Here is a 50,582-nt window from a genome sequence, read left to right as displayed (position 1 = left end):
TCTCTATTAACCATGGAATAAAGTCTAAATTACTTAGAATACATTAAAACTTTCCATAATCTGGCTCTATAGTTATGGTTTTAACAAATAAAAAACAAAGGATGTCTGGTTAATTTTGAATTTTAAGTGAGAATTTTTTTAAATATAAGTATGTTGCATGCAATATTTGGGACATACTTACAATGATACATTACTTTCTGTTTATCTGAAATTTAAATTTAAATGGGCATCTTCTATTTTATCTGGCAAACCCATTTGGTCTTAAGCTCTCCCTGGTCCTATAACTCCACACTCTATGAGTTTTGGCTGTTCATGGTTTGTCCTCAAGTCTTATGTTGCTCATTGTTCATATTTTAGCCTCAGGTGCCCAAGAAGAAAAACATAGCCTTTGGAATGAGAGAGATCTGAGTTTAAACTTCAGCTCTCTTGTTTACCACTTTATGATGTGGGCAAATAACATCACTCTTATAACTTCAATTTTCTCCTCTATATATGTAGACTAAAAGTAACATAGGAGAGTAATTATGAGTATCAGATGAGCTATGCAAAACGTAGGTAGGACAGCGGTGGTCTATTCAGCATGGGAATTTTCTATTGTTGCTGCTAGGATTTCTGTAAAAGCAGACCTGTGTCCATCAACTCTTTGGGTTCTCCTTTGTGCTGTTGATCATGATTTGCCAAGAGACAATGTGGAGGTCACAGAGGCTGGAGTAGAGTCATCTATATGATCATCGCTGGGGTGATGATCTATCCTGGGTGCCTTTGTCTTCCTATGTCAGGTTTCCTCAGGTAGCAGAAATGAAACAAATTATTCCTGGGGAGGATCCAGGGACAAGGACCCAGAAAGTTTGCCAACACTGGGAGCCATCTTGCCTGCACTGATCCAGGGTTCCTCTACCCACAAATTCCTTTCTCTTTACTCACTCTCAAGCTGTCTAATATCACTTTCCTTATTTGTTAATGGCCAAACATCTTCAGAAAGTGGTCACACTTGTTTCTTTCATGTCTGCCTGTGAAGGTCACTTTACACCCTAGTAACTCTTTTGAAACAGTGCTTTCTACCCTTTTTAGTCACCTCCTGTATTGAGGTACATATTGGGGAAGGGGCACTGAACCCTGAAGATACCTAGAATGCCTCTGCTCCAGTGTCACCTGCCACTGAAACCAAGTGTGTGGTTCTCACCAGGGGTGTCAATGTTCTTGCAGCTGATGCTGCCTCTCTATGCCTGCATATGCTGACAGGTCTCCAGCCAAAAGCACTGTGCTATGTTCAGGACAGAAGCACCAAGTGCTTATCTCCCCTAACCCGATACCTACCCTAAGAAGTCCTACTTCCTTCCTACTACTCAGCTCACAGGGGAAACCTCTTTCAGTACACTAATCTGCTTGGGCAATAACTGAACCTTGATCTATCCACTCCTAGGTCATTTTTGGATGTTTCAGTCTGATAAGGGAGCCACTTCCCCATTCCTTCTTCCGTCCTCATATGCTGGACAGCCACCTGCTAGGAGGGGAGCCCTGTCAGTCCCCAGTCAGCAATCCCCCTTCCTTGTAACTGATCTTCTTCTCCTTCCTGTCAGCACAATTGGATCAGGTCTTATTTTTTCTTTTTAAAAATTTTATGGAATTCTCATTTTGCAAATGAGGAAACTGATGCCCAGAGATGTTAAGATGCTTACTTATGATTGTCCTGATAAGTTGTGGTACAGTCAGGACTTAAACACTCTGGCTCCACCGCTTGTGCTCTGCATCTGAATCAGGGAGGCATCAAAGGCTCTACACTCAGTGGTTTCCACTCTTGAACATGGATTTGTCCATCTTCCTATTAGCTTTATTTGGCCCACTCACTTTCTGTTGCAATGAGCAGTGCCATAATTTTTGGCATTTCACAAAATCTTGTTATAATCTGAAGTTCCTATTACATAAAATCTGTTCTTTTTATATTATTCATTGTCTTTTTATAATTTTCAATTATTTTCTATTTGTGATTAGGCAGTTGAGCTTTCCAAGAGCAACTCTAATCATGAGCAGCAATTTAACACTTTAATTCCCTAAAACCAGATTGAAAACTTGATGAATGCATAGGGGTATTCTCATTCCAAAGTTGATCTCAGGTTAATTTTTCTAAAATAATATATGTTCTGTTGTTTTAAATTATATAATCCCTGATGAAAAATTCAAATAAGAGAAGTACACAGAGTTTTTAAAAGAAATCTTTTTACCTTCACTCTTTCCTGAAATAATTACTAGGAATAATTTTGTTATACTCTAATTGTGTATAATTTCACACAGGTGCAATGGACATATGTATGTGTATGTGTCTTTATCTATCTACACAATTTTTTTTTAAATGAGTGAGATATTTTAACAGCTAGAGTCCTAATCAAGAGATAGAAAACACACATTAAACAGGGAAAGTGTTAAATAAAGAATTAATTGATGGTAACAAGAGTGAACTTATTAGGGGTAAAGAGAATACAGAAATAGCCAAAGGAGGGACAAGCCACTACTTATGGGGCCAAGGCAGAGTACCCAGGAAAGGACACATTTTGAAGCATCTCTCCACCACAGTTAATTAGATCTTACAGGAAACTGTGTGACTGTGACTACTGGCTGATGAAGTTTGTCAACTATTTGTCAGGGGTGGTGAGCAAGAAACTGCAGGCTGAGGAGCTGAGAAAAAAGATGCTCACGGAGTACCAAGTGGAATGCCCCTCCCCTTGCCCCAGGGTGTTGTTGATACTGGGAAGATGCTCAGTGGAATGTTGTTGAAGCTTGATGACAGGCAAGCACCAGTGAGTGTCCCTCAACTGAAAGAAGTAAGGGCAGGTAAGCAAGGGAGGAAGAAAAGAAGACAGGCTTTAGGTGTAGTTATTAAAAGATTTTAGCTCTTCTATGAAGCTTCCACTAGACTGATAATTGAAAAACTAAAGCTAATTATCTCTCCTTTCCTATCTTATTTGCATGAGATTCTCAAGTTGCAAAGTCTCCAGTATTGTATCCAATTATATACCCACTCTTCCTTAATTAAAATGCATTTAAAATCATAGAATCAGAAGTTGGAAGGGACCTGAGTAATATAATGCAAACTCCTAGCTAAATGTGGTTGAATGAGTATATTTATTTATCTCTGCTGCCTATCCAAAGTCCTCAAAAATGACAGTATGTTCAAAATGCACAAAACCACAAGGACAAAGAAACTGGATAGGATGATGACAGTGACCACATTTGCAAGTTGTAAAGCAGATGGCAGAGTGGAAACTGACTTGGCAGGGTGGTAACCACTAAACTGTTAGTGAGGGAAGTGGAGAGCAAACCTCGGAAAAGGAGGTCCTAGGTGTCTCTGAAAGGGACTGAGATAACAACAACAACAACAACATCATCAACAACAAAAACATAAGGCATAGTTGAGCCCAGGGTACTGTCCTGAAAGTGGGAGAAAGTCAGTGTTAGCTGTGACACCCCAGCTCCATTCTCCAGCTCTGCTGAGAATGCCAGCAAGCAGGCATATCCTCTTCAACCACAGGTGACTGGAGGGGTCCTCTTGGGAAAACTGATCAGCTCAAGAGGGGAAACCCTCCAATCTTAATAAGATCAACCCAGCCTCCTACACTGCCTACCCCTGCTATCTCTGTCTCATTGTTCTTTTTTCTAAATTTTATTTTATTGTGATAAGAATACTTCAGATGAAATCTACTGCCTTAACAAATTAAGTGTATAATACATTTTTGTTGCCTATAGGTACAGGAGATCTCTAGAATTTATGCATCTTGTTTAACTGATACTTTATACCTGTTGATTAGTTTTTGCTCTTAAATGCATAGCCAAAGGCCACTTTCAGACTATTGAGGAGAAAGACGGATTGGACAAAATGGAACTCAGAAGAAATTCAGGCAATGAAGTTGGCAGGAAAACACGTTTTTTAAAAAATCCTATGATTTATTCTTGTCCCCAAGAAAAGGTACACTATTTCCCTATTCTTAAAAGAAAAGAGGCTTTGAAAAAGAACATTAAAGGGCTGGGGTTGTGGCTCAGTGGTAGAACGCTTGCCTGTGACACCCCAGCAATGTGTGAGGCATTGGGTTCGATTCTTAGCACCACATATAAATAAATAAAGGTCCTTCAACAACCAATAAAATATTTTTAAAAAGAACATTTAAAAGAAAAGAAACTGCTGGAAAATACTATAGTAGAAATGAAAAATTAAGGGACAGGGATTGGGGTGTAGCTTAATGATGAAGTGCATGCACAAGGTTCAGTCCTTGACACCAAAAATCCCCAACCCATCCCACTGACCACAGCAGGGTGAGGGGGAATAAAGAAAAAGAAAAAGAAAACAACCCCTACCCAATCAAAAACAAAACAAAAAGGAAAATAATGTAAGGAGACCTCTGAAAACTGAAATTATCCATAGCCTTACCCTTTGTAAGACTTTATTTTTTTCAAATCTCCTCACTGATACAACTGATATCACAGAAGACTCTTTCATTGGGCAATAAAAGATGTGAATAGCTTTCTTTATTCTTGGAATTACTCCCCTCTTTGCAAAAAAAAATCCATTAATATGAACAGCAAACTGTCCAATTTACCACCAAGTCAACAGTTTATTGTCCAGCTTATTCCCCCAGACTCTTTGGACCCCTTTCCTCAAAATCTTTGCTTGCCGTGTCCACCAGCCCCAAACTATGGTCCTTGTCTAATCCTGATTGAGTCCTCTTATGGGAAGACCTACCTTAAATCAAACCAAAAAACTTCATAAATTTCTCAACTTCTCCCTTCCTAGGAGACTAACAAGATGATTGTAGTTCTTCCTTACTTTAAGAATGTTAGCTTTGTTTATCAACAAGCGGTTTTGGTGATATTCTGGTGAAGCCCAAAATCATCACATTTCAAAAAATAAAACAAAAAAATAGGGGTAAATGGGAGGGAAAAAACCACAAGAAAGTAATAGATCATTTCAGATCAACATTCAAATAATAGAAATCAAACAGGAAAAAATATTGAGGAGAAAAACATTGAAGAATTCAAGAAAAAATTACTAAGATGAGAGGACATAAATTTATAGAATAGAAGGCATGATAGGTCAAGGAAGATCCACACCAAGATTAAAATCACTGCCATATTTCAGAAGAATTGAGACATACAGAAGACAGAGAGGAGTTCTTAATTTTCTGCCGAGTAAGATTATTGCCACCAGATGGCAGGAAGGCTTCAAAGGCTCTTTAAAAATTAAAAAAGTTAATTCATTACCCCTATGGGGAAAGAAAAAAGAGCTTGGATTTGTAGTGTCCTTTCTGAGGTGGGTATTTATGAGTGAAAGAAAACAGGTCAGAGCATCTTTTGCCTCTGTTTTCATTTATTTGTACTGTATTTATAAGGTACAGTCTTGAAGGTAAGAAGCTCCTGGAAAACGCAAGCCCAGCTGTTTTGGTGGATCCTTCTGAATAATAATTATGGGTAAGATCCTGAGTGTGATTCTGAGATGGCAGAATGTAAACTTCTTCCATTGACTTTGAAGATAGGGTCATATTTTAATATTTATTCAATATGTGTTGAATTTATTCAATAGGAGACTGTTCCATTTGGGTTTCTCCCAGTCCCTAGATCTGACTGAACTCTCCATAGGACTTGAGAGTCCTCAGATGATCTGCTTGCCAAGGAGCTGCTACATATAAACTGAGCACTGGGGGATGCCTCTCCATATTAATTGGGGCTTAAGACCCCATCACTGGGGTGAGTTAGGAAGAGATGCTTCTCCTTCCTTTGTCATTTATTCCCTTCCATGGGGGTATTTTGCCATCATCAACACAGTGTAGAGGCAGAATATAAAAATCAATTTAGTCCTCAACCGCAGAGATTTTATTTGTGATCTGAAGTTTGAGTTTTTCTGCACTGTGACCATAATCAACTGTTACCTCAGTTCTTAAATTATTATTATTTATTATTATTTATTCTTTCTTTTCATCCATTTGTTTGCACTGTTTGGACTCTGTGTGTGTGTGTGTGTGTGTGTGTGTGTGTGAGAGAGAGAGAGAGAGAGAGAGAGAGAGAGAGAGAGAGAGAGAGACAGAGAGACAGAGTGTGTGTGTGTGTGTGTGTGTGTGTGTGTGTGTGTGTGTGTTTTCCCCAGTACTGGAGATTGAACTCAGGGCCATGTGCACGCTAGACAAGCATTCTATGTCTAACTTAGATTCCCAGTCCTTGCTAAGTTGCTGAGTGGTTTAGGACTCAGCAATAGCTTAGGACTGCTTTTACGTTTTTTTGAGAGCAACAGTTGGATTTTTTTAAACTTTAAATTTTTATATAATTTATTTTTAATTTATTTTCAATAAAATTAAACACTAGAAGTTGTACAATGTTTTGCTATACAAAATGAGATGATTACTACTGTCAAACAAGTTAAAATATACATCTCCTCACATTTCCTCCTTCTGTGTATGCATGCATGTTTGAGAGAGAGAGAGTGGGGGGGGATACCTGAATCTTACACTCAAACAGCTCATAATGGTACTTTATAGCATTGGTAATGGGAAGGAGTGGCCTGGGAGAGCTTAAACTCCCCCATCAATTTTAAATCCACAACTCCCCTCCAGAATAATACTTAATATATAAATTCAAAAGCTTATAAATAATAAATAAAAGCATATTTATAGAATGTGTTGTATGCAATACAAGTAAAAAATGTGCTTATTATGCAGAAATAGTATTGAGATGAGTCTTCTAGCTCCCCACTCCCACCAGATGGCCACCCTTCAGCTTGTCCCAGGTAGAAATTTGACATTCTCACTGCTCAAGAGACCAGAACATGCTGTTGAAGAACAAGAGCCCTGGCTTGGTAAAGGCTGCGACATTCCTCTGAGCTGAGTCCCTAACTCCTTGTCTTTCTTCTCCTCTCTTGGTAAGGCTATGTTGTTTTTGTGCTGGTGGCCTATACTCTGGATTTTCTGAGGACTCTGTCCTTTTTATTAATTTTTATACGTATGATTATTATTTTCCTGATCCGAAGCTTATTATTTAATAAACTCCTTGGGAAAATAGGTCCAAAGTCCTGTGAAAAGTCCCCCTTGAACTTTTGCCTGACGTGGTAAGAAAAAAGTCAGGCTGCACCTGGAATCTGGACTTTTGTAAATTCTTTGAAGGCAATGAAGATATGGGATATTTAAACAAATTACATTTCTAGGAAGATTTTGAAGTAAACAGTTTCGGTTCAAAGCTTTTGAGAGGGGTACTTTTAATCATACCACATATAATGCGTAAAAATATTTTCTCGATGTTACTTTCCTCCAATTCAAAAGACTTTGTCCAGGCTGAGGTCTTAGTACATTAGTAGAGGCTTGCCTAACATGCATGAAGCACTGGGTTCAATCTCAGCACCGCATATAAATAAAATAAAGGTCCATTGACAACTAAAAATAAATATATAAAAAGACTGTCATACTTCTAAGATTTTCTAATAAAAGTTATAACTGCTTGAGAGTAGGCTCAGTCAAAAGGACAAACTAAGAGGTTTAAAGATTGAAAAGAAGTGGCAAAATTGTCCTTATTTGAAGGTGACATTATCATAGAATTGGAAAACCTAAGAGAATCAGCTTAAAGTTAATAGAAATAATAGTAGTGTTTACCAAGACAGCCAATACAAAACAAATATGTAAAGACCAATAACATTCATATATTCCAATCAAAACCAGTTAAAAATATAATAAGTAAAATTATTGTAATCACAAATAAAGACAACAATAACTAACAGGAAGTATGCAGGACCTAGACGAGTAAAAATTTTAAACAATAGAAGACACAAAAAGGCTTAATCAGAAGATTTCATTCCATATCCATTTTTTAATGTTCATCTACGGATTCAATGAAATCCCAACAAAACTATATTATTTTCTTTTGCAAACTGACCTGAGCTTTAGTTTAACTGGAAAAACAATTATGTGAAACTGATCAGTAAAAAATTTTCAAAATACCCGATGCTGGTAGCTGCCTCCAAGACAGCTGGTGATGATCTCTGCTGTCTGCTTCCACTCCTTTGTGTGGACCCCTCCCTCCCACACTGTACCAGGGTGGGACTGCCTGATAAAATATAGAATGCCCAGTTAAATTTGAATTTCAGATGAATAATGCATAATTTCTTTAAGCATAAATATGTTTCAACTAATGCATGGAATATACTTACGCTAAAAAATAAGTCATTGTTTATTTGAAAAACAAATTTAATTGGGAATAATATATATTTGCTTGTCATATCTGTCAACATTATTAAGCCAAGTTTGGTCTGTGTAATTAATGGCATATTATGAAAGTAATAATATGTTGCTTCTGACCATTTAGGTTGTAAAATTATGTGGGTTCTGTCTTGGGCATCTGCTCTCCTTCTCTCTCTTTCTTTCGTCTCTCACTTTGGAAGAAGCAAACTGCCATGTTGTGAGCAGCCTTATGGAAAGGCCCACATGGCAAGGAGCCCAAATCTCCAGCCAGCATCTGAGAAAGTGCCAGCAGTAAGTGAGTTTAGAAGTGGATCCTTCAGCCTCTTTCAATGCTTGAGATGACTGCAACCCCAAGCATCCCCTTAAGTGCTATCTCTAAGAGGCTGAGCCAGGACCACTCAGTTAAGCTGCTCCCAGATTTATGGCCCTCAGAAATTGTGTAAGATAATAAATGTTATTTTAAGGCACTACATTTTGGGGTCATTTGTTATTTAGCAATAGATAACGAATACACTTGACCATTTAAAACATTGCCCAAAATAAACAGAGCCTCCTGTCTCTGGACTATGCTTTTAAATGAAAATTTTAGGACACGAAAAAACAAAAACCTTTTGAAATATTTTTACTGTTTGTTTTTCTTTCTCCTCCCCCAACCCCGTACCAGGGATTGAACCCAGGGGCACTTAACCACTGAGCCACATCTCCACCATTTTTTAAAATTTTTTATTTTGAGACAGGGTCTTGCTAAGTTGCTTAGGGCCTGGCTAAATTGTGAGGTTGGCTTGGAAATTGCAATTCTCCTGCATCAGCCTCCCAAGCCGCTGGGATTACAGGCATGAACCACCTGTTCTTTTATTCCCTATGACAATGATAAGCAATATTTTTATATTATCTATGTTGGAACTTAGAAAATGATACCTCCAAGTGAAGTCCTCAGATGTATGCAACCTTATAAACAGTTTCTCTCTGACCTTCTCCTGTCCTGTCTCTTACCCCTCATTCTCCCTAGAGAAAAGCCAAAAACAAACAAACAAAACCTAGAGTTCCTCTTTCCCAAAGTGGATCATAGAAACCACAACACATCTTCCCAATACCAGCCATAGAAACCTAAAAATAGTTATTCTACATTCCCTCCATCATTCTATGTAGAGTTGGCTGTACAGAAATTCTGTCACCATCTTGTATTTTTCTTTCTTATTTTTATTTTTCATTTTTTTTGGGGTAATACTGGCAATTGAACCCAGGGATGCTCTACCACTGAGCTACATCCCCAGCCCTTTTGATTGTTTGTTTTGAGGCAGACTGGTCTCAAACTTGCTATCCTCCTGCCTCAGCCTCCTGAGTAGCTGGGATTACAGGCATAGGCCATGGTGCCCCACTCACCTACCTTGTTTGATTATAGCTCATAAGAACCACATTTAGAGAGGGTCTGGCCCCACACCTGAAAAAGAAGGAAGCTACATGAAAGGCCAATCAGGATCCAGACAGGCCTTTCTGGGCTTCCCCCATCCGTCTATTATTAGTAATTCACATCCTTTGTGTCTTCTACATGGTGCCCATTCCTCATGGAACCTAAGCATAAAAATGGGTAGTTCACCTGGGTCTTTGGGTCTTCAATCTGGAGGCTTCCATGTCATGTTAAAACTATGATCAAATAAATTTGTTATGCTTTTCTTTTGTTAACTTGTCATTAGTTACAGGGTGTTGGGCCAAGTCCCTTTATGACAGGCAGAAAAAGGATGACTCTTTTTTCTGTCTCTACACCAGCATTGCTGCCTTTTACCTATCTAAGGTTAAAATATTTCATTATTTTTGCATTCCAGAGTCCCAGGCTGATGCAGCTTTCATGGCCTTGGAGCTGGACAGAGTCTGCACATAACCCATGGCCAAATGTCCTAGGCAATACTGAGTGACAGCTTCAAGGAAGCAGAGGATGGGATCTGATCTCTTTTAATACCTTCACTAGGAAAATATTGTAAGTACTTGGTCACACTGCACTAAGATTCTTTGGAATTGCAAGTTTGAGGGAGCCTTGAACTTGGTAAGACCTAGCTAAAAAAAAAAAAAAAAAATAGTGCTGGAGTTGTAGCTCAGAGGTAAAACACTCCTGGGTTCAATCCCTAGTACTGAAAAAACAAAACACAAAACTAAAACAAACAACTCCTTCCCCCAAACAAAACAAAACAAAACAAATTTTCTTACCCTTGCTTAAGGCAATTTCAATAGTAACACATACTTTGTTTCCTCGTTGAAAGCACTAAGGGGCAAGTCCGTCCCAATTTTCTGGTAGAAACAATAATTACAGTAATTACCTGAAGATGATATGATAATTTCAGCTTTATAATTTTCAGTTTTTCAGAAAGCAATTAGAAAGTTTATTGATTGTATTTGACACTTATTTTAGTTCTTTTTATACATTAACATAATTGTTTTCCTCACCTGTAAAGCAAAGGAGTAGGCTCTTGCCTATAACTTTAATGCTCTAGTTACCCTCATTACATGTGGGGACACAGACTTGCCAAGTCACATCTTGCCTTTTAGTGGGCAGAGCTTGTTTGATAATCAGTAGACTCTAACCTCCAAAGATCTTAGTCTCAGCCTTCTAGTGACTAAGATTCCAAGTACTTTCCCTCTGCTGGCTTTTCCCATTTTAAATAGGAAGATACCTATAAGAATTTGCCTCAGTTATTCGTGAGAATAGTAGGAATGGTGACTATATAATTTATTCAAAAGCTACAGGTATCTTATATACATCATATACAGTCTACTTTTAAATTCCTATGTGGACAATGATAATTACCAAATTGCAAAATTTGTCCTTTTATAGTTGGCTATGTTATTTGCTCAGGGTCTGCTTAACCTCAACAAAGCATCAGGTTCACAAGAGAAGTGTAGGGGAAGAAAAAGACTTCTTTCTACCCTTACAGATTCTGTAGCCATATAAGAATTAAATTGACATAAGACAAATTAACAAGTAAAAAATAATTTTAATTATGTACAGACACAGAGGAGTTTCATAAAAATGTGAGATTCAAGGAGGCAGCCAGATGATTGAAATTTATGTATCATCTTAAACTACAGAGAAGAATAGGGGTTGGTGACTTCTGGGGAGCTTGAAGTGGGAGGCAGACTATAGGGAGGGGAGAGGAGACAATGTTGGGTGAATAAAGTTGCCTTATTATGCAGGTAGGAATCTTTCAGGTGATGCAAATTGTCTGAAAGTGGCTTTTTTCCTGGTACAGGAACCTTTACTAGTGGAAATTGCTTTTATAGATGTTAATTCCCTTTACAAAAGGGGAAATTCATGTTTCATTTCCAACATGTTTCCAACATGAAATTCATGTTGAAGGGGAGGTAAAGAGTTTCTGTTAGCTTAAAATAATCACTATGTCACTCTGGACTCATCTGGATGGTTTTCCACTCCCATTCCAAGTGTGCTTTAGATGACCTGAAGGCTGGATTCAGATGGGCCTGTTGACCAGAGAACCTACATGTGGTCTCCCTCTGTGGCTTGAGCTTCCCACAAAATAGTAGCTCAAGTTCCAAGAGGGAGCCTCCTAAGAGTGTGTTCCAAGAGACCCTTGCAGAAACTGTGTGACCATATGACCAAGTCTCGGAAGTCACATAGCAGTGCATTTTCAATATTCTATTGCAGAACTCGGCAAACTATGGTCTAAAGACAAATCCAAACTGTCATTTATATATTTATTTTTTAAGTACTGAGGTTTGAACCCAGGGTTTTACACATGCTGTGCAAGTGTTACATTGGTAGCTTTTTTTGGTTCTATTTTGAGAGAGGGTCTCACTAAGTTACCAAGGCTGCCGCAAACCTCCTGCCTCAGCCTTCAGTGTCACTGGGATTACAGGTGTGCACCCACCCTGCCAACTTGCCCTGTGTTTTTGTAAGTAAAATCTTACTGAAACACCTCTATGTCCATTTTTTTTTTTTGGTGGCATTACTGTCTGTGAATTCTTTAATTCTATAATAGAAGTTACAACAGAGATCACATAGTATGCATTGCCTAAAATATTTACTATATAGTCTTTTCAGAAATAGTTTGCTGAACCCAATATATTAGATAAAGCAATCAGAAGCCTTCCCAGTGCCAAGGGGAGGGAGAGACTCCTTTCTTGGTGGAAGATGTGTCAAAGAAGTTATGATCATTTTTTAAAAAAATCACCATACCCCATTTCCTCTTCATATTTTGATCTTTGATTGGTTTTAAATTTTATAAGATACTTAAAATAGCTCTTTCAACTGTTTGAGTGTGTACTAAAGTTGCTTCTGTTAGAGAAGTTGAAAAAAGTGGAAGTTGTCCATATCATTTTTTAAGTTATATTCCTTTGAAACTTTCCTGTGTCAGGTCTTGTGGATGCACAGTTGGGTAATAATTCTTCCAAAGAAGGTTAACCCATGTCCACAGAGTTAGTACTAAGGACAAAGAAGATCTTTAGTTCCTTAAAAAAAAAAAAGTAAATGCTAAACAGTGGTGGAACTAGTGAAGTTTCACTTGGTCAGCAAGTTTCAGGTTAAATAAATCATTACATATTAATGAAATTTTAACTTAAGTATGCAATATTAATCCCATTTTTAGCCAGGTGGATGGTATTTGCAACAAGAGGATCAAAAGTTTGAGTGCAGGGGCTGGGGTAGTAGCTCAGTGGCAGAGCGCTTGCTTAGCATGTGTGAGGTACTGGGTTCAATTCTCAGCATCACATAAAAATAAACAAATAAAATAAAGGCATTGTGTCCATCTACAACTATGAAAAATAAAATAAAATAAAATAAAATAAAGAGCTTGAGGCACCTTAATGAATTTCTGGCTCAAAAATTAAAAAGTTTTCTGAGGGTGTAACTCAGTGGTAGAATGTTTGCCTAGTGTGTGTTTGCCTGGGTTCAATCTTCAGTACTGCCCCTAGGAAAGTATCATTTTTATAATCACCCAAATTCCTCATCTATAGAATGAGGGGGATGGTCAGTGTTTCTCAACTTTGGCTGCATATTCAAATTTTGAAAAGCCTAGACCCTTTTCCCAGATAATGAAATTAAAATCTCTGAAGACAGTTTTAAAAGCCCTCAACGATTTTTAAATTTTTTGTTGTTGTTGATAGACCTTTATTTTATTTATGTATTTTTATGTGATGTTGAGAATCGAACCCAATGCCTCACACATACCAGGCAAGTGCACTACTGCTAAGCCTCAGCCCCTGCCCCCCCCCAACAATTTTAACTACAGCCAGGCAGATAAATATGTGATTGAGTGATTGTAAGTTCCTTACAGATGGTAAAATTCTGTTGTATTATGAAAATGAGAGGGATATGAAAATAGGAAGCTTTCCTGTATTTGCTGCTTATGCCACTGAGAAAATTATTTGGAATGAAAGTTTGTCTGTTTTAATGTGATAGCTAGCAAGTCTTCAACATTTCATGGTTATTTGAACTAGCTAATTTAGGCGAAAGCAAAGTCAAGTGTTTTGATTTTCACATGTCTTTGACCTACTGATCATTGTGCACTGTATGTCTACTTAGAACAGATCTCATGGAACATACTAAATGTGATACCCTTTCTGTATGATATTGGCCCATGTCTCAGATATGTATTAGTGTGGTTTTTCTCAAACTTAAGTGTACACTTGGAAAATCATGTCAAAGTGCATACTTGTATTTAATAAGTTTGGGGTGAGACTCTGGTCTAAGAATCTGTGTTTTGAACAAGCTCCAGAATGATGCCTCCGCTATCCATTTTTTCATCCATCATGGGTAAACTGCACTTTGAGTAGCAATGCATTAATATGCATGTAAAAAGTGATTTAACTCAGAACTGCAAGCTCAGTTTCAGTACTTATTTTTTTAAATTTATTTTTTAGTTGTAGTTGAACACAATACCTTTATTTTACTTATTTATTTTTATGTGAGTGCTGAGAATCGAACCCAAGGTCTCCCACGTGCAAGGTGAGTGCTCTACCGCTGAGCCACAACACCAGCTTCAGAACTTATTGAGAAAAAAAAATGGAGGGGCTGGGTTGTAACTCAGTGGTAGAAGAGCACTTGTCTAGCACATGTGAGGCACTGGGTTCTATTCTCAGAACTGCATCTAAATAAATAAATAAATAAATAAAGTAAAGGTCTCATCAACAACTAAAAAAATTTTTAAAAAATTTAAAAAAGAATGGAATCACAGGAGAAAGAAAAGAGATATTGAGACATTTTAAAATTTATTATGCTAGGCATAATAGTACCTCTTTTTTTGATTTTCTTAAAGAAACAATCCACTAAGGAAACTATAGACTATGGGGCTGCTTCTTCCCACAGTTGCACCCATAATTCTTTTCTCCATCTGTGTGATATCTATCATCTTTGGACTTTGTGCAGTGACTAATCCTGAAGGTTAGCTTAGCAGCTGAGAATTCATTTCATTAGAGACATATGGTACTTAATTCATATGGTATGGTGGGAAAATATATTGGACTGGAAGGTAGAAGCCCTAGATTCTCATCTTTATCATCTTTTGACTACGTGAACTTTAGCAAGTTACATAATTTCATTTAGTCTTATTCTTGTGTTCAGATCTAAGTTAATAATCCCTGTCTGCTGTACAGAGTATTAAGAATAGCAAATAAGATAGTTGAGAAAGTACTCTATAAATTATAAAGTAGCATACATCTAAGTTATTATCATTATTATCCACAGAGTATTGACTATAGGATCACATCCAAAACCACATTGGCTTTTGATACTGTTAACCTTCAGCACTCTTTACTAGCAGAGGAGTGGCAGTAAGAATTAGATGATGAACAAGTCACCTGGAGTCTCTATCTTTGAAGGTGCTGAATTCAGAGAATTAAAAATATGGAGTTTTGAGAGTCTTGAGAAAGACTGAAGAAAGAATTCTTGGGGGAAAGGTTATGCATCATCCTAGATACTTGACTATCTCCTTCCCAGTTCCCAATCTGGCACAGCGGAGCATCGGTTGTTTTGATGTGAAAGTCCACCAAATGATCATGAGTAAAAGCCAATTTTGAATTTAAAAATAGGGGGAAAAAAAGAAATTGGTTTCTCTGATCCTTTGTGGGATTCAGTTTAGAGGACCTGTTAATACCATGTCTTTCCTTTGCTCTCTAGAATGCTTGCTGCAGAGTAATAATCTACTATTAGCTATACAAAGCACACAAAAAGATTTGGCTTTTATTACAATAGAGGGAGAAACACTTTAATTTCGAAAAAGTGATCTCAGCATGTGTGGATGAGTAAAAAGTTTATGCCATAGGATACATAGTCCATAAAGGACCTCAGGTGATCATCTGCAAAGTGGAAAATGGAGCTAACGCCATACGGTAATAGCAGTGAAACAGTCAATACCCCTGGAATTTACTTTTATGGAGTTCCTTTCCCAATCCTTCCCATAGTGCCCTGGAACAGAGATGGCTATTTTAATGAAATTGCCATCTTTCTTGAAGATGACCAGGCTAATCAATGTAGGATACCATGGTTACAGTCACTGTGGAAACTCTGGGTATAGCAGGAAACATTTTTGTGAGTATACCTCTTTCATTAGTTAACCTAAAATAATTTCATGAATACATTTTAGAGTCCCCAAAGTTCTGCTCTGTGTAGGTAGACCTCTTTTCACTAACTTTCTTATAGTCACTTTCCTCAATGGTAGAAACTCATTCCTGCTGTTTAGTTCACTTGAGGCTTCTCTGATAGTTAATCGTCTGATTTTAAAGATTCAGACTCCCCTCCAATAACTTGCTCCTTCATTTCTGGTGTCATTTCATGAGCAGAGTAACTGGGGTTCTTTAATTTGTGGACACTCACTCTCTCTCTTGATTCTGACTTTCTCTCACTGCAGAGGAAGGCACTTTTCCTGACTAGCCACACGTTGTGGATTGATGCTTCCTAAAATCCATGCCTTGATGGCTAGTGACTTTGCTTCTGCTGTGGGAAGTGTGATGGGTGCTATGTGTCTTTTGGGATAAGAATTACTTATTGACCTAACTTGTTGATTTTGAGCAAAATTCAGAGCTCCAGGTACTGATCCACTGACAAAACTGAAACCTCTCTTCCTTATTATAGCACATTAGGCATGCAAAATGGTTAGTTACCTGCCTCTTCCTAAGCAATTAAGCTGGGATGTATATGTAGGCATTATCTTCCTGGGTTTAGTTTCATTAATTGGTACTTTGATCCCTTGGAAGAAACCAAGGTCTAGAAGTGTGAGAACCCAGGGTAATTTCCCATTGAATTTCTAGAACACAAGTTCCCTAGTTGCGGTGTTCTTTTTGGTTCAAATCTATCCCTGGGAATATTGTCTTAGTATTGGTGACTCTTCTCAAAGGAGCCCAACTTTCTAGGACAGTATAAGCCAGAATAAGGATGTTAAGGAGTCCCTTCAATATCCTTGGTCTACTTTCTAGTTCTAATCTTGGGGTATCTTGGGGAGTACTAGTCTGGACACAAGCTTTAGGGTGGCCTAGCATCTCTTATACTTTGAGGGAAGATCCAGAAGATTGGCCTTTTGGTAGAAGGTTCTCTTTGGTCTTGTGTTAGCTATAGAGGAGGATTCCAGTAAAGCAGTATAGCTCTGGATCACCTGAGCATTTATTTTTCCTTCAACAATCCCAGAGCATTCAGTTTTGCTCAGAATATTTACAGTTTGATTGATACAAAGTAGACCTTCCCTGGGTAGCTGCAGGTTAGAATAATTTCACTCCATCTCCACCTCTGTCATTATGGAGTCTCTCACAGCTTCTCTAGGGTTAAAATGTGGGTTACTCAAAGATCTATGTAGTTCCCAAGGATGCCAAAAGGCACAGATACTATTACAGAAGTGCTTATCTGAGACAAAAATAGTATTTCTTTAATTCTATCTCTGTTAAATTTTACTCTATCAAAATGAAGAGAATAATAAGCATCTCAGTACAATTATTGAAACTTAATATTCCTGTTGTCCAAAAAAGAAATTTCATTTTGCCTGATGTGCCAATAGTAGGAATGAGATGACAAGACTCAGATGTGGTTATAGGAAACTTCAAGAAAATAAAGTGAAATAATATCCTTTACAACTTATAAAATAAAATAAAGTTTACGAATTTTTTTCTTCTCTCATATATATTGAGCTCAGTCCCAATTTATTTTCAGAAGACATCCCTCTTATAATAGTGGTAAGCAAAGCATTTCCACTAACTAGGAATGTTAGCATAATAAATAAGCCCTATCCCACAGATGACCCCTCGCTCTTGATTGTTGCCTTTAAAATGGCGACCTGGGAGCCCTAATTGAAACGGATCTACCCACAAGTGGTACAGTCTAAATTCAGGATAAAAGTTAAGCAAATAGCAAAAGAATAGAGTAGCCTGAAGGTTCCACTTTACATTTATATATCTTTGTAATAAAAAATTTTTGTTTTTTCTTTGAGACGGAGGTTTCTCTTTATTTCCCAGGCTGGCCTTGAAATCCTGGGCTCAAGTGATCCTCCTTGTTTTAGTCAGCTTTTTTTTTTTTTTTCCTGTTGCAACCAAAAGACCTGATAAGAACAATCAGAAGAGGAAAAGTTTAGGGGCTCACAGTTGGTTCCAGGGGTCTTAGTCCATAGCTGGCCAACTCCATTCCTGGAGGCTTGAAGTAAGGCAGAATATCATGGTGGAAGTGTGTGGCGGAGGAAAGCAGCTCAGGACAAGATGATCAGGAAGGAGAGAGAGAGAGAGAGAGAGAGAGAGAGAGAGAGAGAGAGAGAGAGAGAGAGAGAGAGAGAGAGCGCGAGCGCTCTGCTCAATAATAGAAACCCCAAAGGTATCCCACTGTCAAGCAGGGACCCACTTCTTCCAGCCACACCCTACCTGCCTACAGTTACCACCAAGTTAATACATTTCAGGGGATTAATGCACAGATTAGGTTAAGGCTCTCATAACATGATTATCTCATCTCTAATTTTTTTGCATTATCTCACACATGAGCTTTTGGAGGACACCTCATCTAAACCATAACACTCCTACTTCAGCTTCCCTAATAGCCAGGACTACAGGTACATACCACCTGGCAAAATGTTCTTTCTTGACATAGCCCCTGTGACATTTTACCATACTCATCTTTAGGAGGAGTCCTCTCTTTTTGTCATCCTTCCTAGAATGATTTTTCTTATCAGATACTATGGACAGACACTTGACCCTGCATTCTATTGTTTTCCCAATTGGCCCTTTTTGGAGTACTGCAGGTTTTTCTAGCTGAGTCACTTATAAACCCATACAATGTTAGGAATTTTCAGAATATGAGTAACAAAAATAATTTCTGATACTAACAACAGGGAGGCACAGAACATCTTGGAAGCCACTACCAATGAAACATCAAACTGGTCCCACAGTAGCTAAAATGTTAGGGATTGCATTTCTCTGAATTTTGTGGTCTATTAGCAGCAATGTCAATATAAGAATAAACATGTCTCTGAAATAGAAGAATGATCAGGAAATGAATAACAGCACATGCCTATAAGTAGTCTGTTCACGTAACTATGCATACAAAGTTACATGCATATGTTGAGTCAAGTATGGAAGAGAACCATCCAAATGCCTCCAAAGCTGGGCATGGTGGTCGATGCCTATAATCCCAGCAGTTTGGGAAGCTGAGGCAGGAGGATCACAAGTTCAAAGCCAGCCTCAGCAATTTAGTGAGACCCTGCCACAAAGTAAGATATTTTAAAAAGTGTTGGGGATGTGACTCAGTATTTAAGAGGCTTAGGTTCAATCCCCAGTACCCCCAAAATGCCTCCAAAGTAACAAAAACCAACGAAGTTTTGTTAAAATCTTAGATTTCAGGATTTCCCTGTGCTCAGATAATTCTGAAATTTGTATTGTTAAAATTATCTTTCTTAATCTCTTTAACACTATTGTTATCTTTAAAGCAGCTTGTTTGTAAGAGCTTTGAATGGTCTGTAGAAAGTCTGAAACTTGCCAGATAGAGTGGCCCATGCCTGTAATCCCAGCAGCTTGGGAGATTGAGACAGGAGGATTGCAAGTTTGAGGCCAGTCTCAGCAATTTATTGAGACTCTGTCTTAGGAAACAACAAAAAGTTGAAATGACTTTAGCTCACGTATTGAAGTTGTCTATAAAACTAATTGATGTATTCTAATCCCATAAACTATCTGTTATGTATGAATAACAGATAGTTTATGGGATTCAAGAAGATGGGATCTCACAAATGCTGAACCAGCTGTTCGATTTCACAGACAATGTTAATGACAACTAGTAAGTCAAATTTCAATTATAGCCAATAATTTTATTCTTCCATATTTTGAAAAAGCTTCTATAAAAATTTTGACTAATTTGAATTAGTTTTTTTTTTTTTTGGTTTTTTTTTTTTCAGCCCCTACTGAAGGTGCTAATGAGCACTGACATTTTTACAAGTAAGTAGAAGGCAAAGAGAAGGAAAAATAGGAAGAGCCACAGACTTGGTAGCCTGCCCTGTACAATTGGCAAAACATTCTTTTCCAAGTCAATCCACTCAGTCCCAGAGATTAAAGGATATTATTGGCTCCGAAAATGTCATCTAATCATTTTCAAATCCAAAGTGTAGAGGCCAGTTTTCCTCCCCTGCCAATAAATGATACAAGAGCTTTTCTTATCTGTGACAGTTTCCCATTCCTCACTCTGTGTTTTCCACATAATTATGTTGAGGAAAAACTTTGGTGGGAGGAACAAAACTTCTCGTGTGTATTTTTTTCTTTCTTGGGTAAGGACAGAAGTCACCACAGTTGTTCTTTGTGGATTTGCCATTCTGGGCTCCACACTGGGATCATTTTCAAGACCAAGAGAACACAGTGTAGACTCCCTACTTTCCTTTTCTTATATTAAACTCCAGTAGAATTACAGACAACCTTATAAATGGTATATTTAGTTTTAGTGAAGACCTTGGTAGGAGGTTAATTTTTATAGAATGAAAAGCATGAATAATAAAAATTAGCAGGAACCCAGGAGAATAGAAAGAGTCATGGTATAAATTCCGTATAGGCTGGACAAGTAGATGAATATAGGGATGTAAAAGGATTTTTCTTAAGAATACAGTGTTATTCCTCATTGAAACTTCAAAAAATTGTAGGAGATTGACAATCATCAGAAGAGAAACAAGCAAGGAAAAGATGGGAGTTTCGAGGTAGCACATTGAGACAGCAGGCTTGGACTTTAGTTCTCCCGAGGTGGATTTTGGCTTAGATTTGCAAAGGCAGCATTCCAGGGATTCTTCATCTCTACTGTATATTAATTAACCTATCACCAGGTGCCATTGTCACAGACAATGGTTAACTGGGTCAAAGACTGACATGGTTTTGGTTTTTACAAAAAATAGCACTCTGCTCAAGGAGCTAAGCATAAATAATTTGTAGAATAATCCAAAAGTGGAGAGAGTGATACACAATTAGAAGAGGTTTCAAAGGATGAACACCTAGGCATAATTCATTATATCCCATACTTTTCTGAAATATTACCGATGATTGTTTTTTTGGTTTTCCTGCTTACTTCATTTTATCCAGACCTTAAGAGGAATGAACTTTTCAAATCCACCCAGGACTCTTCTTGTACTTGGTCTTCTGAGGGCCCTCGTCACAGTTCTGGGAACTTCAGCAGTGTCGTCAAGAATCAAAACCGTATTTCTTCCACTGAGGCTTTAACAACATTAGGCTGGTATCTGCTCATCTTGATAAGCTTTAGATGACCTTTCCCAGGGCACTTGATTGTCTCCCTAAGTCTCAGAATTGTTTTCCTTCCTCAGACAACAAAGACATATAGGAACCCTCCTTCTTTTTTTTTTTTTTTTAATTTTTATTAGTTATTGATGAACCTTTATTTATTTGTTTATATGTAGTGCTGAGAATCGAACCCAGTGCCTCACATGCTAGGCGAGCACTCTATCACTGAGTCACAACCCCAGCCCCAGGAACACTCCTTCTTGACTACCTTTATGATGGTTAATTTTTTGTATCAACTTGGCTAGGCTATTGCAGTTGTTTGGTCAAACACCAGTCTAGATGTGGCTGAGGTGTGTGTGTGTGTGTGTGTGTATGTGAGAGAGAGAGAGAGAGAGAGAGAGAGAGAGAGAGAGAGAGAGAGATTAATATTTAAATCAATAAACTTTGAGTGGAGCTTACCCGCTACACTGTTGTTCAGCCTCATCCAATCAGTTGAAGGCCTTGAGAGCAAAGATTGAAGGTTTCCTAAAGAAGAAATTTCTCTTCAGGACTGCACCACAGAAACTTGCCTGCGTTTGCAGTCTGCTGCCGGCCCTGAGGATTTTGGACTCAAGACTGCAAGGTCAGCTCTTACCTGAATTTCCAGCCTGCCAGCCTGTCCTACAGATTTTAGATTTGGCAGCCCCCAAAAACTGCATGAGCCGGTTCCTTAAAGTCTCTCTGATTTGTTTCTCTGGAGAACCATGACAAATACAAACTTCCCAATAAGAAAGCTCATCCTCCATCTTTACTTTTAGCATTTTTTCCCTTTGAAACTAGAGTTTGAGTTTCTAATCTGCATCACATACTTGTATTTATCTGCAACTATTTTTTCACAGGTGCATGAGTTTCCTTAGCTCTGACAGATTTCTATTTTGTTTTTCAAAGAATTTTATCATTCATTTATTTTTTTTCCTAGAAAAAAATTTCAAAATTACATTTAATAGAAAGTAGTCTTAAAACATAAACACAAAGTGATTTCTTAGTACTTTGTCACTATTTTTTTTTTCAGATGGAGCTCTTAGAAACCTTTTTAAGTCCTTGAGTCTATTAGATAATGCCCATTTCCTTTTTACAAAATATAGTTAACGATATTTGGAGGAGTGTGAATGGGGATGAAGCTGGTTATTTGAGTGAATTTAAGACATGAAAGACTATAAGATTGATAATAAGAATGATAACAGAATTCAAATGTCAATTTGCAAAGGAGACATAGAGATGCAGATGGTTTCTCCTAGTGAGCTGGTGGCAGGTAGACAAATAATTCCCCTCTTTCCTTTCTCCTAATCTCCCTTGTTGCCTGTGGCCTCAGGGACTTCCCCAAGTCTGCCATGGGTGCTTCTTGCACGGTGCTTGTGTATGTCTTGTGAACACCTGTGTGGCATGTGAATGCTTGTGTGGCAAGCATATGCGTCTTGGAGTGTTGGTGACAGAGACACATAGAAATATGATTTAGTCCCTGAGGAACAAAAAGAACCCACTCATTCCTAAGGGTAAGGGAAAGTTCAGAATAATCAGGAATGTGTTCGAAAGGGAATGCAATGTCCAGCTTCGTGTGTTTCCTTCCTTCTTCCTGTTGCGACCAGTATAAAGATTTATTACCCAATTAGTAAGAGAAGTTAGAGGTCTGAGTAGAAGTTTCTGTCACTTGGGTGGTTACAACTGGAAGATTGGCATTTCTAGAGAGGAAGAAGTGCCAACTTTTTTTTTTTTTTTTTGCAGTTTTTAGTTAGAATTCTGGCTCTTCTTAAGCATTACATCAATCAGTCTTTGACTTTTTCTTTCAATATTTTATTCAACATTACTAATCCCCTTTCCTTCTTTGGCCCCCTGGGGAAATATGGGCTTCTATGCAGAAGCTGTGGCTTTTTCACTCACAGTTCTCATCCACCATAAGAAGGTCAAGCTCCTGAACTATAAGCCCAAGATGATATATTTTCTATGGTAACACAGATTAGGCATCCTTTGCCATCTCCTGCTTGCTCTGTGTTATGCCATTTTGATACACCCTGTGGTAATGACTCAACCTCTTGTTCCTGAAGTACCAGTCTTTGAGTACCTTTCCTAACTGAAAAGTGAGCATCTGAAGATGGCCCATCTGAACAAATCTTCAAGAGAAACAAAGACCTTGATAGATATTATTGATGCTGGTATACTTTGGGTAGATGAGTCTGGGGAGTAGATAAAACTATGTGGAGACTAGAGGTCTTCATCAAGAGAAAAGAAATTTCATTTATTTGTAACTGAAAATGGAACTTAAAATTGTATGTATGGGCTCAGAGAGAATAACATGTACTCAGATATAGGAGAAACTTCAGAGTCTTACTGACCTTTGGTCATGTGTACAAAAAAATTTTCTGTCTTATAAGAGCCCTTTTGAAATCCTCACTCATGCAAGTGAAAACTCAAATTAGCCTCAGTCATTTCCTGTTAGGACAGTGTTTCTAGTGGTGATAGGATGTGGGTAAAAGTTGCAATTTTAAATACAGTATTCCCCCTTATTTGCATTTCACTTTCGGTAGTTACAGTCACCTGGTGTCAACAGTTGTCTGCAAATATTAAATGGAAAATTCTATAAATACACAAATCATAAGTTTAAAATTTACACCATTCTGAGCAACATGATGAAATCTCATGCCATTTTTCTGCATCCTACCTGGGACATGAATCATTCCTTTGTCCAGAGTAGCCATGCTGTATACACTACCTGTCTACTAGCCACTCAATAGCCATCTTAGTTATCAGATGAACTGTCATGTTATCACAGTGCTTGTATTCAAGTAATCCTATTTTACTTAAAAATGATCCCAGAGTGCAAAAGTAACCATGTTGGTAATTTGGATATGCCAAACAGAAGCTGTGAAGTGCTACCTTTAAGTGAAAAGATGAGAGTTCTCCTCTTGAAAAGGAAAGAAAACAAACCTATTCCGGAAGAAAACAAACCTATGCTGAAGTTGTTAAGATCAAAATAGTAATAAAACATAGTATATATAGGATTTGGTGCTATCCAATTTTTCAGGCACTTACTGGGTGTTGGAATGTTTTTCCCAAGAATAAGGGGGGACTGCTATAATATGTTTAGGGAAGGACTCACATTCAAGCAAAGAATTGAATACAGGGAACATCCATAGGGATACTGGGACAAGTTGTCCAGAAGGGGAAAAGCAAGAACAAATGACCTATGGGGGAAATGTCTGGGGTTTTTTGGGCCCAGTGAGGTGGCCAGGGTGGCTGGAGTGAAGCGAGGAAGGGGAAATGGGAGATGAGAAGCCAGTGCGGTATTGGGCCCAGTTGAGTAGTACTCCTGTAGGAACATTGACTTCCCCTGAGCAAGTTTGGAGTTAGAGGAGTGACATGACCTGACTTTTGATTTAACACGATCATCCTAGCTACTGTGTGGAGAGTAGACTAACAGGGGACAAGGGCAGAAGCAGTGACCTAGGAAGCTTTTTCAGTAACTCAGGTAAGGAAGGACTATGACTTGGACCAAGTTGGTAGTGATGAAGGTTCTAAGGTTGTTAGCCTGTGCCATGGGAAGAATGGAATTACCTAAACTACACAGAGGAAGGCTCAGGGAGAGATGGGTTTTTTGGGGAAGATCAGAAGTTCACTTTGGGACATGCCTGTTAGACATCCAGTAGAGACATTGAGTAGGCAGTTGAATACACGAGTGTAGACAAATCTGGACTGAAGATATAAGTTTGGGATTCACATACATGACAAAGAGAGACACAAGACCCGATTGAGATTTCTAAGGGAGAAAATGTAGACAGAGTCTAAGAGAAAACCTGAGCCTGGGCCGGAACTCTGGAGCATTCCCGTGATTAAGCCAGAGGACTCTGCTAATGGGTCAAGTGGAAAAGAAGAAGCAGCTGTGCCTTAAAATTTGCAACGAGGAAAACTTCAGTAACCCTAACAGAGGCACTTTATGTAGAAAGGTGGGTGTGGAAGTCTGAGTGAGTGGGCTTAGGAGAGGCTAGGAGGAAGGGATTGCAGCAGGGACAGAAGGTTTTTTGAGAAGTTTTTCTGCAGAGAGAGCAGAAGTAGAGCAGTAGTTAGGGGTGCAAGAGAGCACATGTTTTCCATTTTTCTACTTTCCTTTTCCTACTTTTCTTATTTAAGTAGGAGAAATAATACCATGTGATTGTCTAATAGACAATATACTAATAGGAGTTCTCACAGAAAAAAATGCTCATGCATCAGAGAAGGGAGAATTCCTGGAGCTCTTCCTTTCATAGACTGTTTCACAGAACTGAAGACATTCTAACTTGTGCCAAATTGCTTCTCGTTAGTGCACAATGGACTGTCAGTGATGCTGGTTTTAGAAATCGTTTCTCAGGGACAGAAGTGAAGAGAATTTTTGAGATCTTTTCAAAAGCCACAATCCCTGTGTTCTGGAGCCTGAGGTTTATGAATGACAACCTCAGTGTCTCAATTTGACCTGAGGATATATTTTTTCTGGGTATCCATACAATGCTCCCAAAAAATCCCTTTATGTGCAATATACTATATAATAATACCTCATTAAAACAGATTTTACCATTTGTGATTATTGGGAGAGATGAAATCAAAGTTTCCCTTCTACCTCAGAGATAATTATTGTTGTCATAGAAAAGTAAGACTGTTCACAAAATTATATGGCAAATTTTACATAGTTTTTGAAAAGATTGGAACATTATCATCAATGCATATGCTAATAATAAATTCCAAGTCAAGTAGAGATGAGTGGTAAGCCTATGCTTTCTCTCTTTCTTTCTTTTTTGGTACCAGAGATTGAACTCAATGGCATTTAACCCCTGAGCCACAGGGTCTCGCTAAGTGGTTTAGAGCCTCGCTAAATTGCTAAGACTGGCTTTGAACTTGTAATTTTCCTGCCTCAGCCTCCTGAGCCACAGGGATTATAGGCATGTGCCACAACACCTTACAGCCCATGCTTCCTTATACCAAATCAAATAAATTTTCTCCATTTCACTGAGGTTCTGCACTAAGCAACGCTTTCTTATCTTATTTAAAATACTACTGCCTGTTGTGTAAAAATAGTCTATCAATCTGATTTTCAATAACTGGGAAAAATTTCTGCCTCTAGGTCTGATTTACAGAAGTTTTTAATAATTGATACCTTCCTAAGCATTCTTTAAAAAGAGAAGACCAATTCAATCAGGACTTTTCAATATTTTCTACCAAATTATCCTTGAGCACATAGGAGAATAGATGCATACTCTTAAGAGAATGGGGTTATAGCCAAGTAGGTGATGAAATAATTTATTTAAAGTCTACATTTTAAATATTAAAATCCACATGAAATTTTCAGTTTATACCATAATAATGCTATGTTTAAAAATATATTACGATGTATTATTTACTTACTTATTATTTACTTATTTATTTTTGCAGTTCTGGGGATTGAACACAAGACCTCACACCTGCTGGGCATGCTCTCTATCACTGAGTTATATCCCGCCAATTAAAATATTTTAAATTATCATTTTTTGGGGAAAAGTTACTCTATTTGTCTCATCAACTCAATAAAGAAGCTGCCTCTCGTAGATTCCATCCATGCTAGAAAACTAGGCTGAGCCAAAGGCAGCTGACACTGGATTCATCATCTAGGCAATGTCTCTTCTCTATTTTGGAGAAATTTTGAATTCAGTGTCTCCAGACCCATACCCCCCAACCACCACCCCTTTGATAAAATACTAACAAGGTGCCAGCAATTTTTCTGTTTTAGCTGTAAAAGGGTAACTGAGGAAATATTCTTAGAGTGTTCTAGGGTAGAAGTTATGGCACAATATTTTCAGGTTTCTGTGGCAGAAAATTTTGATAGTTGTATCATTCTGGATACAGACCATGTGATGGTCAGCTTCTTAGCCAATTTCATACCAGTTGGAGTGTGTTATGTTCTTTGTCAGTACTGTTTTTAAAATTATCTGAGATACCCTCCCAGCTACTGGTTGTGGGGCTTATGGATCTGCATTTTAGCAAGACTTCCAGGTGCTTCTGATGCACATTGAGGTGTTTATATGTTTAAATATTTTCTGGGAGAATACAAGAAGAAAGAGATCAATTTCAGTATGGAAAAAACCTCAAACAGTAGAGAAGAAAAGAAGACCAGTTTTTTTTTTTTTTTTGGTTTTGTTTTGTTTTTTTAACTTGCTAGCATGACTATCTTGCTGAGGGCTACAGTGGAAAAATTGATTCTCTTGCCAGCATCCATCTCCCCTTCTTCCTTCCAACAGAATCTAATATTCTTCATTCCTCTTGCATGCAGCTGGGTGCCCCCAGTGGAGCTAATCCCTGTCCTGGTCACATGGATCCCATCCTAATTACCAGTGACTGGCCTGGAATGGGCAGATGAGCCAGCAGCCAATGGGACATGCCAGGAGTTCTGCTAAGAGGACTTTGGGGAAAGTGTCTGTCACACAAAAGAGCTTTGCAGAAAAGAAATGACACTAGAATGTACACCAGGAACCACTGCCTTCATCTTGCTGCCAGCCTTAGGAAAGATGCACCAACAAGAAAGGGGTAGAATGGAAACAGGGAGGGAAAAACCTTGATCCTCAATAATGTAGTTGAGTTTCCCTTTCTCTAAACTTTGTATTGTAGGAAATAAGTTTTCCTTTTGATTAAGTTACTTTAAGTTGGATTTCCATTATGTGTAGCCAATAGGAACCTAAATGATCTAGGGTGATCCAGGGTTGATATTCTCAGAAAGTGAATTTGGACATGATCAGATAAAGAGGGTGTGACCATGTGAGAAAACAAGAATGAGGTTTGGAAAGAAGTGTTTTATATTCATAAGTCCCAAGAATGGATACTGCATACCATGGAGGGCCATAGGGGAAATGTCAGATTGGGTCAGGTGACAGAAAGGATCATGAGCCTTCTCTGGAATTTCCTTGGGAAAGGCAAGGCCAGGCCAGGCAGAGCAAACAGTTCAGGATTGGCTAGTTGGAACAATTCCAATGAGCTTTGCACTAAATGAATGGTTTCTAGTTGCCTAGTATCTTGCCTAGTATTTAGAGCAAGGAAATATTGGTGCAGTGTCTGAATTAGATCAAGACATGACTGGGCTGTAGGCTTGGGATTAATTGGTTTGTTTACGTGAAAAACATAAATCTTGGCTCTTTGCCAAGTCCTTTGCTGACTCTAAGAATTAGCAAGCCCTGGAAAGGGAAGGCTTTCCTTGGCTAGCAAACTTTCTAAGATGTCAAAGTATAAAACACAGAAAATAAAATCTTGATTAACACAATAGGGACTTTTCAAAATAAGGAGTCAAAACATTCCAGAGTATTAACGAGCACTGTTCAACTGTATGGAGAAACCATTTAAACCAAAGGAGTAGAGTTCTGGGGAGACATGACCGTCTGAGAAGCATATCTATCAGAATTAGCTCTGAAAAAGAGAGAAGAGAGATAAGAGATTGGGATAGGAAACAGGAGAGACACCTCCAAGGGAAAATGCTGAAATCCCTGTAGCAGAAAAGAGTGCAGCTCTAATATAGCAGGAGTGAAGCTAGAGTGGCTTTAAGATAGACTGGAGGTAGGCAGGATCAAGGTTTTGCCATCCATTTTAAGTATTTGGGACTTTGTTTTAGGGGAAATGAGAATTTCACTGAGAGGCTTTATGGGGATGGAGAGAAGAGGGGATTGGTGACCTGATCTGACTTCCATAGTAAGAGATCAGTCTAGTAGCTGTCAGGACATTCATACAATTCTTCCATCATTTTAGACTCAGTTGATTATTCAAGTCTCCTTGAATAATCAACAACTGAGTCTTGAATAAACAACTGAGCAGTATTGGTAATATCTGTTGATTTATCAAGAAAAGCCACTCAAAATCATTTGTGTTAACTGATTATTGATGTTGCTGCAACATCTCAACTCTTAGAGGAATTCAACACACCGAAAGGCTAATAGTTTTAAACAAGTTTGTTTTTTCTGGGTACTTCTTTAGCTGCTGCAATCAAAGATAATTAAGGGGCTGGGGAGTAGCTCAGTGGCAAAGTGCTTGAAGAGAATGCATGAAGCCCTATGTTGAACCTTAGCAATTCAGGGGAAGAAAGAAAAAAAAGCTATTTAATTTACTATTAGCAAATGACTTTCCCTGTGGGGCTCACAGACAAGCCAGTAGGATACTTATTTTGGTTGAAGTACTATTTTCATTTTTTAAAATCTTTGTGAAGATATTTTGCTATAATGAGATATTTCATTTTAAATTTTCTGTTTTTTTTTTCCTGAGCATTGCTTTCCTGTGAATTGGGAATGTTGTGGTGACTGCATCAGATAAATATAATATACATTCTGTAATATCAATGTTCAATAAACACAATGCTTTGCCATATAATTTAGTCAAAATAATCCTTAGAAGGATTATTTTGTCGTGCCTTAGAAGCATGACACTTGATGTTTTGTAATGTTTTTCTTGTTTTGAAAGGATGGGTATGGACTGGACATAGAAGAAATAAAGCATCATGAGACTCTTGAAACACTTATCAAGTTACACTGTCTCATTGAGATTGTGGTACACCAAGCAGCATTGGAAAGCAGTAACAGAACCAGATAAAGTCTCTGTCATGTGGGCTGGGGGTATAATTCAGTGTTAGAATTCTTGCTTAGCACGCATAAGGAGTTGGATTCGATCCCTAGCACAACAAAACATTTTTAGAAAATGAAGTCAAGTCTCTGTTTCAACTATTTAACTCCTTTATTGTAGCACAGAAAGCAATCACAGATGATATATGGGTGAATAAATATGATTGAGCTTCAGTAGAACACTATTTATGGACACTGAAATTTGAATTTCATGTCATGAAATATTATTCTTGGTTTATTTTTTTCAACCATTCAAGAATGTGATGTGACTTTTTCAACCATTAAAGAATTAGCTCAAAGGATCTGTTAGGAACAGGCAGCAGTCCAGATATGACCTGCAGGCCAGAATTTGCGGAACTCAACTCTAGAGGATGAAGACTGTTTCAAGGTGAAGTCTAGAAAGTGATCATTGGGATGTTCAGTTCTTTCCTGAACTCAGAGGAAGCAGTTTTTGACACTTTTGTGTGGCAAAATTCAGATGTGAGTAGAACAGTGAGTAGAAAGTAAGGAAATGGATATGGGCAGGACCAGCAAACTTTTCATGAAAATTGGCTCTGAAAAGGGGGGACAGAAATGATGTAATGTAAGTGAGGATTTGGGGGTAAAAGAGGTGACACGTGAACATAAGCACTTAATTTTTATTTCCTCTTTTTTTCTTAATAAGGAAATTAATACTATCTTGATGTTTCTTAGGTGAAATGAGATAAAGTATGTTTTGTACCCATAATGAGGCCCAGAATATAGTAGATTCTCTATAGCAGGAATTGATTAATACACACATATATACAGATTGAGTATCCCTTATCTGAAGTGCTTGGGATAGAAGTGTTTCGGATTTCAGATTCTTTAGAATTTTGTAATATTTGCATTTACATAATAAGATATCTTGGGGATGGGACTCTAGTCTAAAAATGAAACTTATTTATGTCTTATAGATCCACCTGATATGCATGGCCTGAAAATAATTTTATATAAATTTTAAATAACTTATGTATAAAACAAAGTTGGCATATTGCAGTTGAAGGGGCTGGAAAAGTCTGTTTTCCTTGAGGATGTTGAATGACCTGTGTGGTGTGCATCTGCATTTGACTGTGACCCATCACATGAAGTCAGGTGAGGAATTTTCTGTTTGTGGTGTCAATCAGCACTTGAATGTTTCACACTCTGGAGCGCTTCTGATTTTCAATTTTCAGATTAAGTGTACTTGACCTGTACATAGTACCATCTTTGCTTTGTGAAACAAAACAAGACAAAAATAGAGTTTATTGCTTCCTATGTAATTTTGTTATTTGGTTCTTGGAGTATTTTCTTTAAAATCAATATTGTGTCCCTTTATTCTTTTTGAAGTGTTTTGAATGCTGTCAAATAAATCAAACATTAACCAATTGGTCAAGATATTTTAATTTCAATAATTTTGATTTTGTGACTTCCTCAGCTTTCCTCCCAGGTTGAGGTATTATCTCATTAGTCTACTTTCTCTTGGGAACCACTTCACCCTGAGATCCTTTTCATTGTTTTTTTTTAATATTTATTTTTTAGTTGTACACAATACCTTTATTTTGCTTATTTATTTTTATATGGTGGTGAGGATTGAACCCAGGGCCTCGCACATGCTAGGCGAGCGGTCTACTGCTGAGCCACAACCCCAGTCCCTTCATTGTCTTTTTACAATCATACAATCACACAAATGACTATAAAATTGAGCCATACAACTTGTACACTGATTTGGTATGTTTCACAGTACTGGAAGCTGGGATCTTATGCCCTAAGAGATAGATAATAAGCACTGAGCCTGTGTATCCCATGGAATCCCACAGAAAATGTGTTATTATCACCAGGGAGAGATAATAGTTGGTATACACATGTTGCGGTCTCTAAGATACATTTATTATGACACCTCAAAGATAATTGAACTCTCTAATGTATTGTCACAAACTGGTCCAGTGGGACCTAGATCAAATATAGACAGACAATGTCCTAATGCACTGTCAATGACAGGATTATCTCAAAACTGAGGTTCAAGCTAAAAATGACCATTCTAAGTTCATATATCAGATAATTTAGAATGATTAATTCCTCCCTCCCCCCAAAATTCAGGGCCCACAAAGTCTGTGAAATTTTGGGGGATCCTATGACTGGAGCAACCCATGGCATATTGCAGATAACTGGGGATAAATTGCTGTTGCTTTTCACCTCTCAAACTAAATTAGGGGCTCAACACTCAGTAGGCCTATTTGGCTTTTCAAGAAATAATATCCCTCTTGTGGGAATACTGTTAGCTCCATTCCATAAAATTACCCAGAAAAAATTTAAAAATTTGATCAAGGATCTGAAGAGCAAGTTTTCTTAGAATTGCAGAAGGCGGTAGTTTATCATTCCATTAGGATTATATAATCCCAATGATGAAATAAAATTAAAATGTCAGCCAGCTGTACTCTTGCCAGCTGGAGTTTCTGACAAAAGCCCACAGCCACTGCTCAATAGTGACTTGTAGGCCTTTGAACTAGACAAGTTCCAAATTCTGCTATTATATTCCTTTTGAAAGACACTTAACATTCTTGCTATTGAACATTTATGTAGCAGCCCCAATAGCCAAAGACATTAAGACTTGAAATATCCAGCATAAGATGGGTGATATCAGAGAAGAATCTCCAACAAGGAGAATAATGTCCAAAGAATTTCAATTCTAAAATGGAAATGGTATATACTAAGAGTTTCCAAGGGAGATGAATTCACTGTATTTATATGCAAATGGCCTCTTTCCCCCCAGGACTGACTATAGAGTCTCCAGGAAGACTTGCTTGCTGTTATTGATGGCCTCTCCTTTCCACCTCTTACCCGAGGATGGCTGGCAATCAGTTTGGTTCACATATTGTGGCTCCAGATTTAAGGACCATTTCTCAGTCTGGAAAACAGCTGCCCTAATCTAGCATGTGGCAAAAATCCTCATGGAAGAAGATAGGAATGAGTCAGCCTGATGGACTGAATTACCAGCTGTGTTCCTGGCAATGATAAAATTGAACAAATTAAAACCCACATGGCATAAAATTTGGTCTATAATGATTCTAAGGGCCACTGACAATAAAGTTGGCCTAGCAAATGTGCAATAGAAAACTGGACAATAAAAGGGACCTTTTTTCTGTCTTTGTGAATGACACTGCCTTTGGAAAATTGCTATGGAAATTCTAAAGGCAACTCAAAGTAGGGCATGATGATGCTTAAGGAATAAAAACTATGCCAGGGTTGGAGGTGACTGGAGTTAACAAGTGGATGCCCTTGCTTGACCTTAATCCTTGAAATAAGTGGACACAGGGGAAACTCAAGCCATGCATTTATAGATTAACTGGCCCCTGCTTGTGCTGAAGTTCATAATACAAATCAACTTTGCCAACAGAAAGGCAGCATTTGCAGTTCTCTTGGAGAAACATTCCCAGGGGAAAATTTCTATCATATACCTGGCAAGTAAATTACATCATCCCTTCATCTACTATTTGGGGAGATTTGAATACTGTTAGGACACACTCTAGGTTTGGCTTTATACTCAATGACTAACCCCAATGTTGCTAATACTATCAAAGGACTGCAACAATGCTAGGCACAGTGGTTCCTGCCTGTAATCCCAGAGACTTGGCAGCCTGAGGCAAGAGGATCACAAATTGAAGGCCAGTTTAAGCAATTTAGCAAGATCCTCAGCAACTTAGGGCCTGTTTATAAAAAATGAATGAATGAATGAATAAAGGGCTGGGTATGTAGCTCAGTGATAGAGCCCTCCCCCCCAGGTTCAATCTCCAGTACCCATCCCCCACACCAAAAACATACTAAATGGTGGAAGTATGGGCCAGGAACTGTTAAACTTTGGGACAGTGTTTGGGACTAGGATTGAAAGTCAGACACCATCAGTTTGGACATGACTACCACAAAGAGCTGTCATATTTTAATGGTTAGATCTCACTCATCCTCATCCTTGTACCACCAACATTTGCCATGTAAAACAGAGTGGGGTAAAAGGATGCTCCCCCACTCTACCTCTTTGGTCAGTATGCCAAGTACTCAGATGATTACAGTGATGTTTTAAATTTTAGAAATAAATTTGCAACCTAAATTGGTTACATATCAGGTCTTCATTTTTTCAGTCATGGGTTCAATAATAGCAAGTATTTCTGAGGCACTGGATTGTAAACTAACGTGTCTGCCTTTATGTTGCTTAGAGTCTAGTTTGAGAGATGGAAAAACAACACTGGAACAACAACAACAACAAAAGGCCTTGATTATGGATGGCAATATAGGGGTTGTTTTGAGCATGATTATTTTCTAGGCCTGGGACCCTCCCCACCCCACACACACAGGGTGGCACTGGAGTTATATGGTAACTGATATAGTAAGTTCCTGAAGAGAGAAAGATTAGGATCAAACGAGGGTCATGTAGGTTAGACTTGGTCAGAAGATTTATCTCTTTTTCTGCAGCAGTGAAAAAAGTGTCCCTTTTAGTGGGTTTGGTAGTATAAGCAAATGATGACATGAAGGCCTGACTTCCCTATAGAAGCTTAGCTGATAAAGGCCAGGAAAGACAGAGCCTTCCTTAACCAGAGTGTACAAATGTACATAAATCTCTAGGGGACTGAGGCAGAAGCTGAGAGAACTGATGCCTGATGATCTCTATTTTTTTCAGTGAAAAAAATGAAAGAACATGATCAGCTAAGGAAACGGTGAAAGTTTGGAATAGCTACTGAGGGGAATACAGAGGTATATAGCAGAAATGCCAAATACAACTTAGGCCTGGGGACATACACCCCCTCAATGTGCCAACTGCACAGACTTCCCAAGAGAAATTCATTCCATGTGTAAGATTAACATGTGTTTCTGTAATGGATTAAAAAAAGGACAACAGGATACAAAGGGATTAAAGGAGTCAGCAAGGGAATGGCTGAAATATGTGACTCCAACTACACATCTTATGCAGATTTTTGATGAATGGAAATATTGAGCAACTCCAAAATAGAGACTTTCCTTTCTGGGGCCTAGGATTAGTCCTTTATGCTCATCAGATATTTTTGAATGAGTGAAATGATAAACTAAAATATGATCTTCTTAAACATTTCTGAATACAAGTATTAGGTTTAAATTGGGGAGGAATATGTTGATTATTTCAGAGATATGTTCCTATAATTTGCTTCATTAAAATAATGAGACTGATGCCAAACTGTAACAAATACAATCAGAAACACAAAAGTTTATTAGAATAAAAATATTCTTACAGTATTGAACGTTAAAATTACTTCACATCACATGTAGGTTTTACCTCCATTAGTTTTTTTAAAATGCTTTTATACTCTAAGCTTTAAATAATTTGCATATCTGTAAACAAATTCTTATATTACCAAAGATGCAAAGTATCTAATAGATATTAAACACTGAAACTGAGGGATGGGCAATGATAGCTATATGCTATTGCACTAAATGTTTCTGTAAAGTTTTTTGGAAGAAAGGAAAAGATTAAAATAATTCACTTGAAATGAGGTAAGTTGCATGACAAAGATTTTAGTAGCACATATCACAGATGTTGAGATGAGGGTATTAAAAACATTCATGGAAAATTCACTTTGATGTCTGCATAGTTGAGGTTATTTTTTTTAAACAAAATTTTTTAAAACTAGTCAATTTTTTAATAGAAAAGAAATAATTATCCAGTTCTACTTAGGATCTAGGTATGTTCTATGTCTTTCATTTAGAAAAAAGAAGTGATAAAAACATTCACAAGTCTACCAAAAAGGAAAAAAAAAATTAAGATTAGGACCAACATTTCAAGCTGCCTTTTGGAAAGAAAATTAAAAACAGAGGTAGATGGTTAAATATTAGTGGCCAAGTTACTCAAGTGACTAATTTTTGTCTTGGTACACATTCACCAATGTTTTACACTTGAAGCCAAATAGGAGAATAAAATAAAACTTTAGGAGAAGAAAGTTATACATAGCAGAAGTTACCATCCTTATGTCAAAGAAAAGGAATAAAAGTAAACCAGGCTTGAGACCCCTGTTAAGGATATGATTGTTTAAAGCACTACAGTTCATGCACTCTGTAAAGCGGGAAAAGAACCTTGCCCCTAAGCTTCTTAGGTGGATCTGAGGCCATACCACATGCCCCATCAGGCCTGCTCAGTCAAAGTAGGACTGAAGAGTGCCGCGGCGCCGGACATCACAGGTCCAGCAGTGGAAGCCTCCTCCCAGGGAGTTGGCATGACGAATGTTCACCTTGATGGTACTGATACCTGCATGGGAGAGAAAGACGAGGTCAGTTAGATGCACTCACATGATTCTCCTTTGGAAAGTGAACCTGAAGAATCTGGAGGAATCCTGCGGCTCTCATCCTTGAGGCTGGCCCAACCCAGAATGATCTTTTCTCTTTCAATTTTATGTTCACCAACTATATTTCATCTCCTCTATTCCACTGCTAATATAAGATCATTATCAAAAGGTCAACAGAGACTGAAGTTTTGCTCTATTAACTGTTCACAAATCAATAGACTGGATGAGCCGAAATACCTACCAAATGTTAAAAAATGATCAAGTACCGAAATTTCAAGGCCTTTTAGAAGGCCTCACTTTGTCAGACTGTTTCTAATTTGGCCAGGTTAACTTAGTAGGAAAAGCATACTTTAGCCAACCTGAAAAGTTGACTGCAGTCACATCTAAGGAGAGTTTATCTGATATGGATTAACTTTGCCATTCCACCTTAAGGAAACAATTAAACAGAGCTGACAGTTTAATACCTGAGTTTATTTGTTATATAGGTACCTAATCAGACTACTGGTTTAATCTGGTGCCACCTGTAATGACATGGATACAATGTGAATGGTGTACTTAAAAAAAACTGTATTTAGGAAGAATCTTTTATGTTAGACATAGTAGGGTTTTTAAAAGACTGTCTACTTTCCTCCCTCATTATTTTGAAGGGGCAGATAAGCCAGAGAATTGCTACAGGGTCCACTGGTATAATCAGGAAGAGAAAGGAGGCTTGAGTTGTCTGGACTCTTCTGAGAAAATGAGACTGCACAAGGCTTTGAAGAATAATAGCAGGATTTGGGTAGGGGTAAGAAGTGGGTGTGGGATAAGGAGTGGGCTTTTAAACATGAGCAAGTTTCCTGATAGGATGACCTGTCTTTCTTATTCAGATGGCTATAGCCATGCTCATCCTGAATTAGAGGGAATTCAGTTGCTTGATAGAAATTTGCATTAAGAAGTTCTCTGTGTCTAAATAGACTTTATTTTTTTTCTAAATAGAATTTAAGTACTAAAAGTAAAATTATAAATCAGATATTTCATATTTTATACTATCTTAAGTTTAGAAACAACAAAATATAAATAGACAAAGAAACTGAACGTGAGCAAATTTTTTAAATAAAATTAGCGTTCAAATCATTAGATTCTGTTCAATCTACAACTGATAGGCCAATCTTTTAAAATGGACACTAACTACATCAAGGAAGGATGTATTAAAGGGGCAAATAATTTCTGCTGAGTAGAATACCTCAAATATAAAACAAAAAATTTTTAAATGATTCAATTTCAACAAGTAAACTGCCTAGACATTATTTACTTGACATGCAGGATACATCAAGTATGATAAGAGGAATACATCTATATTCTATATAATAACTCAGATGAAGATTCTTTCCTTAATATTTTTCTCAATAGTTTTAGAATCATTGATCTAAATTTAGAATATCAGGATTATCAAACTCTCCTTGAATAAAAACCAATCCTGCTCTTTAGCTCAAAGCTGAATGATATATGGACACCTTCTGCTGCAGTTCAACACTTTGTTAACTGCTTGCAGAACACACAAGTCACTTTCTGTATGTGTACCCTTGAAAGCCCTTTAATGTATGTGATGACAATTAAACTACTTTTAAAGTTTCCTCAAAATTTCTTATTTGGGGAAGTGCTGATGGATCCATATGCTCATCTGCAAAAGGGTAGCTGGTTCTCCACACAGGGGCACCGGGACACTGGCTGAATCATAGAAGATTGGTAAACTTATTGCTAAGGAGGTGTTTGGGGGCTCTGGATACATCTCCAACCTTTCGAGGCTGTACTTATTGAAAACAAAAATATTGGCTTTTACAAAATAATAACATGGTACTTCTAAAAGGGAAAGCAATTGAATTAGATAAACCATGCATAGGAACTTGTTGGTCATTTCTTCAGTACATTGAACACTTTCACATATGATGGCTTGTTGCACTATTTGTTACCTACCCAGCTTCTCAAACATCTTTTGAATTGGGACTTCATTGGCATCCACCATAACACGTTTCTCATCTAGCATTAAGACATTCATGGAAAGCCATTTGGATGACATCCAGAGTGGGTGATCTGAAAAGGGGCAAATAATAAATTTTAAAATGTCATTTTTGTTTAAAGTAAGGAATTACAAGTGATGGAGATTAGAGTGACAGCTAAATGCTTTTGGTAATTCACTTTTCATGTGAAAACTTACTTTAATCATCTTAAAACAATTTATCTATAAACCTTATAAATCAATCCATACTCATCACACATTTGGACTTCATCCTGTTTTCTTATAAGAAGTCATAACTTGCTTTATGTGATGGTGTTTTATTCTGTCTTCTCGCTTTCACTCTCTGTGGAAGGAAAACCTGCAAACACGAGTCCCAGCCTGGTTTTAGCACTCATAGTCACCACTTCACTCCTTACTGGGGAAACGTTTTCTCTTATTGGCTAAAATTTGGGCTGCTCTCTATAGATAAATGATTCCTGTTACTGAAGTATTCATTTTAGTTTCTAAGTATATAAAAGTTAACGTACCATCTGGGATGACCGGTTTTGGAGGAGTAACTATGGTCCATCCTGCTTTCTTGAAAAGATCAATCTGCAAGACCAAAATAATCCCAAGAGGCTTACTCCCATGTTTATTATTCTTATTCTTGGTCTCTGATAGCCCTCATCATTAATATCTTTTTGGCAAGTTATCACACTAATACACACAAACTTAATACTTTGTTAATATAGACAGCTAAAGTCAAAGTCTGATGATAATACTAATTATCACAGCAATAATATGTATTTCTGATCATTGGACATCTTGTAATAAACACACCACAAGCAATCCAATGTTTGATCATAATATGCTTGAATATTGCTGAGTTTGTCACTTAGAAACATTAGGAACCTTGGTGGTAATTACTTTGGTTGCCAGGCTCTATTGCTTTTCCAGTGCCATAAGAACTCTCTTACCTGGTGACATGGCCGGTCAGGGTTGGAAAGCACAAGACCAGGCCCAATGATATTGAAGGTGGCATCAATATGCATTGGATTGGGGTCTTTAAAGGAAATGATATGTACTCTGTATTCTGGGGCAAGATGCCTACGCATCCATTCAATGCCCAAGTAGTTTGTAACCTGAAAATAAAAGGAATACATATAATCTGTAAATATTTGGTTCTATGTTTATAAAACTAAACATATGGAAGAAGAAAATATTTTACATTAGAAAAAACACAGTAATAAAGTATGAAATTTCAGAGGCAACTTTTATAACCTGGCTTCTCTGTACAAATATATCTCTTCCAGCACGAATGAAATCAGCAGCATCAAAGCACGGCTCAAACTCAGTCGTCACAAATTTTCCCTGAGCAGCCAATTTGTGTCTGTCTTCCACAGAATGGATGGGATAATTCTAACAGGAATAAGAATGAACACACACAATGTATTGGTTTCATAAGGAACTTAGAAGGTTATACATTACTAAAAACATTAGTTCAACATCATCCTTCTCAAAGTACTACTCCTCAGTTCCAGACTAAAACAGGCAAAGGAAAGATGTAGGTCCATGTTAAACACCAAAACAACAAATCCACCACCACCATCACCACCACAATAAAAAATCCTATGCATTACAGTAATTACCTGATACTTAGAAAGGAGTGGTTCAGAGTAGTAATTGATTCTGAAAATATTTCATGACCCGTACTGAAGTTACATAGCTATCTGTAGCACTGCAAGTCAACAGGATGAAGTCACTCTGTTTTTCTTAGAAAAGGAATTTGGTTCTGAGCCTACTCACACCATCATATGAGATGTTGTGCTTCCCCTGCCAAATTTGAGTATGGTGGAATTAATTTATTATTTCTGTCTTTAAACTCCTGGAAGAAATTTTTATTTTTAAAGATTCCCTATAAATGATTAACTAGTAAGAGACACACAATCATCTCTCAATATCTGTGGATGCTCAAGTCCCTTATATAAAATGCAGTTATTTGCCTATAACCTATGAATATCTTCTTATATACCTTTTCATCATCTCTAGATTACTTATAATACCTAATGTAATAGGTAAATATAGGTAAATAGTTGTGCTGTACTGTTTTGGGAATAATGTCAAGAAAAAATGTATATACGTGTTCATCGTAGACACAATTTTTAAAAACTGGTTTTGATTTGTAGTTGGTTGAATCCACAGATGCAGAATCTGCAGATAGGAAAGGCTAACTGTGTATTTCATTTTATTTTGAATCTGGCTTATAGACCCAGTTCTTTTTCTAGAAGGAAAGACTTCAGCTTAGTGACTTTTCTGGCTCCACTAATTAATAGCAGTATAACCTCATGCCAAGTTTTCCTCCTCGTGATAAAATGATACTACTTCCTCCTACATTTGTTATGAAGAATAAACATGATTGAGGAAGTAAATTAAGAGCTAATCCCAGAATCCAATACAAGATAAACAACAAATAAATGTGAGTTATTATTAGTAGTATTATTATCATAAGATTATTTACTCTTATTTTCATCATAACACAATCACTTTTTAAAAATTAGGCAAAAATTAGGTTCTCAGTTTCTGAAATGCACAATATATATCAGATATCAGAGAACCTCTTGTGGATTATTTAGAAAAGTTATTAAGAAAATAGTCTATAAATAGGACTCACCTGGTCATAAAGCTCATCAGCCATTGTGGGCTTAGGAGCTGTTGTCCACTTGGCACCCCGATGAAAGTAGTCTTTGATAATTGACCTATATGCTCGGTACTCAAAAAAGCGAGCACGCCATGCCATGGGTGCCTCTATAATCTCATTTCCCACCACTATCAGGATGTCTCGAGGCATCGCACTGTATAAACCTGTCAGACCAAAAAGTTCCATAAAAAAATAAAAGTTCTGTATTACCACCTCAGAAATACACATTTCCAGAACAGAAAAGTCTATATAATATGATGCAATCTTTTTTAAAAAAGAAATTATTAAAAACCCTGTTTATGTGTATATGCAAATAATTATGTAAAAATGGAAAAAATAAAATGATACATATTAGAATGCTAACATGAATTCCGACTAGGAGCAAGGAAGCTAAGCAAAAAAGGAAAAAAAAATGAAGCAATAAAATGGCTGTTTAAAGAGATCTTGAATTACCAGGCCCGTTCCATTTGTAGGTCCTTTCTTGCTATGCAGAAACAGAGTTCTCAAAGGACTATCAGTATCATGAAATAAAGATTGGGCCAAAGATCATTTTGGAACTAGAAATTATGGAACTCAAGCACAAGAACACTTGGACAGAAAAGACAATTAAAAGGAAAATGGGACTGTTTCTATTATCCTTTTAATATCTGTTATTAAGGAAAATTAAACAGAATTCACTGTTCTTTTGTAAGAAGATGACTATAAAGTTTAGGAAAAACTATTCAGAACAATCAGAAGAAAGTATTACTTTTTCTACTATCCTGTCCTCCAGATCTAACTCAAAAGCCAATTCCAGAGGACTTCCTAACCATTCAGCACCTGGTCATGTGTTTTTCTTTACTCTCCTAGCACAGCCTTGCCAGCAGTAGGCACAAGATTTACAATCGAGTTTAGAATGTGAATATCTTAATCATAACTAACTAAACAAAACTTTTCCTAAATATCTATAAATTTTTGAGGGATTGATAGAACAAAGAAGTATCCAAGAAATTCTCAGAGCTTTCTCCCCACATAGTTATGAAAGAAATTAAAAAATCAAGGAGCTACACTTACCCGTAGACTCAAAATCAGGAGTTTTATAATTAAATGACCAGTCAATGGGATCAGGCCTTCTCACTGTCACACCTTCCATTTTTAAAATATTGCACATTTCTTCAATTTCAGCAACAGCCTTTTTCAAATGATCTTTGGGAAAAAAATGGCCTCCATACTTCTGGTAAAATGACCAGTACTTTTCATATGTGTTGGCCTAGAAGCAGAAGAAAGTAAATGAAATAATTATCGGAGAAAAACACACTTCATGGTAGGTTAATGGGTGGTGAACAATTCTGTAAAATGTAATCAAATTAAGACTAGAACCATGTTTTATACACTGTTGATCCCCAGCATGAAGCACACTGGCAGACACTCAATATTTGTTGAATGAAGAGTTCTATCTTGATATTTGAGGCCTTTGGATCCTTCGGCCTCAGATCTCATGCCCAATCACTCACAGCATGTCTGCCCCCAGACAAGCTTGGAATCTTCTTGGCTATACTTCACAGACAAAATAGAACTTAAGCACTCCTATCAGCCTCAAAGAAAATAAACTAGACAACAACTAAACCAGCATGAGAAAATAAAAGAACCACTGAGCCACATCCCCAGCCTTTTTTATTTTGCATTTTGAGACAGGGTCTTGCTAAGTTGCTTAGGGCCTTACTAAGGTGCTGAGGCTGGCTTTGAACTTGCAATCCTTCTACCTCAGCCTCCCAAGCTGCTGGGATTACAGGCATGTACCACCACGCCTGGCAGAATTCACACATTTTTAACATATAGAAAGTTTTCAGAATTTATATGCAAAAATTTTACAAGTCTAGAAAGATTCTGTATTTAGACCGTTTTGCATAACCAAGTTCTCCATATAAAGATATATGCTGGGACATGCATATGATGCATCTCACAATTTATCAAGATAGATGAATCAGGTCTCCAATCAGAGAATCCAGTCTCTAAGAAAAAGGCTCAGGTCTTCATTAAAAATTGGGCAAATCCACATAAATCTATATATTTTTAGTTGAAAACATGTTCAAGGCAGTTATTTTTAAAATGTTTTTCTTTATCACTAATTAACTCCCCAACTACCAGGACTGATCATGACCAATATGAAGGTTTCCATCATAAATCAAACACTTGCAGATAGTAGTTACTAGAAAGAAAAGGGCAAAACTGGAAAATGTGTGAAAGAGTGTGTCTACTTTATCCAGATGGGCTCTTAATTGGTACTCCTGACACCCCTACCCAAGAGCCAGAGCAGGTACTTATATGTTCATTTCACATGTAAGGGAAGAGGCTCAAGGAGATCACTTGCTCATTTACTACCTGGACAAGCAGACCTAGAACTCCAGGGTTGATTCTCACAGTATTCTGGAAAGAGTAAGGGGCTTGACTATGCTCTATTAGTTTGAACATTTTTAATTTGATGAATAAAATCTTTTTTGGGGTGGGGGGTTATTAGGGGTTGAAGTCAGAGGTGCTTTATGAGTAAGTCACCTCCTCAGCCCTTTTTTATTATTTTTTTTGAGATATGGTCTCATTAAGTTGTATGGGACCTTATTAAATTGCTAAGGCTGGCCTTGAACTTGTAATCCTCCTGCCTTAGCATCCCGAGAAGTGTACAAAAATGTTTAAAACTGAAATTGCTTACGATAGTTCATATCATTCCCATAAAGGCTACAAGTCTGGATTTTTAATGTCAAAGACATATTTTTTCTAGGTTTGTATCTATACTTCCATTTTTTACTTCTCTTTGATAAATATCAAATACATGAATGCAGACTTGCCGCTTTTTAGTTCAGTATTTAGGTTCACATCAGTTTGTCCGGAACCTAGCCTGAAGGAAAAGGAAAAGCTGAAAAACTGATCTTTAGAAATATGAAAAATGCCAGTGAAGCTTAAAAAGGGGGTTGGTAAACTAAGGTCCACAGGCCAAAACTGGCCCACTTCTTGTTTTATAAATAAAGTTTTATGGGAATACAGGCATATTCATTTGTTTGCAAACTGCCTATGGCTGCTTTGGCATTACAATAAGATGGGAAAGTTGAGTGTTCGTAACACAGACCTAAGTTCTGCAAAGCCTGAATTATTTATTATCTGGCCCTATACAGAAAAAGTTTGCTGACCCCTGTTGAGATCATTAACTAGTTCTTTTACTTTGGGACATATAGAGTCAAATAGCAGGCTCAATTTCTGACCCACAAAAACTATTATCTCAACTATTAAATATTTGAATATTTTTAAGGTCAGTCCATTCTTTGAAAAACGAAACAAAAGCATTCCAGCATTTTACCCCTAGGAATTTTTGCAGCAGCAACCAGAAAGAGAAGATAATAATGACTCTTTTTATATTCCTGGTACTACTTGTCTATTCGCCATGTCCTCCTTCTCATGCCAGGCACATCTCCTACAATCCACTAAGGACAAGAAGCCTTTGAAAATTTAACACTGAGCTACAGCAGGCACACAGTTATGTTGTCTTGCCAGACTCATTCCAAAGTGTCTTGCGTGACTATTTCTGCAGAGTAAAGCTTGCCTTGATAAATATTTAAACTTTCCTGGGAGAAAAAAGTTACTTGAACAAGTGTGAGTCTGTAAAGCTTATAATCTGGCAAAGGTTGGACAAAGTGCACATGATTAGGGCAAATTACATTTTCCAAAAGATAGTTGAACATTGCTTACACTTGCTTTACAACCCTGCTAAATGAGTTAGCAATCATTTACCAAGTGTCTGCAAGTAATGAACACTATATTAGATGCATAGCGTATGATCTTTTCAACAATCTCTTGCAACGATGTGGCTACATTCCTGGAAACTTTATAGCCCTCTAGAGCCTAAAATTCTTTTTATTGGGGTTTGCCAAATGATTTTTTTTTAAATACTGTCTTTGGAATGCAAAGAAATATCAATAGAAACTTACTTTCTATTGAAAGTAAAAACTCATATTAACCTTAATTAATCTAAGAGTTTGTAAAAGGTCCTCTATCAAAGGATTTATTTAAAATAAAATAGACAAAAGCAAACCCGTAAGCAAGTATTTACTGTTTTGCAGAATAAAAAAAACACTTAGCTTTCAAAAAGTGGCTTCCTGACAACTATATTCCCTACTGCTTTCCTTAAAATTTCTTTAGTATGTATATCTTCCAACATATCTTACACTCTAATTGCCTATTTTATTTTACTACATTATTTTATCTTATTGTTCTCTAGCTGATTAATATACCTGTGGTCATTTTTTTCTGCTTTCTAGGGGCCATGCATATGTTTGATTTACTTTCTGCTCTTTTAGGACCTAGCTTAGCTTGTCAAATAAAACACAAATAACCAGAAAAATGAATTAAGTCAATACTACTCATGCTACTAATATGTACAACCATTCCATCCTTGATGTGCTTTTGTAATTGGCAAATTGGATCCATACAACTATAATGAGTTGTAGTTTTGACCTTTAAAATACTTGATATGTATCCTTTTATCTTCAAATTTAATCCTGTTAGGCAATTAGCAAACCTGTTAATATGTTCATTTTACTAGTGCCCTGAAACTTATGGATTCTGCACAAGGTCAAATAGCTGATTAGCCAAATCTAGCTATCAAGCTTTTATTAAATACCTAATTGAAGCCAAGTTGTCTGACTTTTGCATGGTATACTTTTTATAAACCCATGAAGCTACAAAGTCTAAAGTCATAAATCAAGTGACAACTCTAAATAATGTCTAAGAATTCTAATTCCAGGGCTGGGAATATGGCTCAGTGATAAAGCGCTCACCTAGAATGCATGAGGCACTGGGTTTGATCCTCAGCACTACGTAAAAATAAAGATATTGTGTCCACCTAAAACTAAAAACCAAATTTTTAAAAACAGAATTCTAATTCCATAAGATCACATGATATCAAAGTCAATAATTTTAGCCACGTACAGTGGTGCATACCACTGTCTGAAAATAAAAATAAAAATGGCTGAGGATTTAGCTCAGGGGTAAAGTGCTTCTGGGTTCAATCCCTAGCACAAACCAAAAAATTTTAAGACAAGTAAAAATATAACTATTGAGGGCTGGGGTTGTGGCTCAGTGGTAGAGTGCTCATCTAGCACATGTGAGGCCCTGGGTTTGATCCTTAGTGCCACATAAAAATAAATGAAATAAAGGTATTGTGTCCATCTACAACTAAAAAAAAAGTTTTTAAAAATATATAACTATTGTCTGAATTTGAACTTTAATTTCACCCAATTAAAATGATTGAGGGGGCTGGGGTTGTGGCTCAGTGGTAGAGCACCTGCCTAGTACATGTGAGGCACTGGGTTTGATTCTCAGCATCACAAAAAAATACATAAATAAAGGTATTGTGTCCATCTACAACTTTAAAAAAATGGTTAGGGGAGGAGGCAACCTCTTTTCAAGAAAAGACTTTAAAAGACCGTGCTTTTTTAGAATATGTAAATTTATCTGTTCAAATTTCAAAATGTCAGAACAATCAGAAGAAAGTATTACTTTTTCTACTGCCCTGTCCTCCAGATCTAACTCAAAAGCCAATTCCAGAGGACTTCCTAACCATTCAGCACCTGGTCATGTGTTTTTCTTTACTCTCCTAGCACAGCCTTGCCAGCAGTAGGCACAAGATACTTAGTATTTATTTCTTTGTGACAACTTATTTCACCAAGTAGTTAGACAGTTCTTCTGTGTTAATTTCTCTAGAACCCTGTTACATGGTAGGCAATATTTCTGTTGATGACAGTACTGTTTCAAACTTTCTTCCTCAATCTACATTACAGATATAAAATATTCAGGAAGAACTTAAGTAAATTTAAGACATATTTGTAATCCATTATTAGTGGGAGCTTAAGCTTCTTATATGATGGGGAAGGTACTCCCTAAGATAAGGGACCCTTATGTAGTGTACCATCTAAATATGAGTCTTTGGGGTCCCTGGTCATAAAAACATACAGATAAAAAATACTAGGCATTTTAAAAAAAGAGAAATATGCCTTGTTGCCAGGAAAGTTCTGGAAGACTTTGGGAAAGGTATCATTGGAGCTAGCTGTAGGTTTAATTTACATACAAGAGGGTGTAGGAAAATAAGTGGGAGAGTTGAGTGGGAGAAAAGGCATGGGGCTTGTTAAGGATTATATATTTTTCTTACAAAGTCTGTTGAAAACCAGGGTGGAATATTAGAGGAGAAAGCAACTTACACAGGAATGAATATATGCTAACCTGCCATACTAGCTCATCTCTAACATGAGCCAATGATTGAAATGGGGAGTCCTGAAACTGCAGCCAGAACCAGCCTGAATACAGTGAGGACATTTCCTAAGCAATGGGAGGGCTATCAAAGTAAGGGGCAGGATGAGTAATATGATCAAATTTGGGTTTTAAAAAAAGTCACTCTGATAGTAGCTGGAATATGGTCTGTGGAGTAAAGTGAATGGCAGAGACAAGTTAGGAGTTAACTGCAATAGTCTAGGAGCAGATGAGCCTGACTTAAGACAGAGGCAGGGTATGGAGACAAGATTCATTTTTGACAAAAGACTTGTTAGATCTTGGAGAATGGATGTGAAGAATGTGACTAAAGGAGAAATTGAAGATGACCACGTGGTGTTTTGACTGAACAGGAACACCTAAAATTAAAAGGAACAAATGAAACAGGATGACTGGCAACTGAACTCTACATGTGCCAAGTTTGAGGTTCTGTGACAAAGAATACTTTAGGTTTAAAGTATTGATCTAGACAGAGTACAATCTATAGCACAGTAGAGAAAGGCCCTGAAGCTGTCGGAATGGCTAAGAGAAGGGAACCAAAAGTGAAATTCTGTTCAACATTTTAGACTGTGTTACATTGTGAGAATCAGTGAAAGAACTTATATTCCCAGAAAGGAGTCTCAGGATCCTGGCAAAGTTTCAAGAAGAAAGGAATTGGTATAAATAGTGTCAAATACCATAGAAGTGTCAAAAGCAAGATCATTTAAAATGAACCCCTGCTAAAGTGAAAGCAGTTCCAGAGGATGACAGCAGAGCCCAGGCAGCAGCAGGTGAGGAAAGAACCCACTTCCACACACACAAAAGTTCTGTTTACCTTCACTTCCACCGTGAATGGTGGGACACAGGCATTTTCTGCTCTGCCCACTATCACTTCCTCTAAGGGGTCCCATTCGTTGTAAGAGGAGACAGGACAGTCCTTGGGCAAAGGATCTGTGGCCTTGTCATCAGCTGCACAGGAGTTCCGGGAGGAAACTGTAGCTGCCTGGGTGCTCTGGAAAGTTCGCTGCACCCATCCTGTGAAGGTTCTTCCAAGCTTTCAAAAACAACAACAAAAAGTTTATCATGTAGCCTCATTCCATATTAGGAGGTAGGAGGAAGTGGAGATGGGGTGAGGAGTGAAAACCCAGCATAACACAGCCAGACATTTAAAATCCTATAGGAGAACATAAACCAGATGTTAACAGTTCATAGGCACTGGGTATTATTGAATTAAATCAATACTACTCATGCTACTAATACGTACAACCATTCCATCCTTGATGTGCTTTTGTAATTGGCAAATTGGATCCATACAACTATAATGAGTTGTAGTTTTGACCTTTAAAATACTTGACATGTATCCTTTTACCTTCAAATTTAATCCTGTTAGTTAATTAGCAAACCTCTTAATATGTTCATTTTATGGATCCTGCACAAGGTCAAATAGCTGATTAACCAAACCTAGTTATCAAGCTTTTATCAAATACCTAATTCAAGCCAAGTCGTCTGACTTTTGCATGGTATACTTTCTACAAACCTGTGAAGGATTACAGGTTATTTTTCACCTTCTTGTATATTCATATATTCTCTTTTTATCTATTATGTTAATTGCTGTAACTTTTAAAAATCCCCCAGAAGAGATTTTGTTCCCAGTGACCATACTCCCCCACTTATTTCAGAACAGGTTTTTGCAGTCCATCCTTATCCAGCTTTCAGCAACTCTTCTGCAGGTGAAGGGTCACGTTCTTCCCAAAAAGTTGTCCCATACCTCCCTGCCAAGTTCAGCTGTAGGCAGGAGCCTCCTTTCCCCCTCAGTACCAAAGGTTACCAATATTAATATTAGGCTTACTTCTTTTTTCCCCAAATAACAATGTGCAAGCATTTGTAAAGGATCCCATCTTTCAGAACAATCAGCTTCAAATCATTTTTTTTTCCATCTCTGACATGCAATTCACATTCTTAGCACTTCAGTTTTGAAAGTGACCAGCTGCCATCTGCACTGTTCTACAGATGGTCCACAGTACCCTAGCCAAGATAAGGATTAACCCAGGCACAAATTAAACTAGAAAGATCTAAGAATTAAAAAAAAAAACTTTTAAAAATGAAGGATCTATAAATCTAAAGCAGGAAGAGTCCCTCTTCCACTACGCAAACCCTAGGCTCCTAAATCTCTCTCCTCTTTTTAAAAAGGAAGGAGGGCAGTAGGGGTGCAGAGATGGAGATTAAAGCAAGACGGAGAGCGTCAGCTGTTTCCAGTTGCTAGAGGGTGGCTGATAGCCCGGAAGGACCGCGGAGCTATTCCTATCTGAGAGGCAAGAGAGGGTTTGTGCTGACATCCCAGGAAATCAGAGGAAAGGGACGGGGTAGAAAGTCTGGAGACAGGATGAATTCATTCCAACTCCTTTTAAGACTCCGGACAAGCTGTTTGCTTGCTCTCAGCTCTCAGTTCCGATTCCCACTTGGCCTCTTCTCCCCATCCATCCACCTCATACGCATTTTCCCGAAACTCCCCGATCTCTATGTCTATGCAAGGCTCTGGACCTCAACAATGCCACCCTTTTACTAAGGAGTCCCTAGTTCCCAACCCTCGCCTCGGCTCGAAGCTCGACGGAGCAAACTAAGGTCTGTCTGAGGAAGGTGGTGCCCCCTGCGCTGCGGCAGCCAAGCTTCCAAGAAGGAACAGAAGGGACTTTGGCATGCAATTCAGAGTGTGGAAAGCTAGAAAAGGCGGCGGCTGGGGGAGAGAGCGGGGCCTCCGGTCCGCGCCGAACCCAGCGAGGGGGAGACAGGCGGTCGCCAGACCAGGCGGGCGGTGCACGCACCCGAGACCCGATGTAGTGCACCGCTTCGGCTCCGCGGCTCCCGCCGCGCAGACACCGCACCCGCAGCATCGCCCCGGCCGATCTGGTCCTCGAGCGGAATGTTCCCGGCGCTCGGCAGCCTGAGCCTGAGCCTCCCGAGAGCGCGCCTGGAGCGGGATGTGCGGGCGCGCGCGGCCGCAGCCTTTTGTAGCCGCGCCCCGCCCGGGCCACCCCCACGGCCCCATTGGCTGCAAGGAACAGGTGGCCGGAGCCCCGGCCGCGGCCCCCGGCCGCCCCGAATTAGGAGTTTTCGGGAACTACCGCTGGCCGAGGTCAAGTCTCCGGACTTGCCCTTTTTAGCTTGTCCGTCCCCTGACTGGGTTCTGCTGCACGCCGCAGGGCTGCGGCAGGAAGCCCACTAATGTCAGGGAAGAGGTGAGGTCTCAACTTCCGACGAAAGAAAATTCATGTTCTCTCTATATATTGTTTTAAATGTACCATAAAAAATTAAGGGGCTGGAGTTGTGGGTAGAGCACTTGCCTAGAACGTGTGAGGCACTGGGTTTTAGCCTCAGCACAACATTAAACTAACTAAATAAAGGTATTGTATCCATCTACTTCTAAAAAGAAATATTTAAAAATATTTAAATATGCGAAGTGTGAGTGCAGTCTTAGGTTTAATTTAAATTCACATATGTGTACTAACACAGCCCCCAGATTTTACAGAATAGAACCACCCAAAGATTAGATGGCTTCTTGGGGTCAATACTGGGTTCCTGGAAACTAGGTGTGGAATTCAGGTCATCTGCTGCCTGGGTGCTGCGCTTTCCACCCACTAGCCCTTCTGGTGTTCTTTGAAACCCTTGTGGTTTCAAATGGCCTTTGGCAATGTGCCCCTGGCTTGAGAAACTAAATCATGAAAATAGAGATAAATATGAATCAGAAATAAGGGAAAGCTACAGATAACTTTTTTCCTTCAACTACATGTGTTTCAAATTGATTAGGGGGTTATTGTAGAAAAA

At 38.0% G+C, this 50,582-nt stretch overlaps 1 protein-coding gene and 1 long non-coding RNA gene across 2 annotated transcripts; one reads left to right on the top strand and one right to left on the bottom strand.

The window, feature by feature from the left end:
• Nucleotides 1-21,326: 21,326 nt before the first annotated feature.
• LOC144377751 (uncharacterized) lies at nt 21,327-35,165 on the top strand. The gene is made up of 3 exons (XR_013438798.1): nt 21,327-21,507; nt 30,451-30,628; nt 32,286-35,165. It is a non-coding gene; the product is annotated as an uncharacterized LOC144377751 (long non-coding RNA).
• Gatm (glycine amidinotransferase) lies at nt 34,726-49,753 on the bottom strand. The gene is made up of 9 exons (XM_005316525.5): nt 49,583-49,753; nt 47,596-47,814; nt 41,544-41,739; nt 40,464-40,654; nt 39,074-39,211; nt 38,770-38,934; nt 38,341-38,404; nt 37,771-37,887; nt 34,726-35,780 (listed from the first exon to the last, which is right to left on the bottom strand). The coding sequence occupies exons 1-9, from the start codon at nt 49,649-49,651 to the stop codon at nt 35,668-35,670; spliced, it is 1,272 nt and encodes a 423-aa protein (XP_005316582.1). The 5' UTR covers nt 49,652-49,753; the 3' UTR covers nt 34,726-35,667.
• Between the last annotated feature and the right edge of the window lie 829 nt (nt 49,754-50,582).

The sequence above is a fragment of the Ictidomys tridecemlineatus genome, chromosome 5, assembly GCF_052094955.1.
Source record: "Ictidomys tridecemlineatus isolate mIctTri1 chromosome 5, mIctTri1.hap1, whole genome shotgun sequence".
NCBI lineage: Eukaryota > Metazoa > Chordata > Mammalia > Rodentia > Sciuridae > Ictidomys > Ictidomys tridecemlineatus.
This window is presented reverse-complemented; position numbering and strand designations above follow the sequence as displayed.

Excerpts from the sequence above, each read along its gene's own strand:
- Gatm (XM_005316525.5), bottom strand. The coding sequence starts at position 49,651 with ATGCTGCGGGTGCGGTGTCTGCGCGGCGGGAGCCGCGGAGCCGAAGCG. Across the intron at positions 47,815-49,582 it reads TGCACTACATCGGGTCTCGG|CTTGGAAGAACCTTCACAGG; the intron begins GTGCGTGCACCG and ends TGTTTTTGAAAG. Across the intron at positions 35,781-37,770 it reads AAAGATGTTTGAGAAGCTGG|GTATCAGTACCATCAAGGTG; the intron begins GTAGGTAACAAA and ends TCTCCCATGCAG.